The sequence below is a fragment of the Martes martes genome, assembly GCF_963455335.1.
Source record: "Martes martes genome assembly, contig: scaffold_262, whole genome shotgun sequence".
NCBI lineage: Eukaryota > Metazoa > Chordata > Mammalia > Carnivora > Mustelidae > Martes > Martes martes.
In genome coordinates this window covers 3,154-75,242 of record NW_027666634.1, presented here as the reverse complement: position 1 = coordinate 75,242, position 72,089 = coordinate 3,154, and the positions used below count along the sequence as shown (strand labels likewise).

Here is a 72,089-nt window from a genome sequence, read left to right as displayed (position 1 = left end):
TCTAATGGTTACAGCTTTTACCTAGAAATGTATGACTATGGCAAATAATTACTGGTAACCCTATCCTGTGTATTTTGGGAAAGTTGTACTTCCTGATACATAAATAGTCCAGAGAGATAATGGAAAATATGTAGGAATATTGTTTTCATATACAACTGATCCTTCGATGATACAGATTTGAACTGTGCAGGTCCACCTATAACATGGATTTTTTTTTCCAGTAAATACAGTGCAGTACTGTAAATGTAATTTCTTTTCCTTATGATTTACTTAATAACATTTTTCTCTAGCTTCCTTTATTGCAAGAAAGCAGTATAGAATACATGTAACACACAAAACATGTATTACTTGACTATGTTATTGGTAAGGCTTCCAGTCAACAGCAGGAGGTCAGGAGTTTCGGGGGAGTCAAAACTCTTTCAACTGCATGGGGGGTTGGTGCTCCTAACCTCCTGTGTTGTTCTTTGTCCACTATGTGGATTTTATGGTTTAATTATGTTAATTCTAATTTAAGTTAACAATTAATCGCTTTAAAATAATTTACTATTACCTATTTAAGAAAATAAATTTAAGAGGGATGCCTGGACGGCTCAGTTGGTTGGGCTCCCGACTCCTGGTTTCAGCTCGTGTCTTGATCTTGGGGCCTTGGGATCAAGCCCCGGGTCGGGCTCCCTGTCAGCAAAGTCTGTTAGAGAGTCTCTTCCCCTCCCCCTGCTCCCCAGCCCACTCCCTGTCCCCCACTCACACACATTCACTCTCTCAAATAAATAAAATCTTTTTTTAAAAATTGAGATAAGCTTCTTTAACAACAAATAAATGTAGAAGGTACATGATTTGCATGAAGCCATCAATTTTTTCTTTTCATGAAGTATAGTTAAAATACATTATTTTATTAGTTTCAGGCTACAACAGGGATTCAACACCTATATACATTTCAAAATACACATTCAGTATAGTTACCATCAGTCACCATACAAAATTATTACATTATTATTGACTATATTCTCTATGCTGTACTTTTCAAACCAGGGACTTGACTTTATAACCACAAGTTTGTATCTCTTAATCCCTTTTACCTATTTCACCCATTGCCCCACAGCTCTCCCCTCTGGCAACCACCAAAGTGTTTTGTATTTATGAGGCTGTTTCTGTTTTTGTTATTTTGTTTTTTAAATTTCACACACAAATGTGAAATCATACGGTATTTCTCTTTCTCTTACTCACTTCACTTAGCATAATACACTCTACATCCATCCATGTCACAAAAGGTAAGATTTCATCTTTTTTTTAAGGCTGAGTCATATTCTATTGTATATATACCACTTTTCCATTATCTATTCACCTATCGATAAACACTTAGGTTGTTCCCACATCTTGGTTATTGATATAATGTTGCAATAAACATACGGGTTCATATATCGAGGCCTGTTTTATTACAAACTTACAACAGTTTTTGCTGTATCCTAAAGGTTTCCTGAACTGTTGTGTTTCCATTTTCATTTGTCTCCAGGTGTTTTTTATTTCCTCTTTGATTTCTTTGTCGGCCTACTGGCTCTTTAGTAGCATGTTGTTTAGTCTCCATGTGTTTGTATTTTTTCCGGTTTTCTTCTTGCAACTGATTTCTAGTTTCATACTGTCACTGTTGGAAAGATGCTTGATAGAATTTCAATCTTCTTAAATTTATCAAGACCTGTTCTGTGGCCTAACATTTGATCTATCCTAGAGAATGTTCCATGTGCACTTGAAAAGAATGCACATTCTGCTGTATCTGGAAGGAATGTTCTATACCTATCTATTAAATCCACCTGTTCTAATGTGTCATCCAAAGTCATTGTTTCCTTATTGATTTTCTGTCTGGATGATCTATTCATGCATGTAAGTTGGGTAGTAAAGTCACCTATTAGTGTATTACTGCCAATTTCTCCTTTTATGTCTGTTAATAATTTGTTTTATATAGTTAGGTGTTCTTAAGTTGGGTGCATATTTACATTATATGCTCTTATTGGATGGATCCCTTTATCATTACGTAAGACCCTTGTCTCTTTTTACACTATTTGTTTTATTTTTTTTTTAAGATTTTATTTATTTATTTATTTGACAGATAGAGATCACAAGTAGGCAGAGAGACAGACAGAGAGAGAGGAGGAAGCAGGCTCTCCGCTGAGCAGAGCGCCCGACATGGGGCTCGATCCCAGGACCCGGGATCACGACCTAAGCCAAAGGCAGAGGCTTTAACCTACTGAGCCACCCAGGCGCCCCTACACTATTTGTTTTAAAGGGTTTTTTCTGCCTTATACAAGTTTTGCTACCCTGCCTTTTTTTTTTCCCCACTTTCTTTTACATGAAATCTCTTTTTCCATCTCTACAATCTGTCTGTATGTGTCTCTAGGTCTGAAGTGAGTCTCTTGCAGACTGCATATAGACCAAGATTTTTTTTAATCTGCTCAGTCACTCTGTCTTTTGAATGGAGCACTTACTCCATTTACATTTAAAGTAATTATTGATAGGTATGTCTTTATTGTTTTTATGTTAATTATTTTATGGTTGTTTGTGTAAGATGTTCTCTGTTCCTTTCTTCTTCTTTTGCTTTCTTCTTCCCTTGTGATTTGATGAGTTTCCTTAATGTTATGCCTGGACTCCCTTCTCTTTATTTTTTATGTATCTATTATAGGATCTTGGTTACCATGAGGTTCATATATAACATCCCATATATACAGCAGTCTATATTAAGTTGGTGGTTGCTTAAGTTCAAACACATTCTAAAAGCATTAGATTTTTACTACCCTGTCCACATCTTTTGTATATATTGTCATATTTTACATCTTTTATTTTATGTATCCCTTAACAAGTTTTTGTTGATTTTACTACTTGTGTCCTTTAACCTTCATACTAGCTTTAAAAATGATTGTAAAAGTGATTCCTTTACTATATGTTTACTATAATTACCAGTGAAATTTAACCTTTCATAATTTCCTTACTTCTAGTTATGGCCTTTTCTTTTCTGCTTAAAGAAGTCCCTTTTATATTTCTTGCAAGTTTAGGTTATGTTGTTGTTGTTGTAGTTTAAGTTTAGTGGTAAGGAACTCCTTTAATTTTTGTCTGGAAACTCTCTCTCCTTCAATTCTGAATGATATCCTTTCTGGGTAGAGTATTCCTAGTTGTAGGTTTTTTCCTTTCACTTTAGAATATGACATATCACTCCATTCTGGCCTACAAAGTTTTTGCAAAAAAATAAATTGATAACCTTACTGGGTTTCCTTTATACCTAACTACTTGCTTTTCTCTTGCTGCTTTGAAGATTCTCGTATCTTTCATTTTTGATGTTTTAGTTTTCCCATGTCTTGGTGCAGGCCTTCTTGGGTTCATCTTATTTGGAGCTCTCTGCACCTTCTGGACCTGCATGTCTGCTTCCCTCTCCAGATTAGTTAAGTTTTTAGCTATTATTTCTTCAAATAAGTTTTCTGCCTCTTTCTCTGTCTCTTTTTCGTCTGAGGCTCCAATAATGTAAATGTTAGTATGCTGGTGTTGTCCAAGAAGCCCCTTAACCTATCCTAAAATTTTCTTCTTTTCTTTTTTCCCCTTCTTTTTTGCTGTTTAACTTGGGTGCTTCCCACTACCCTGTATTCCAGATATCTGTTCTTCTGCATGTTCTAATCTGCTGTTGATTCCCTCTAGTGTATTTTTCATTTTAGTTACTGTATCCTTCAGCTCTAATTGGTTCTTTTTTGTATTTTCTGAGTTTATCCACTCTTCTCTCAAGTCCAGTGAACATCTTTATGACCATTACCTTGAACTCTTTTTCAGGTAGATTGCTTACCTCTCTTTCATTTTTGTCTTGTTTTTTTCGTTTGGGACATATTCCTCTGTCTTATTTTGTCTGACTCTTGTTTCTAAATATTAGGTAGGTCAGGTACATCTCCTGATCTTAAAAGCAGTGGCTCTATGTAGAAGGTGTTCTGTGGTGCTCAGGAGCACAATCTCCCCCCCCCCCCCCCGCCCCGTCACCAAAACCAGGCACTCCAGAGGGTCCCCTGTGTGGACTGCATTTGCACCCTCCTGTTCTGATTGTGCTGCTAATGCCACAGGCATTTGGTGGGTGGGCTGGACCTCAGCCTGGCTGTCTGCAATGACCAGCCAAAACTGTTGGGGTGCAATGGTGAGCAGGCACAGCTGGCTGAGAGGCCCAGCTAGAGCTGCTGCGCACGTGATGGCCCGTGGGACCAGCCACAGCTCAGGAGCTGAGGAGTGTTAGAGAGTGGTGCTGGCTCCCCCACGACCCTAGGAAGCAGGTGGTTTGGAGGGGTGCCAATCCGAGCTGGGACCACCCACCAGGTGTGGCAGGGTGGTATTTGCTTTGAGGGGATACTTATCCCCATGAAGGCCACTGCCAGCTGAGGTGCCTTGGTGGGGTGTCTGCTGTGATAGAAGGGTTGGGCAGAACACGTCTGTAGGGGAACACCAGGGAAGGGTGAGCAGTGCCAACAAGATAGATGGAGATTGTGAGGACTAACCCCCACCAGTGTCCAGCCACCTAGGATAAAGGAAGGCAAGAAAAATAGCACCTGCCAGCACTTATGATCCTAAGGAACGCTCCTACAGATCCTTGCACCTCTAGCACACACACTAATATTAGTCAGTAAATCTCCTTCACATACAACCCAGGCACTTTTCAAACTACTACTTCCACTAAATGATATAGCACACTGGCCCTTTAAGTCTTGGTTTCTTACAACCCTCCAGCAACCCTGGGGTTATGTTACTGAATTTTAAAGCCAGACATTAGTGGGGCTCATCTAGTCAAAGCAGATCCCTAGGGCTAGGGGGTACTTGATCCCCTACCGCCTCAGGGAGGACTTCCAAGAGTCCCTGTGATATCCCTCCCACCTGTGGGTTGCCACACTGGGGGTCTGGTCCCCAACCACATCTCTACTTCTACCATTCTCAATGTGGTTTCCACTTTATGTCTTCAGCTGTGGAAGATTTGTTCTGCTGTTACAGGTCTTTTGTAGGATGAACTACATCACATGTAACTGTTGCCTCATGGTGTGTCCGTGGGAGGAGGTGAGCCCAGGATCCTCCTACTCCGCCATTCCCCTGCTCTCTAGTATCAACTATTCTTTAAGTTTCCAAGTCGGGTGCTTTTAAAATTACAGAGAGGATGCTTTTTAACTTTCTGACAAATTTAAGAAATGGGATCATTATTTAAATGTAAAGGTATAATTTATTACCCAACTATTGCCAAAAAGGCTATCAGCGGCTTATAAGAGACCTTACACAATTTGACCATTAAAATACAAAACTGGGACGCCTGGGTGGCTCAGTTGGTTAAGCGGCTGCCTTCAGCTTGGGTTGTGGTCCCAGTGTCCTGGGATCGAGTCCCACGTCAGGCTCCTTGCTCAGCGGGGAGCCTGCTTCTCCCTCTGCCTCTGCCTGCCACTGTCTGCCTGTGCTCACTCTCTCTGACAAATAAATAAATAAAATCTTTAAAAAAATAAAATGAAATAAAACAAAAAATAAAATATAAAACTGAACAGCAAACCCAGAGAACAACGGTTCTTTATCTTAGGGGCAAAGGGTGGAGGTCATCAAAAATCCAAAGATCCTTCTCCAGATTGCCACATGCACAAAAACAATTTTACCTATAATTTCAGGGGGTGAAGCTGATACATAGAGAATGGATTAAAAACTCTGGCCCCAGAGAACTAAAAAAGAAATTATCTACTAAAAAGCCTAGGCTAATAAAGTTACTATAATTAAAATGAAATATAACTCCAAACTTCCTTGCAGCCAAAGCAAATAAAAAGCACAATGGGCTAAATAATTCTCAATAGCTAATAGAAGGAAGTGTGCCAGATCATAAGGGAAATCTATCTGAAACTAAATCCTTAAAGAATTTGTCATATGAATTCTTATAAAGGAAATACTGAACATTATATAAGACAATGTATTCAAAAATATTTTGGAGATGAAGAAATATTTTTCACTGATAAAACCTGAGGGAATGATATAGGTTTCCCCCATTTTCCAGAAGTAGAGCATTCCTATGAAAACTTTTGCAAGCTGAAATGATGTAAAGTAAAGAGCAATTACCATTAATTTATATAGAAATACTGTTGAGTGTTCCTAGACCCTCCCCCCCAAAAAAACCTCTCCCAAGGTTTTCTGATACCTTATGACATACCCTGCTAACACACGCACGAAATAAACTGAAATAAAACACAGATGCTCACAGACACAGTTCAAAGCTATGGCAACTTGATGCTGAGTATAGTTCCCAGGAAGAAGTTTGGTGGAGCCTCTATCACTGCTGAGGTGCATCCTGCTTCTATAAGGGCTCAATGCAAAACAAACACTGAATGCTGTTTTTGCTTTTCACCTTTTTTCATTAAAGCAAAAATCCTCTTCAGATTTCTACTAGTAAAAACAGGTACTTTCTTTCATAAAAGTGAAATTGCATGATGCAAACTTTCAAATGGTGGGGAAGATGGCTACCTGTACTAAGATATAGGACTAACTAGCTTTCTGATGATCTAGTCTAATTTAAGGTTAGAAATGAGGTTATGACCACTCTCCAGTTTCATGCGAATCACAGCCTCTGGTAAAAATGAGAAAATTTTTGCTGACCTAGTCTCAGAATCCTCAAAGCAGCAACTTTCTATAAACTGGAGTAGGCATTTGAAACCTTCACATGTGACACAGAATGTAAGAGAGAATCAAGAATCAGAATGGAAGCACATTAAGAATATAAGAAATTGAGTCAGTCTGATTTTGAATCCTGACTCATCTACTTTAATAGGTGTGTGCTTTTCTAATTATGACTATACTTCAGGTTCTCATCTGCAAGGTTGTCATAACAACAGTCCTTACTCTCAATAGAACTGTTGAGAATCAAATGAGTTTATATAAAGCACCCAGAACAATGTTTATTGACCCACCTACAATTGTGAAGGTTAAATAGCCATTAAACAGGGTCTAAAATGTAACTTATTAGCTACTAGGCAATCCCTCAAGAATATATATTTTTAAAACTTTAAGTTAATGTTAAAGCCTTTTTAACTATCAGATTCAATTAAAAATGACCAGCTTTTTACTTAATGTAGATACTTACTGTCGAGATCACTAGAATACCTCATCTTGGCTAATTAACTACAACCATCCTGAATCAATTCCTTGCCTCCCACTTGTTCTCTGTGGCCAACATTTTAGGAAGTTGTAAAATAAATTAAGCAACCTTTATAGAAAACTGATTGATTAAAGAATTATTTCTCTGTATCTATCTTACTGAATGTTCAATTTTTTTTAATATATATTTATTTGAGAGAGAGAGTGCAATGAGAGGACCAAAGGGAAAGGGAGAAAAACTCAAGCTAATTCCACACAGAGCACCAAGCCTGACTCCACAACCCTGAGATACTTAACCAACTGCGCCACCCAGGCACCCAGAATGTTCAGTATTTTGCAAAGCCATTTGTTGTCAAATGTTTCCATTTGCTTCAGCTCTGTTGATCTAATTCATCTTTAATTTATGTGAAAGTACAGCAATGTTACATCTTACTTCACCTTACTTCATTAGGTTCTAAAGTCATTATAAAAGGCAAAAATTGCACAGTCAAAATTAAAATAACCTCTGAATACCTCTCAAGTCAGCCTATAAAGTATTATCCTTCAGTAAGGCCAAAAAAGCCAGTTTTTCTCTAGCACTGTTCAGATACCTATCCATTCAGCTGTATACTAGATGAAGTAGCTGATCTGTTCAAGAAAGACCAGACACAATCATGAACTGAAAGAACATCTTCCAACTCTCACTGAGAAACTCACATTCATTGATCAGAAAGACAGGAATGGCTGAATGACTCCCCTATACTCTTTTATTTCCCCCATGCACATTCCCCTCCTTCTTTAAAGTGTCCCCTTAAGGGACACTAAGTATACATAGTTGAATTACAGAAGTTAAAACAAGATGTAATGCATGTAAAAATTCTAAAAGTGGTTCTGATGCCAGGCAACTTCAATGTTTATGTCTTATATATGCCTTACATATTAATTATATAATGTGGCACAGTCTTTTTTGAGGTTTCCATATGCAAGCTGATCAGAAGATGTTTTTGTGTTGAATGCTCTAAATTTTTAATATTCCATTTGGCAGGCAGAGCTCATATTCTGTGGAACAATTTCAAAGTTCACCTGTTCCCCTTAATTCCTTCCATCAGGGATTATACTGGGGAATTATTTTGCAGCCTTAGAGAAATTCCTTTCCCATCTATAAAACAGAGAGGAACACCAGTGAGGATATGGAGTAATTCAGACCATGTTCCCTCATGACTATTCCCATATTCAAAGAGATTCAGATGTCTGTCATTAAGGCAATCAGCTGATCAAAGCATCTACAGAAATGTGTGAAGCTGGGGTATATCAGGCCAATCAATAATTGCTTATTTGATTAAAAAAAAGTATTCAACTACAAAGAAAAGGGAAACACGATCTATACTTCTGCAATAGAGAGAAATGAGAATAAAAAGTATTAGAATTGGGAACTGGAAGCAAAAACATACTTGCTTTGGCATTCTACTAAAGCTTTATGCTAATCAAAATTTTTACGTGGCAATACTATCCTTTCAAAATACAACACTAAGGGGGCACCTGGGTGGCTCAGTGGGTTAAAGCCTCTGCCTTCAGCTCAGGTCATGATCCCAGGGTCCTGGGATTGAGCCCCGCATCAGACTCTCTGCTCGGTGGGGAGCCTGCTTCTCCCACTCTCTCTCTGCCTGCCTCCCTGCCTACTTGTGATCTCTGTCTGTCAAATAAATAAATAAAATCTTTTAAAAAATTAAAATAAAATACAACACTAAGATTTTTACAATTTAGAGTTGCTATTTGGGTAAAAGACAAAAAACCAAAATGAACTTACAAGTGACTTTTTACAAGTTATTGTTTCTCTTTAGTAAAAGGGGCAGGGAAGGAAGGAGTAAATATCAGTAGAATTATTTTAGAAATTAATTTCTGGGGGAGAGGTGCAGTGAGAAGAGCCTTTGCAAATAAGCCTCTAAATTCAGCCCACCTTCAACAAAATGCTTTTTCAATACTCTGTGAAAGAACTCTTTAGGCCCAAATGTCTCTGCTTAAAAAATTATATATTCATTGATATAAGTAATATGTAACCAAACTATATTCTGATTTAAATATCAGAGACTAATTAGATATTACAGTAACTGAACAATAATATAAAGCCAGTCAAGTTTTATAATACTACAGCAAATAAATTATTTTACTTTTTACATTCTTTGGGAACTGGCTTTTTTAAAAAAAGTAAAAAGAATAAAGAGTCTAGAAGGCTTCCTCTGTGGTTATTTTTCACTTAATAAATAGTGACCGGGGACACCTGGGTGGCTCAGTAGGTTAAGCATCTGCCTTCAGCTCAGGTCATGATCCCCGGGTCCTGGGACTGAGCCACATCAGGCTCCATGCTCAGTGGAGAGTCTGCTTCTCCCTCTCCCTCTGCCTGCTGCTCCCCCTGCTTGTGTTCTCTCTGTCTCTGTCAAATAAATGAATAAAATCTTAAAAAAAAAAAAACAATAAATAAAAAATAAGTAGTAACTTAGGAGTGCCTGGGTGGCTCAGTAAGTAGAGCATCTACCTTTGGATCAGGTCATGATTCTCGAGTCCCGGGATCCAGCCCTACTTCGGGCTCCTTCTCCCTCTCTCTCTGTCCCCCACCCATTTGTTTTCTCTCTCTCTCTCTCAAATATATAAAATCTTTAAAAATAATAATAATAATAATTATTATTATTATTATTAGTGACTTAATGCCTAGTAAATGCCAGGCAATTATCCAGGTGCTTTGTTAGGCACTCTCATGTAATTCTTGGGGAAGACACACATGTACCACTATGGCTTAAAAAGAAGAAAAGATTTGGGGCGCCTGGGTGGCTCAGTGGGTTGAAGCCTCTGCCTTCGGCTCAGGTCATGGTCCCAGGGTCCTGGGATCGAGCCCCACATCGGGCTCTCTGCTCAGCAGGGAGCCTGCTTCCTCCTCTCTCTCTCTCTGCCTGCCTCTCTGTGATCTCCATCTGTCAAATAAATAAATAAGATCTTTAAAAAAAAAAAAAGAAAAGAAAAAAGATTTAATAAAATGCTTCATTTTAATTGATTATAACCAAGTAGTCTATGTTCAAAATTCACTTTATGGCCTAATTTGAACTACTTATGGGTAGACACTTGCCTGAAGCTTCTTGCTCCTCCTTTTGAAATCTGCCTTTTATTTATCCATTCATCCATTCATTTAACTATAATCACCCAGCCATGCATATAACAGTTGAGGAGTAGAATGAAAGATGTTAGGGCACTTGGGTGGGCTCAGTGGGTTAATCCTCTGCCTTCGGCTCAGGTCATGATCTCAGGGTCCTGGATCGAGCCCCACATCGGGCTCTCTGCTCAGCAGGGAGTCTGCTTCCCCCCTCTCTCTGCCTGCCTCTGCCTACTTGTGATCTCTCTCTCTCTCTCTCTCAAATAAATAAATAAAATCTTAAAAAAAAAAAAAAAGAATGAAAGATGTTCTTATGTAAATATGCAAAGACAGATCCTGAATTTAAAGAGGCAAGGTTTTTCCTCACTTTAGAAAGGTCAAAAAGGAAAAAACCAAGTACATGGTAGATCTAATGAAAGGTATAAGGTGCTTAGATAACAGATATGCAAGTGCCCTTTAAAACAGTAAAACTCTATTCTAATGTAATACATAATTACTAAACAAAACTGCTTGATTACTATGATGACTTCAATAATTCATGTTATTATTATGGTATCAGGAGTCCTCTGCTAACCTGAATTGGTACATTTAAGAATCACCTAAGGCTTGTAATACTTTTCTTTGATAAATTTAGTTGTAGCATTTAAAGATATTCAATACTCTGTGCCAGTTCAGTCAAGTCACAAAAAAATTATATCCTGTGAGGCTTTCTAGTCATTTATTTTGATTTAGTAAAAAGAAAATGGGATTTAAACAATTTAGGGAGGGGGGGCCTGGGTGGCTCAGTCGGTTAAGCATTTGCCTTTGGCTCAGGTCATGATCCTAAGGTCATAGGATCGAGACCTGCATCGGGCTCCCTGCTCAGCAAAGAGCCTGCTCCTCCCTCTCCCTCTGCCTGCTATTCCCCCTGCTCGTGCTCACACTCTCTCTGTCAAATAAATTTTTTAAATCTTGGAAAAAAAAAACCTTTTTAAAAAAATTAGACATTCTAGTTTCTATTATCTGAAAAATGTTAAGCAGGCACTTACAAATTCAGGAACCACCCATCAAAGGCATTACTACCACTGGCCAGCCTCACGTACTACTATGTTATTTACTAATCTTCTCTGTATGTTTTCCTCTTGGAAGCATTGTTCTAGTACTCAGCTATAATAAACAAACCCAGTATAGTTAATTACGCTGCTGCACAAACAATAAAAAGTTGGCCCTTTTCCACTTTGTAAAAATCTTCATTAAGGAGGCTAATGAACACCAACACTGAAAAGTCCACTGCACGGATATATAACTTAATATAAAGGAAATTATATTAGAAAATATACAGAAAGCTAGACACTAGTCAGTCTTTATGTACAAATAATATATGCAAATACAAATTTGTTAACATATAGTGACAATTACTAAGTGTCACTGAATCTTTCTTGGTTAAAATTTTTGTACAAGGTGTATTTATCTTCAAGTTTCTATGTTAAAAAAACTAACCATGTTTAAAATATCTCCCATGTAACAATTCATTTTTTTTTTCCATTTAAAACTCAGAGTATATGTTTTTTCCACCTATTAAAGCCTCCCTTAATAGATTAGTAAGATTAAATGAGATTAAATGCTGCTCAGGTTAAAGAGAAAAAAAAACAAACAATACCCTTCGGTATAAGAAGGAAAAAATCATCAGGGATGTGTCACTGATACCCAGGGGCAGCTAAAATATCAAGTGAAAATGAATGAATATGCAGGTTAAAAAAGTCCTGAAGCATCATAATTTTCATATAAAAGGTAAAATATTGGGATGCCTGGGTTGCTTATTCAAGTTAAGTGTCTGATTCTTGATTCAGCTCAGGGTCATGAGATGGAGATGAGTAGGTGTTTAGGGCTACGTGCTCAGTGCTGAGTCGGCTTGAGATACTCTCTCTCAGGCTCCCTCTGCCCCTTCCCCAACTTGGTCTCTCTAAATCAATCAGTCAATAAAATAATTTTTAATGTAAATATTCTCTAAATTGGTATCAGGTTGAACAAGATTTGCTACATCCTTTTTAAGAATTTTAAAGAGGACTATTTGATTTAAAAAATTCATCATTAAAGCCCTAAGGCCAAAAAAAAGATATATTAGTTGTAGACAACTTATTTTAAATTTTCAAAATATCACAGAGCTATTCCAAAGTTCAATCTAACCAATGCTTGAAAAAAGGCTGTGAATTTGCCAAAATGATTATGCCTATACTAATGACAGAACAGTTTTTTGCTGTGCCACAAAATGGTATTATTTTGAACGTTAAATAAATTATTTTCCTAAAGCCATAACGTCCAAATGAGTATATGATGCTTTTCAGAGAAAATTCAGAATATCAAATATGAAATAAAAAGTCAAAGAAAAGCTGCAGGAAGGGGGTCAACATCCAGGGTAAAGGGCCCAATATGTGAAGTCTGATAGGAAATCTGAGGCTCAGAGATTGAACAAACATATTCAGAAATTTGACACTATAATACCTGCCATTACAGAACCGCTGGGAGCCTAAAAAGATGAAGATGAGACCTGATACAAAAATAAGCACTCAACAAAGGATGATATTTTAAACTGTCCATATTACTGTCTCTAGAACAAAGAATTTTGCTCACCAAAAAACCAAACAACTAGAAGAGTGTCCTTTGAAGGTTTTCTTTGCAGTTCCCTTTGTCTAAACTTCAATAGTTATTTGATCTTCTTTATATTTCTATTCAGTGATAACTATTTTCAAGCAAAGCAGTTATGGCAAGTTATAAGAAACTTGGAGGTTTTAATTGCTTTTATTAACCAATTTATTAGCCTAATAACACTTTAATGACAATAATTCAATTTTTCTCAGAAAGACTTGCAAGTTAGTAGAATGTACTGCTTCACTCCTCAATATAATTATCCTTGATATCCACCTGCAAAGTGCTCCATAGTGTCAATAGAATGAAATGTTCACCTTCTAAATCATAAAGAACCTAGTAAAATGGTGAAGGCAGTCATCCCATGACATTTGTATTCACAAGCAAAGAGTGTAGAAACAATTTCAAACACATTTCCATAAACTCAACAAATAGTCTTTCTGTTTCAATGTACATCTGTCTTGGTGGGCTACTCAACACTGTACTTGAAAATACAAGGTAAAAGGATGTTGTTACTCTAACCTCACCTGAAGAATAAAGCTTGATGTAGACTAAGGCTCTACAACAGATCTTTATCTGTATGAGAATAATATCCAATCATGTTTTTTAAAAAACAATTTTAAAAAACCATCAGACTGGGGGAGAGGCATGAATGAAAGAGAAAATGAGGGAGGCTTAAAGAGTACTAATAATGTCCTGTTTGTTGTCAACAAAATGCAATATATAAAACACTTAGATTATCAGTGCCTTTAGTATACCAACAATCTAAAGGGAGAGAATAGACAACACACAAAATCATAAGTAAATGTTAGGTGTTTAGTGCTGTGGGAAGAGAGTAAAAATGATTGGCGTGCTGAGATAACTCTATCAGAGTAGGTTCACTGAGGTGACATTTCAGGTCAGGGACTAAGTCATGCAGCTATTCAAAGGAAGATCAATCCAAGCAGAGGAAATCACCACTACAGAGACCCTGAGGTGAAAGCATGTCTGGTATGTTAGAAGAATAGGAAAGAGACCAATGTAGCAGGAGCAGAGTAATCAAGAGAATGTAAGTTGAGGTCAGGGAGATAAAGAGGGACCTGATCACTTACTTTTTCACTGGTCATTGTAATGGGAATCCAAGGAGTAATACGAACTGACTTTCATTTTAAAAGGATCATTCTGTCATACTAAGAAAAGACTACAGAGAAGGAAGGACAGAAGCAGAAAGACCCACTGGGAAGCTGTAACAATTCATTCAGGCAAGAAACGAAGATGGCTTGGACCAGAATAGTAACAATGGAGGAAGTGAGAAGTGGTTAGCCTCTATGCGTATTTTGAAAGTAGGTTAAAAGGCTTTGCTGATATAATGGATGCAGAGTGAGAGAGAAAGGAAGGATGAATGAGAATCAAGGATGACTCCAAGATCTTGAGCCTAAATGGAAACATGGATTTGCTATTAACTGAGCAACAAAGATTGTGGATGAAGCAGATTTGTTAGAGGGAACAAGGAGTTAAGTTTTGGATTTGTTACTTGTGAGGTGTCAATTAAATATTCAAATAGAATGTTCAGTAGGGGGCGCCTGGGTGGCTCAGCTGGTTAAGCAACTGCCTTCGGCTCAGGTCATGATCCCAGAGTCCTGGGATCGAGTCCTGCATTGGGTTCCCAGCTCCGCGGGGAGTCTGGGAGTCTCTGACCTTCTCCCCTCTCATGCTCTCTCTCATTGTCTCTCTCTCAAATAAATAAAATCTTAAAAAAAAAAAAAGAATATTCAGTAGGCAGCTCAACATATTTCAGTAATAGTGTTTATTTTATGGACAGGTAATCAAACATAAAACTTAAACAACAAAATTAAATCTTAATTGTTAATATCTATTTGACTAATCAATATAATAAACTTCCACTATTTTTTTTAACTTTCACTATTATTAATATTCATTTAATACATCTATACAGGGGCACCTGGGTGGCTCAGCCAGTTGAGCTTCTGCCTTCAGCTCAGGTCATGATCCCAGGGTCCTGGGATGGAGCGTCGCATCAGGGTCCCTGCTCAGCGGGGAACCTGCTTCTCACTCTGCCCCTCCCTCTCTCTCAAATAAAAATTTGTGCTTTCTCTCTCTCAAATAAAAATTTTAGGAAAAAAATATATATATATATATACATATATATATAATAATGTTTCACCACTTAAAGGCCATAAAACACTACCAAAAAAAAAAAAACTTCAGTAAATACTAACATACTCCAACAGAATTAAAATTTCATTCCATAGTCAGTTAAAAGTGAATATGGGCAAACAGAAAATACTTAGGCTACCCAGTAAGCTTAAATAATCACAGCTCAACAACACAGAGGGCTTAACTCACCCCTATAGCAGATGTATAATACTTAGAGGTGAAAATGCCAAAAGATTCTGTCAAATTCCATCTGTAGCTTTCACTGAAGACATAGTAAATCCTGCAGATTCATAATGGCATTGTAAATATTGCTACTGTGCACCACAAAAACAAAACTATTTAATGACAGGTTTTCTCTCTTAACAAAATTATGGGATCATTACCATTTATTAAGGATAACATGGTAAAACTGGAACAGAGTATTTACAGTTAATGTTAGCACACTGCTATGCAGTTACATACTGTCATACAGCAAGTATTACCTAAGTCAGCTGTTTACCTAGTAAGATTTAAAAAATTATTTTAATTGGCTACTGTATGCACATAGCTTTAAAACAAATCAAAAATCAATTAAGCCCTAAAGAACTGCTAAACTAAAGAATTAAAACTTAGATAAACAGGAGAAATGGGGAGGTAAGACTGTCAATGGAATAAATAAAAAATGGGATCTCTTAAACCACCCACACCCCATTCAATTTATTTGATTAGCATTTTTTGTTATAAAACTGTTTTCATTTTGCTAAGTGAAAGAACAAAAAGGCCACACCTTGTATGATTCCATTTATAAGAAATGTCCAGAATAGGCACATCAATGGAGACACAAAGTCAATCAGTAGCTGTCAGGAGCTGGTGGTAAAAGAGATTGGGAAATGACTGCTACCAAGTATAGGGTTTCTTTTTGGAGTGATGAAAATGTTCTGGAAATAACAGTGGTGATGGTTGCACACCTCTGTAAATACACTAAAACCACTAATTTACACACTTTAATAGGATCTATTTTATACTATTTTAATCATAATCATATAAAGGCCTAAAGTCCTTTATAGTACATTAGGTAAAAGCACTTCCTACACACTTCAATAACTCAACAGTTCTATATTAATCACTATATCACAGTATCATAAATGAAGTTCAAGATGAGATCCTAAACTAATAAGAAAATTTTAAACTCCATATACTCTGTTTCAGAAACACATTTTAGAAACACATTTTATAAGTGATAAAATACAAAATTTGTGAATATAAAGGTATACATTTCAGGTGTTCAATAAATCCACTCATCAATGAACACTTCATCTTCCAAAAAACATACAATTGGATAATTTCTCCATCTTACTGAAAATGTTCTATTTCCAAGTACTTCATTAACCTGCGTATTAGCTTTTAAAAAGTCTTTCCCCCTGATATGGTCTGCCCCTAACCACTTAACATTCTATAACTCTTTATATTTATGCTACGCTTTAGCATTTTGGGAGCTTTCATATAAATATACATATACATATACATATACACTTACACATACATATACATATTTGATCCTTTTATCATCCTATGAGGTTGCTGGAGTAAATTTAGTAAAGATAAGAGACTTGTTCAGTTTCTTCTCAGTGGCAGATCTCAGACTAAAATTCAGAGGTTCTGACTCCAATGAAAAGGTGCTCAGCAGGGGTGCACGGTTGGCTCACTGAGTTAAAGTGGCTGATTCTTGATTTTGGCTCAGGTCATGATCTCAGGATCCTGGGATCGAGCCCTGAATAGGACTTTGCACTCAGCAAGGAATCTGCTTCAGGATTTTCCCTCCTTCTACCCCCACATAACTCCCCCACCCAGCTTGCACGTTCATGCTTTCTGTCTTTCAAATAAATAAATAAATAAATAAATAAAATGTTTTAAAAAAGAGAAAAAGGTGCTCAGCAGGTTTTAGTGAATAAGGAAGACTGCTGTATGAATTATTTACTACTTACATCATACTCCCATTATATACCAACTGATATGTTTCTCAAATTATCTAATTGAGTCAACCTTACTTCAACAATTAAGATTTTAAGCTCCTAGTCAAGAGGTCATACCTTACACTTATTCTATGTCACTATAGCACTGAGCACCTGTAGATGAACTGGCTAAAATACCAAATTATCCATGAACACAAAATATATTCATGGTTGTTGACCTGTATCATCAGGAAAGACAAACTAAACTAGAAAACAATCCCCCCAATTTTTTTTTCTAAGATTTTTTTATTTATTTGACGGAGAGCAAGATCACAAGTAGGCAGAGGCAGACAGAGAGAGAGGGGGAAGCAGGCTCCCCGCTGAGCAGAGAGCCCGATGTGGGGCTCGATCCCAGGACCCTGAGATCATGACCTGAGCTGAAGGCAGAGGCCTAAACCACTGAGCCACCCAGGCGCCCCACAATCCCCCAAATTTTTAATCTTAAAATTATCCTCCCCCAGGGACTTGTATGAGAGCTTACAACGAAACTTAAGCTCATGTTACAAAGAAAAAATTAATAAATACATTGTATAGAAAAATTTTTAGCTTAAGCAAGAGCTCATACCTTTCAAAACTGATTACTCTCTCCTAAACTACTGACAGTGGTAGGCCCTGTTGTAAGATATAAGACTAAAACAGGGGGCGCCTGGGTGGCTCAGTCGGTTAAGCGGCTACCTTCGGCTCAGGTCATGATCCCAGGTCCTGGAATCGAGCCCCACATCGGGCTCCCTGTTCAGCGGGGAATCTGCTTCTCCCTCTCCCTCTGCCTGCTACTCTGCCTACTTGTACTCTCTATCTCTCTGTCAAATAAATAAATAAAATCTTAAAAAAAAAAAAAAAAAGACCTAAAGCAATGGACCGATCTGTGAGAATGAAGCAAAGTTACATTAGGAAAGAAAGATATTTTAGCTGACAATAAGCACAACCCCAATTAATGAGTTTTGCAAACATGAAAAGCTGAGTTAATTTAGTGATACAATAGTCAGTGAAACCTCCTAATGAATTTTCTAATTGTCTTCCTTTTATTGACATTAACCCATTAACTGATGAGACTTCTACATACTGGTGAAAATGGAAAACCTTCAAGAGATATTGACAACCAAGCAATCTAGGGTCACACACAAGATATATACATGCATGCTTAGCTTTTTAAAGAAAAATAAAACATTCACCAGTTCTCTGCCCTAGTAACTGCATAAAAATATTTGAATGCTTATTATATGCAATATGCTATATTGAGAAGGTAATGAATTAGGTCTGCCATATACCTTCACCATCCTCAAAACAAGTGAAGAAAGTAAATGCATATAACCCTTATAAATAGAGTAACTACATCAACATCTAGCAATTATTGACCCCTTGTGCACCAGGAACGACTTTTGAGTATCTTATATATGTTAACTCATAATTCTCACACTAAGCTCTGCAATTTTACAGATGAAGAAAGTAAGGCAGAAAGAAGTTATATAACTAGACCAAAAAGTGTGTGTGTATAGATACATCCTGAATACAACACATTAAGAAGTTTATACACCATGACCAAGTGGGACTTAACCCTGGGATGCAATGACTATTCAACATACTCAAATCAATAAATATAATACACGATAGAATGAAAGATAAAAATCCTATGTACATATATATGTAACCTAGGCAGTCTCTCCAGAAGAAACCACTATGCAATACTGCCTCTCTGACTCAGAGCAGCAGCTGTTATGGGTACACTGAGAGTAGAGAAAATAACAGAACAGAGGTGATATTTGAGCTAGGCACTGAAGTCCAAATGAAATGAAGAGAAGGCTATGCTTAAGCACATGTGTAGGGAAAGGTTTTCCAAGTCTGCTACTTCTCTTTGGCCTTTGCACACAAAGAACACAGGCAGGATTGGTGACAGACAGGCAGTCCATATATCCACAGGATATGTTTGAGAGCACACTTAAGTCAACTCTGGCTTTAAGAGTAGCCTTTGCTGTTCTCTAAGTATAATATGCCTGACAGCTCTTTCTCCCTGGCAAAAATGAAGAGTGTATTCTGATCACACTTCTGTGTTCAAAGAGATAGGAGCTAGAAACAATAAATTGCCATACTATCAGCAATGACTTCTCTAATGAGAATACACTAGATGAAGAGAAAGACAGTAATGACACACACACAACTACCTGTGTTCAGTCCACAGTCAAAGTCCAGCCATGAGTTCTCAAGTGTTCCTAATTAACCTGCCCCTGAGCCTGACTAGACAATATTCAGGTGGGCAGAACCCTGCTTCCCAAGGGGAAAGCCTTCCCTCTTGAGCTCAATTAAAGAGTCTGGTTGAATAGGTAATATGAACAATCTTGGAAAATTACAAAAGAAATTACAGTTGGCCTTTGAACAATATTAGTAGTTAAGTTTTGGGGGAGTCAAAAGTTGTATGCAGATTTTCAACAGTGAAGGGGCTCAGGGGGATTTGATGACCCTAAACCCCGCATTATTCCCAAGTCAACTGTGCTCTTGAAATTTCAATGCAACTTGATAATCTTTATTCATTTTTTACTGTCCTGGTGAGTAAGTAATTATAATCTTATTCCAGTTTTTTATTCACTTGAAAATTTTATTCATGATCAATTTCAGACCTACTAAGAACTGAGTCCTCTCCCCCTCCTCCTGGTTTTGCTCCTACTCCCTAAATGACAAACTCCTTCTGTCTCCTTCCTCTTTATTCGTCTCTAAAGGCTATGGTTTCAAAAGGCTTGGTCTTGTGTCCTCTTCTCTTACCATACCCTTTCTTTACATATATTCATCAATTTCTGTGGACTTAAGTATCTTTATGATGACAACTTCAAATTGATAGTTTCAGCTCTCCAGTGCATGTTCAACTGCTTATCTGGCAACTTCATTTGGATGTCTCATATTTTACAATTAACATATCCAAAACAGAACTCTTTTTCTTTTTTTTCTAAGTAAAAATGACCATGGTATAATTCTCATATTTGTAGATACATACCTTTGCTATATTAAAGACAAAAAAAATTACTTTAAATTTTCAGACTAAAATGAACTCTCCCATAAATCAGCAACTCATCTATTTCACTTTATTTTTTCTCCATGCCCAGGCAAACAATTCAAGAGAATATTATAAATACTAATTTGTGCTTTGATAAACCTTGATAGATGCTTTGCCTAATTAAAGCAAACTCTGTGTCTTTTGTTCAGATTAAGTTTAGTACTTTTTTTCATATTCCGTGAAGCTTTTATTTCAACAGGGAGCTAATCAAATCTATACCAGTCTAAAAACAGTAAAAAGGTCCTCAGTCTATCTAGGGTAGGGATTAAGGTGGGGCAAGGAGAGCATCCAACGTGGCACCTAGAGAGAGGCACTGGGCATTGTCTTGGCAGTACTGAGAGGAGGACCAAGCAGAGTAGGGACCAAACAAGGGTAGGGCAGGAAAGGCACTGCCTGGCAGGCTGAGTATGTCCACCTATCCCTACAAACCAGGCAGAGACTCCAAAGACTACTCATGTGGCCATCTGCCCCAAAGGAAGTCGATACCTAATCCGGACTCCCTATGACCAAGTCTAAATCTTCACAGTGCTATCCATAGTTCCTAAGAAGAGCCAGCTCTGGGCACAGTATTACAGTCACATTGCCCTGGTGACACAGCAGCATCTGCAGATCATGTTGCTCCTACTTCAGACTCTTGATCTTGTCTGCCAAACCACTTCCCACCAGGAATCTTCCCCATTTCAGAATAGGCACCATCATTTCCCCAACAGACTCGAACCTGATAAATTCTCCCTTTCCTCTAACATCCCCCCCAACTCTGTCATCTATCTATCAGTTTATCAATCCCCTTTTAAAGAATATACCTCCAATCTCCCTTTTCCCATTCTTACTGCTACCACCCTAAACCAGAATACAGGCCTCTCTTACCCGGATGACTATCACCTCCAATCTTACACCCTGCTCTTCCAGTCTAAAGCCAGAACAATCTTTATAACAGCCAAACTCTACTGGATTTGGCCCCAGCCTCATTTTTCAATATTGTGCCACAGCTTTCCTCTGCCCACTCCCCACTGCCCTTCAATTCAGCCACACCAGACTTCTTCCAGTTCCCTGAACACCAGAGCACATACCTGCTTTAGGGTCTCCACACATGCAGCTTGGTACACGAAGAGTTCTGCACACCTTATGCAGTTAACACTTTTTCTTCATTTACTTCTCAGTTTAGATGTCACCTTCTTAGAAAAGCCTTCCAAACCCAAGGTACAAGTAGAACCCCTCTCTAAAACTCATCCTTTGTTTGTTTTCTCCATAGCAATTATTGTTTATATGTCTCTATATCTTTTTCCCTTTCTGTAAGACAATTTTAGTTTTTTTAAATAAAAGTTCCCATCTATCTTCACAGATGAAACATCAAGTCCACAAAGACTATAGATCCCTTTTGTCTTGCTTATAAGTGCAACCCCAGTATCCAGCACAATGCTGATCACATAATAGGCCCTTAGAAAACATTTGTTTAATGGAAAATGAACATTAATCTCAAAATATACTCTACTCAGCTTATTTTATTATTCATTTAACCTAGTAATAGTCATTTTCTGAATACACCAGTACCTTACACATTCTTACTCAAGAATGTAATGTTATTGTTTCCCACGCCCCGATACCATTTTAAGCCTATTCACAGGGCTTCCCTGTTAATCTCTGACCAGCTGCTTTTTATCAAACATGGAGGTTACTACTATCCCTGTGACAAATTCTTACCCCTTAACAATGTGGCAAAATGCATTTGTGCTCTATCCTACCCTAATTCTAATAAGCACTTAGAGATGCTTAACCTAAGCCCACAGGGATCAGTACCTCAGTAGACAATCCCTCCTTCCCAAGTCTCCAGTAGAATATGGGGTGTCAATCCCAACAGTTTTTGACTATGTATAACTTATAAAATCAATGTTGTAAAAACATAAATAACAACTTAAACCTGCCTAATCGCTTACCCAGAAAGTGTGCTTATTCAAATAGTCTCTATTTTATAGATTAGCCAGAATTCTCCAGGTGGATTCCCAGCTAATGGGCCTGTCCATGGAGCTGATGTCACTGGGTACATTTACATGTATGGGTCCAAATGAATGTGTATGTGTCCAAGTGAACATCTATCTATCTCTGACTACCTTCTACATAGAAGACTGAAAGTCTGCTTAACCAAAATTTACCATCTCTGAAATCCACAGTAAGGAGTCCCCAACAGGCTGATTACAGAGCTATACTCAATTTGGCTATGTCCTACTCCTAATCCCTAACTTTTCTTTTTTTTTTTTTTTGAAGTTGCCAGTATTAACTTGTTATTTTTATTATAACATTTCCTAAATGAATATAAACATAAAGCCAACAATCCATTTCTAGTATTTATAGCTCACAGATAAAAATACTAAAGTAAATACAAACACAATAATGCGTCTAATAATTTTTAAATTAATAGTGCTAGCTTCATATTTTGGACAACACTGTTTTGCTGAAACTAAATAAATTTCTTCTATATACCAATATCATGATTAATTCATCTGAGAATGCACACCAAAATGTACACCATGAAAATTGTGAAAACAAAAATTTTTAAAAGTTGTTTTTTGTTTTAATTCCAGTGTAGTTAACATACAGTTTTATATTAGTCTCAGATGTACAAAATAGTGATTCAACAACTCCATACATCATTACTCAGTGCTCATCTTAAGTATACTCTTAACCCCCTTCACCTATTTCACCCTCCCACCCACCTCCCATTTGAGAAGCTTAATTTTAAAGCAGTACCCTCAGTTAAAGTTACTATTTATTCAACAAGAATATTTTTTACTTGGGGGCGCCTGGGTGGCTCAGTGGGTTAAAGCCTCTGCCTTCGGCTCAGGTCATGATCCCAGGGTCCTGGGATAGAGCCCCGCATCGGGCTCTCTGCTCCGCAGGGAGCCTGCTTCCACCTCTCTCTCTCTGCCTGCCTCTCTGCCTGCTTGTGATCTCTGTCAAATAAATAAATAAAATCTTAAAAAAAAAAAAAAGAATATTTTTTACTTGAAGCATACTTCAGAATATATGGTTCTAGTATAAGAAACAGTGCATCAATAAAAATATATTGCACATCTTCTTCAAGTACACACAGAAGAATCCCCTGGTTAAATCACACAAAAAGAACCACCTGGCTGGTTCAGTCAATAGAGCATGTAATGCTTGATCTCAGGGTTGTGAGTTCAAGTCCCTCACTGGGCACAGCATTTACTTTAAAAAAAAAAAAAAAGAACAAAAATATATATATACTCTCAAACTCCTAACTTCTTAAAATGATGGCACCAGGGGAATGAAAGACTATCTCAAGTGCGGAAAACGATGACATTAGAAACCATGTGCAGGGCTGCCTGGGTGGCTCAGTTGGTTAAGCAACTGCCTTCGGCTCAGGTCATGATCCCAGAGTCCCAGGATCGAGTCCCACATCGGGCTCCCAGCTCCATGGGGAGTCTGCTTCTCCCTCTGACCTTCTCTCCTCTCATTCTCTCTCTCATTCTCTTTCTAAAAAAAAAAAAAAAAGAAACCATGTGCAACTCCATTTCTCTATAAAAAAAATTATGTCACCAACCAATCCATTAACCCATACCTCTAGTGAGCTCAAAAACCAGAAGGACTGTTTAACAGCTTTTCGTTGCTTGCAAGTTGGACACATCTAGCCTACACATAATTCAAAGAAGTAAAATAAACCAATTTTAGCTAATGACCATATGATCATTTTGATAAATACTTACTGTTTCATAACACCTATATTTACATATTTGAGGAGGCTACCCTAAATTTAGTACTTAAAACATTTTGTCCATTATACTATATTCAGAATACTACGTGATTCACATTCCATGGTTTTTAAATACTATGTATTTTCACCTCATTCTACATAGTGATTTACTGATTTTCCATTAATACAGACTAAGAACAGAATAAGTCTGCTACATAAATACTAGAAACTACTTTCAATGCTGCACTTGGAGTCCATTTTACCTTTCAGGCAAAGCTAACTTATAATGAGGTTCCTCTGGTATCACAATAACTAAAGCCACCTGGAGATAGTCCAAGCCATTTGGATAGTGCCAGAAGTGACTCACACCCCCTCAGATTTAGAACAAAGTGCATAAGCATTTGTTTCAGTGTATTAAGAAGTCATCCAAGGCAAAATATCTATTATGAGAACTCTAAAAATTTCTAAAGCATCTGAAAACAATGCAACAGGATAGTAAAAGATAATTACTTTGTCCTCTCTTAAAACCTATTTGCCCTGATGAATGGATAAAGAAGATGTGGTATGTGTGTGTGTACACACACACACACAAACACACACAGCAGAATATTACCCAGCCATCAAAAGGAATGAAATCTTGCCATTTGCAACAACACGAATAGAACTAGAGAATATTATGCTAAGAGAAATAAGTCAATCACAGAAAGACAATTATCATATGACCTCGCTGATAAATGGCATTTAAGAAACAAAATAGCGGAAGAGAAGAAAAAATAAAACAAGATGAAACCAGAGAGGGAGACATACCATAAGAGATTCTTAATCATAGGAAACAAACTGAGGGTTGCTTCAGGGGAGGGTGGAGGAGGGGTGAGGTCATTGGGGGATGTACATTAAGGAGGGCACACGATGTAATGAGCCCTGAGTATTATATAAGATTGATGAATCACTGACCTCTACCTCTGAAACTAATGATATATGTTAATTAATTAAATTTTAATTTTAAAAATATATATTATTTAAAAAATAAAATAAAAATGAACCTTCTTTAGGGGTGCCTGGGTGGCTCAATGGGTTGAGCCTCTGCCTTCAGCTCAGGTCATGATCCCAGGGTCCTGGGATCGAGCCCCGCATCGGGCTCTCTGCTCAGCGGGGAGCCTGTTTCCTCCTCTCTCTGCCTGCCTCTCTGCCTATGTGTGATCTCTCTCTGTCAAATAAATAAGTAAAATCTTTTAAATAAATAAATAAATAAAATCTTTTTTAAAAAAATTAACCCTCTTTAGTTATTAAATCAAGGATGTATTGTTAGAATTAGGAATTACTATTACTATTTCTATAAGGTAATAAAATATCCCTTTGGAAAAAAAAAAAAACAAAACTTGTCTGTCCCTTCTCCTACCTCACATCCCAAATATTGGCAAAGTAGGATCATAACACTGTTTAACATCATTTATAAACCAGACTGAGGTGATGCACAAGGGCTTTGCAAGGAAGGGCAAATCTTTCATCTTAGATTGGAGAACATGTTAATTCAAAAAGAACTAACAGAGACTACTCCTATCCCATCCTGCCTTACCCTACCCAAGGTGGTTAACTCCTAGGCTTCTATAGTTCTACTTTCTCAGATTCTAGGCCATCTTCTGCTGCCCTGGTAGGCTCAGATTAGTACCAGTCCCCCATCTGCAGAACCCCTTACTCACTACCTTGCCACCTGAAATCCAAAGACTACTCCATTTGCCTGCTAACTTGAGCCTAATACCAAAATGTCAATTGCTGAAAACAATAAGCAGTTTTGCCACTCTTCAGAAACTTGTCCTAGCTTCAGGCAAGGATTATCCTCCAGCACTTGCAGCTGAATCTGTCACCTTCTTTCAGTTCACCACTTGGATGCAGGTCTTAGATCATTCTGCTCTGATGCATTAGACCACAGAATTTTGCCCTAGCCTACAGACATGAATGACAGTTATCTTTTCATAATATTGGACCAAAGTGCTAAAATATATGTCCCAATCAATGGGCATAAATGAAGCAGGCAGTCCACATGTATGTATAAAGGGCAATGGTAGTTTTTTTAGTGAACTCTCATTTGAAATCTTTAAAATTTTGAATTTTCTTTTAATCCTAAGATTTACTAGATCATGGAATGTTTATGTTAAAAAAAAAAAAAAAACACACATCCCAAAAAAACCCACAAATTTTCTCTCTAGCCCTTACTCAATTTCCAAGAATGAAAATATTTTTCCAGAATCAAAGGGAAGAGGGGGAAACCACGAGGATTCCAGTTTGTTACATAGTTTGATAGACTTGAAGGTATGTATATGACCAAATAATTATTCAAGAAATTTGCATTAGATGATTAACTTAATTTTTATTAGTTTATTAAAAGTAATATTTTTATTTCTTGACTATGTCTGAGAAGTGGTGTTTATGAAATAACATGTAATAATATGGGACCTATCAAACTGATGGATATTAATTTATGTCCCTAAACCCATGCCAGGCTCCTATTTCCTCATGTTCTTCATATGTTGTCCTTTTCTTATAAATTTAAAAGTTATGAATAAAGAAGAAAATAAAAACCTCACTTACTAATTTAGGTATGGAACTGATAACAAATAAATAAGCTGTTTTACATATGCCAATAAACTGTGTAAATCACATGCTACATACTCCAAAAGGACATAAATAAGAGGAAAAATGAGTCACAATCTATAGGTGAAAAGGACAAAGGTGATAAAAACATACTTCATTTTTCTAGGGTCCAGCAACTGAAAAATACCATTCTAGTACTACTTCACATCTGACAACTGGAAAATCCCTCTGAAATAAGCAAACAGATTCATTTATAATTCCTCCAGAGATTAAGCAGGTATTACCTCATGAAGTCATCTGCTATCTCTTTGGACAACTCTGACTGAAAATGAAGCCTTTCTCTCTAGAAGAAAATGGTTTCCTTCTAATTTAACCAAACAGTGCTAGTTCTACTCCCTATAATCACAAAGAATAAGATTAATCTCTCCTTCATTTTATGGCTCTGAAAACAGTTAAAACACAGCTCTGGTGGCCCCCCCCAACTTCTCCAGACAAAATAACTCCAGTACCTGTCAAATGGACTTCATAACCATGGATAAAAATTCTCCATTTTCCTTGTTTGCATTAATTATAATTAAATTTTCTGAGTGCATAAGACATATCCATTCTATCACTGAAATAAGCAATACACTGAACTCTCAGAACTGAACGCTAGTCCTGGCTTTCTCATTAAACTGCACATGGGAAGTGCCATTTTCTCTCTGGGCTTGAAAGTGTCAGACCATATGCTTTCCAGTTTCAATATATTATGAATCCATCTAAAAACAATGATTTGCAATATTGCTTTTAGTTTGTTAAAAAGTTAAAAATAAGTATTTACCCAATACTTTATAATATTCATAAAGGTCTTTTACTTAACTATGGGCACTACAGTGATGATCTAAAAACAGCAGTATTTAAAAATTCCTGACACTTAGACTATAATGGTGGCTGGTGGGAAGAGAGGAGAGAAGGGGGACAAATACTTATGCAGTATAATTACATAACTACAAGCACAATTTTAAAAAGTCAAAATTTACCTAAAATTGAAATTAAGCATAAATTTAAGCTTGAGAAGTTCTTGTTTTTCTAGATCCATGCTGTGTAATACAATAGTCACTAATCACATATGGTTATCTAAATTTAAATTAAGCAAAATTAGAAGTTCTTTTACTAACTGAGGTTAGCCACCTTTCAAGTACTAAACAGCCATATATGGCTAGTAGCCACTGTACTAAACAACACACATACAAAACACTTACATCATAGCAAAAAGTTCTACTGGAGCAATGCTATTCTAGAAAGATTCACCTGTATCTATTTTGCAAATGGAAGACCTGCATAGCAAAGTCTCAAAACACTTGGTCTCTAAAGTCAGAAACGCCAAAGCTAAAATCCTAGTTCTGCCACTTACTTGCTATGTGACCTTGGACAGGTTACTTAATCTCTCTAAGCCTTTCTTCCCATCTATAAAATACTGTCTAAAACTAGTAGATACTCAAAGTTAGTCATAAAGATGAAAAGAGATAATGCTGGTAAAGCATTCTGCACATAGCCTCAAACACTGGAAGCATTCAATTGTTGTCAGTACCCTAATATAATTATTCATGTATAGGTACAATGAACATCAACTAAATACTAGAATTTGAAATATAGAAACTGAAGAGAGCATTCTCATCCAAGTGGGTAAAATAGATAAAATAGTTGTAACATGAACCATCAGGAGAACTGACAACAGTGTGGTGGGTGTAGGAGAAGGGGAAAGTGCTAGATTCTAGTTAGAAGGAACAGCAGGTGCCACGGCAGGAACCTTGGCTCCTGGTGTGAGAGCTATACCTCTCCTTTTGGTCCTTTCACATTATTACTAGCCTTCATCTTCCATACAGGTCAGAGGTGCAGAGAGTCTGTACACTCTAAGGATTGGAATAGAAAATGAATTTGAGGGGTGTCTGGGTGGCTCAGTCATTAAGCGTCTGCCTTCAGCTCAGGTCATGATTCCAGGGTCCTGCGATCAAGCCCCGCATGGGGTTCCCTGCTCAGTAGGAAAGCCGCTTCTCCCTCTCTGACTCCCCGCCCCCCCACCGTGTTCCCTCCTCTTTTACTGTCTCTCTCTGTCAAATAAACAAATAAATGATCTTTAAAAAAAATGAATGTTTTTGCCTATTATACATCTGAGCAAATGTGCTGCTTCCACACAAATGGGGATTTAGATAAACCTTTAAAGCATCTCAGTAAGCCTCTAAAGTAAGCAGACATTCTAAATAAAAAGTTCTAAATGAACAAAAAACAGTAAAAAAACACACCTTTGATAACATAAATTTAAAAATCAAAATTTCCATTATTCTCAAAATAAAATATACCAACAAAACTATTTTACTTGTTAGTTGCAATAACAGTTGATAAAAGATATTTAAGTTGATGAATGTAATAATCACTGTAAAGAATTGCTTTGAGTGCACTAAAGAATACAGTTTTCAGGACAACTTAAAAGATAAAACAGCCATGTGAATTAAAATATCACATGTAAGAAAGTAATATGACACTTTCTATCTAGGAGCTTAAGTAATAAAGCTGAAATAATAACCAGCTTAAAACTGGGCAAAATAAAATAAGTGATAAAATGTTCTGTTCCTTTTATAAAATATACTCTCAGTGTGATCATTTAACACATGTTTTTTCAGACACAGTCTTGTATTGCTCTTAAAACAGCAAAGAATTAAAAAAAAAAGAAATAAAATTTCAAAGACAGCAAGTAATGGGCAGTAAACTCACTTTTATCACTCAACATTTTTTTTTTTAAAGATTTTATTTATTTATTTGTCAGAGAGAGTGAGCACAGGCAGACAGAGTGGCAGGCAGAGGCAGAGGGAGAAGCAGGCTCCCTGCTGAGCAAGGAGCCCGATGTGGGACTCGATCCCAGGATGCTGGGATCATGACCTGAGCTGAAGGCAGCCACCCAACCAACTGAGCCACCCAGGCATCCCAGCATTTTTCTTTATTAAGAAATAAACATTTTTTTTTTTTTTAAGATTTTATTTATTTATTTGACAGACAGAGATCACAAGTAGGCAGAGAGGCAGGCAGAGAGAGAGGAAGGGAAGCAGGGTCCCTGCGGAGCAGAGAGCCCGATGCGGGGCTCGATCCCAGGACCCTGGGATCATGACCTGAGCCAAAGGCAGAGGCTTAACGCACTGAGCCACCCAGGCGCCCCGAAATAAACATTTTTAAATGTATAGTTAAAGGCAGATATTTTAAAAATTAACATTTTGAAATAAGAAAGTAAAAAAATTTTTGGTGATTTTATGGAGATAGTTATGTCTTCCCCAAGCTCCGTTCTGAAGTAAAGGTACATGACAGCAAATAATTAACACCTGAAGTTCCCCAACTGAAGTAACAGCACCTTAAGGCTCTATGTTGGCTATGCCCCAAGCAAAGTCAGCCTCAAGTAAAGGCAAAAAGAAAACATACATATATTTTTGGCAGGAAGGAAGAACACCTTTAAAATCATAAAAAGTACAGAAATGAAAACATAAACAAGCTTGAAACTCTTTATGTCAATGGAATATAAGGTAAGACCATGTTTTCTCATTCTGTCACAATATACACATACTGCAACTCCATGGCTATCCAACTCACAGGTGCTATTCCAAACAATTCTTTGGCTGTTCTAACCATTTAATGCATCTCAAATATTAAAGATTTTTGTCTTCGCAAATTCTATGCAAAACCACTCAACACTGCAGCAATGGAGTCAAGAACTCCTAGGAGTGAATAAAAATATTCCTCAATTATCTCTACTAAAGAAAGGAGAGAGGGATATGAATAATTTAGTATCCTATATAAGACAGGTCCTCAATGTATATTTAAATTTTATCATGTTAATGACTCCTCAAAAGAGGCATTCCAGCCTTCTGCTAACCAATACACATTTACATCACCTTTCAGTTATTCATAGTGTTTATTTATTAATCATCAGCCTCACTCCAAAAAGACTGATGTGGCTTAAAAAATTTATGTAGTATAAAAGTACAAAATGAAGATACAGGCTTCAAAAACAGTTGGGGAAAAGAGTAAGAAAATAAAATACAATCAGAGTTGAGATTTCTACAACTACTAATGTCAAAAAGTAAAGAAGGCTATTAGCTTCTGGGCAACCAAAGTAAAGAGGAAAGCATTATCAATCTTAAGATTTGCAGAAGTCACAGATATTGGCAGTTTCTGTCAAGAGTATCATCATTCCCCTAGTCTTGGTTCTCAAGCATCTATATGTCTTATCTCTTAATTAATTATAACCAGATTTTTAGGATTAGGAACTATACTGGATATCTTATTATAGCCTACAATTGCCCTACCCCAGACCTAATATTAAGCCCTCAATAAATACTAAAACAAACTGTGGGGGAAGGTAACATAGAATCAGGCTTACTGGGAAAAACAAATTTCACATTAAAAGTGCAAACATCTGCAAACAGTGAGTTAAGAACTGTTAAATGTAAAGAAATTATTTACTGAAAAAGTGCCAATAATAAGAATACTAATGCTAAGATATATATCCACAAACACACACACAAGGGAGAGTGGTAGAAATCAGTATACTCAAAAAATTCCTTTTCAAAATGCTTTAAAGGCAAACAACTGTCTCATAGAATTCAGAAATATAAATCAAACATAATACAAATGATATTTTGGAGTACCTTGCATGTTGATTTTTTTTTCTTTACTGAACCACAAATGACTATCCACAAATGTAATTTTAAATGCATTTTTCTATCTAGTCACACATGTAAAACAATAAAGGATGGAAAGTAGAAAACCTGGGTTTAAATACAAATCAACTAGTTGTACAACTCCGAGCAAGTTACTTAACCCCAGGATTCTCACAGAGGAATTGATAAAACTAAATGACAATCATCTATGAAAAATCCCTGAATAGCTAAAAATGCCATAAAAGTATTACCACAATAACCAAAAAAGGAAAACAATTAGTGGCAATAATTAGATTTTTATACTGGAGATTCTTTACAGAGTTCACACCTATATAAATGCTATCCCCAATTTCTATTTCAATGCCTTACCCTTCTGTCATACAGTTTTGAAAAATGTTAACCCACACAAACACATTTTTCCCTACATACTGCTTCAGTTACTATGATCTGGAAAATACAGTTTCCACTATTAAATGGCTCTCATCAACAGTAGGTGAGACAGTGGTTAGATTTATGTCCAGTCATGGCCTCTCCTTTACTGGGAACACCTTAACTAATGAGTGAAGTCAATGAAAAATTAGAGAACTTAAAGTTTGATTCAAAACTTACTGCAAAGCTACAATAATCAAGATTCTCTATCAATAAAAGGAAAAGAAAGACTGTGTAGTACTGGCTGGCATAAGTATAGACATAAAGATCAATGGAATAAAATTTAGAGTTCAGTAATAAACCTTCACATTTATGATTCACTGATTTTCAACAAAGTTGTCAAGACAATTCAATGGTGTTTTCAGCAAATGGTGCTGACATAACTGGATATCCACACACACAAAAAAATGAATGTGGACCTTTACCTCATACCATACACAAAATGGATCAGGATCGAAATACAAAAGCTAAAACTAAAGAACCCCGAGAAGGAAAATATAAGTGTACATCTTTGTAGTACTGGATTACATAATGGTTGCTTAGAAGTAACACCACACACACAAACAACAAAAAGAAAAAACTAAATTAGACTACAACAAAAATTAAACTTTGTCCTTTAAAGATCACTATTAAGAAGGAAAAAAAAAATCCTACCCACAGATTAGGAGAAAATATTTGCGAATCATATGCCTTATACAGGACTTGTATCCAAAAGAAAGAAAGAAAGAAAGAATGCTTACAACTCAGCAATAAAAAGACAAATAACAATTTAAAAAATGGGTAAAAGATTTGAATAGACCTTTCTCCAAATAAGATATAAAAATGGCCAAAAAGCATATTAAGAGATGGTCAACATCATCAGTATATTCATGAAGATAATGCCAGTCAAAACTACAATGACATATCACTCCACACCTACTAAGATGGTTATCGTCAAAAAGACAGACAAGAATAACTGCCAAAGTTGTGGAGAAACTGGAACTCCCAAACAATGCTGGTAGGAAGGTAAAATGGTACAGCCCTTTGTAATACAGTATGGCAGTTCCCCAAAAGGTTAAACATAATTACTCTATGACTCAACAATTCTACTCCTAGGTATAAACCCCCCAAATGAAAACATGCGTCCACACAAAATCTTATACATGAATGTTCAAAGAAGCATTATTCATAATAGCCAAAAGTGGAAACAACCCAAATGTACATCAACTGATGAACAGATAAAATGTAGTACAGCCACACAATGGAATATTATTCAGAGACAAAAAGATAAAAAGTACTGATGCACACTACAACATGGATGAACCTTGAAAACATGCTTCATGAAAGAAGCTAGTCACAAAAGACTACACTTTCTATGATTCCATTAATACAAACGTCCAGAACAGGCAAATCTGTAAGAGACAGAACAGACTGATACCTAAGGCTTGGAGTTGGAGAGCTGGGAGGAAATGAGGAAAGAGTAACTGTTAAAGGGTTTGGTATTATCTTTTTGGGGTGATCAAAATGTTGTAAAATTGACTGTAATGGTTACACAACTCTATGAATATAGTAAAAGCCACTGAATTTTACACTTTAATTTATATCTCAGTAAAGTCAATTAGTTTTTTTTAATAAAAGTAAAGCGGAGCCTGTGCTCAATGAGTAGATCATTGAAACAGCAATAAAAGTGAAAACTGCTAGGGTAACTGAACTACATCCTCTTCTTTTAGTATTTCCTAAATACTAAATGTATTTAGTATTTCCTGATTATACTTCTCAATTACTAAATCAGAAGTCCAAATCCAAATGAGTCGTTTTATCATAGTCTCTACTTCAAAAAGTAGTAAGGATCTCTGTCATTTCCATTCTCATGCAGTTAATACAAACTTGGACAGTATCAGATCATGACAGAATTTTCATTTAGTTTCCCTATAATACAAAAGAACAAGTTTGGATGATAAAAGTTTTAATTTTAATTTGGAGATTTTTTTTAGCTAACTCCCAGTTTCCCACTACCATCAAGGAAACAGAAATGAGCATACCAGCACATCTATAGATTCAAGATCTGTGCTTTTGACAATTTGTGAAGAATCCTGATAGTCACGACATAGAGTCATTTACAAGGGGCAGCAATTTTACCTATTAGGACTCTGTAGGGATATAACATGAATTCTCTTGGCTCCATCCACCTAAGCTGGTGTGCAAGGAACTGAAGTAGTGAGCAATTCTAGTCCAGTAACTCCAACTCAGCTGGCAATATAAAAACATTTATGGATCTAAAGAGGCCTCAGAAGAAAGCCTTTGCCAATGTCACAGGTCAATTATATTATCCACCATAAGAGTTGAAACCAAGCAAGATATATTCTACTACTTACAGGAAATATAAATACACAACCAAATTTCACGCAAACTATATATAATTTTCTATGCCAATGGCCCTACAGACCCTATGATTTTATGAACAGAAACTTTTTTCTTAGATATAACGTTTTGTTTTTAAACAAACTCAGATTGTAATGGAAAAAAAAACCAACGGTAATTGAATCCAGTTTTCAAAAAACTGTATAATTTCATTTTTACCTTAAAGACAACAGAAAAAGTGAAAAGGAAATTGAAAGATATGTAGGCAAGTGTTTCCCATAAGAAGAAATAATTCACCCTATTATTTTGTGGATGCTTTAAAAATAGTATTTAGATTCATTCAAAACCTGAAAGAAAAAATTAATACCACAGCAGTTCCCCTGAAAATGCCTTACATAAACGTATCTATCTACACCAAATGATATAATTCAGAAAGACTTTATATCCCCAACATGTCTAAATGACGGACTCACAGAATACTTACATACATACTAGTTCCTCCCATATAATTCCAAGAATTGTTTAACCAGGCATCACATAAGAGATGCTCCAAAATTCAGAGATGCCATTTCTAACCTGACAAATACACGTAACCGGGCTGTACTAGTCTGTTAAGGTTCCAGAAAATAAGTGTAAACCACAATCTAAGTGGAATATGACACACAACCACCCCCACTGAGACAACAATAACAGATAAAATACCTGTTCCACTCTGTCTAAACAAGTAAACCCAGAGATGTTCCCTCATACATAATCTTATCTGTAATAATGAATGAGCTAACAACTACCCATGCAACCAAGAGGAAGGATTTTGACAGGCCTGTGTGCTGGTAAAGGTAATAAACAAAAAGAGTACTAGGGGAATGTGATTTTGACTCCCTCTATTAGGCGATAACTTTAATATAGTATATTTTTATAAATTAATGCATTACAGTCATTAGGACACACATAAAGGCAGCACAGAACTTTTAAAAACAACAAAAGCACTACTAACTTTGTGCCAAAGTAAGTCAAACAAAAATTATGCTCTGATTTCTCTTTCTGAAGACAGTAACCACATTCCCACTGAAATATAGATGGGCAGATTTACTATAAACCACAATCAAATATTTGACACCAAACAATCCAAAGGCCACAGTAATCCACTTAACAATCACACTGACATCTATATTAAGTAGCAAGTACACAGGGCTTGTAGAACTCATCACCACTTCCCAATCAGCCACAACATAGAGGATCCTTTGCTTGCCAAAGGGGAGCACCACATACATGAAGGTGGATATGAGCTTTATCTCTGTCTGGTCCAGTTCAATCAACTATTTTGGGATCAAGAAAAAGAGCTAATAAAGCCACTGAATCACAGACCTGGCTTCTAAAGCATACTTGTTAACTATCCAATCTTCATACCATTATATGAATTTCCTTGCAAATTTCCACAAGCAAGCAAATTAACCAAAGTAGGTTATCTTTCTACAATGTTATATATCAATCATATCTCAATAAAACCGGGAAAAAAAAAAAACCTGCAACCAAGCAGGTATCTTTCCTGAAACTTTCTAAAGGGCTTATTATGTGTCACATCCACATTTTAAAACCCTTCATTTATAAAGAGTTTACATAACCAGTAATGATATCATTAACTATGGCTTAATGAAAAAGTAAATCTCCAAGTTTCAGACATTAGAAAATTTTTTACTTTAAATATTTTAATATAATATTATTAATAATTATTAATAATTAATATTATTTTAGTTTATTTAAATAATTGCCATTATGTAATTCCTTTCCTCACACTTATTTTCACGCATGTTTATAATACACTGGTTTAATCAAGCTAAATTATTATCTGTAATAAGTCAAAACTAAATTAGACTAATGTATTAGAAAATAATATATAACAAAGTTGCAGTCTAACCATCACATAATATTTTATGTGGATTCCATTTATAAAAAATGAGCCTTAAACAAGCTCATTAAAACAAAGTAGTTTATTTTGCCAGTAATTTGTAAAATTTAAGCAAATAAGTATATAAGCAAATAAGTATATATAAGTATAAGCAAGTAAGTATATAAACTATAAGTATATTAAGCAAATAAGTATATAAACATATATTTACCAATTTAGTTGTAAAAATATTACAAAAATAATATATGTGGTGAAGCTATTTTTTTAAAAAGATTCAAACCATTAAAACGAATACTATCATAAGAAACAAGAGATTTTAGGTTTCAAACTGGAGTTTTTCCAAAATCAATCCATTTCCAAGAACTGGTGACCAAAGTCTAAATAATGATTTGCCATCTGAAAAAGTCTTTGATGCAACAGTCTTAAGTGTGACAAGAAGTCTTACTGTTAAACAGTTTTACTTAACAGAAATATTTGTTCTATTTGAATAAAACATTCTTTGAATATTATTCCAAGGGCATATACTGTACATGACTTTTGTGTAAAGAACCACATTAGATTCACCACAAACATAAGAAACATTAGAATTTTTCCTATACAAAACAGTTTCAACTAGCCAAGTATCAAATAGCCATCCACAAAATTCTCACTTTCATTAATACATAGAGTTGCTATCTTTGCTTTCACATAAAAATAAGATCAGTGAAATCAGAAATCATACCAAACAATAAATTCTACCTGCATTCAATATTAGCAACATATTCCTGTAATCAGTCCTCTCACCTTCAATCCACAAGACTATACCAATCTAAACTATGAAAATTCCATGTTGGCCTAGTTCCAACACTGACCTCATATCAAAATAGAAACAAATGTTTTATAATAGTCCAACAGCCGATCTTCCAACTATTGCATCAGACCCAAGATATAGTATAAGGTAGGAGGTTATTTTTCTCCTCTTCCTCTATGTACCTGTATATCATTAATCACTTCCAGGGAAACACTATTACTTCTTATAAGTAAACCCTGACCAGAAAATTGAAGAATATGGTCATAAAGGAGAGAGTTTTAAATCTAACATCGCTGCCTCAAATCACCCATTCTTACTTAGCTACAGCCGAGGACTGTGAGAAATAATGAAAACCATGAGAAAATTTAATGTTCTGGTCCTTTTAAAAATCAATTTTCAACAACGTAACAAGTGAATTATCAAATAGCAAATATTTTAGCCACACTATTATTCTATATTAAATAAATTAAGGCCCCCACACCTATTCCACTAAAAGATAATCATATTTGTTACTCTATAATTTCATCATCTTATTGTTATTGCATTATTCTGTTCGCAACTCCACTATACCTCTACAAACATACTCGATAAGTATTCCATTTCTACACAGAAACAATAACTGTCTTCCACAGTCATTTAAGTTCAAACTATAATGATGTTTTACCAATCAAACTACAATAACAGTTATACATCAGACCTTGCACAAAAGATACAAATAAATAAAAATCTGTAAGTACTTACCTACAGTTGGGAGGAGGGTCCAATGTAATCTCTGCAAGCTCCTTCTGAATTCTTTAAAATAAAGACAAAGTTATGTTAAAATGTCTTTATTATCTTAATAGTTCACTAAAATGTTATACTTTAACACAAATATTTCCCATTTGTATGCTTTTTTACAAATACTAATACTATACAAATCATCATATACAATAATAACCAAGCCGTAACTTCTGTCATGATTTTGGCAATGCACCTACAAAAGGTAAAAGGATTGGTGGTTATTAGTACACGCACCCTGTAGAAGCAACACTAGAAACTTCATCTAACCAGGACACCTGGATGGTTCAGTCAGTTAAGCGTCAAACTCTTCCGTTCAAGTCATGATCTCCCCGGTTTGTGAGCTCAAGCCCCATGGCAGGCTCTGCGCTCAGCAGGGAGTCTCCTTCTCTCTCTCTCCTTGTGCCCCTCTGAACAGCTCGCCAGCTCGCTCGCGCTTTCTCTCTCTCTAATATAAATAAATCTTTTTTAAAAAGCTTCATTGAACAACTGATAATAACCAAAATTTCTAGTTTAAATTAGATACCTTTGCCACATTATTTACAGATCATTCCAACTTCTGATTTAGAACATCTCCACAGAAGATGAAAAGTGATTATTAAGTTGAATCCAAGCATTCTAAATGATCCAATCAACTGGTGAAGAAAGAATTATCAGGATCTCATCCTAACACCTGAAACTGCTATCCGACTATAAATGGTATTCCTCCCTGAAGCCTCTAGGTTGGAGAAGATTGAGACTTCCCAATCTGACACTATCCCTTTTGCAAGAACTATCCTAATAATATGCGGATAATCATCTTAATGTCATTGTATTGCAAAAAGAACTTTTTAAAAACCTGTTTTTGTGCTCATGTTATTTTTTAACTTTTGATTTTTAACTGCACCTAACCCCTTATATATATATATATACAAAGGCTTAACAGTGCTACATTGTTCTATAAGACCAAGCAATGTCTTAACTATCATTCATGCATTATTAAACATAGGCTTTGTTAAAGCAAATACAAAAAAATTCTCAAAACCCCACTTCTTCTCCTTTGCTTTTTAAATATGAGGATTTGCTAACTGGATACCTGCTATTTGGTAATTATTGTGATAGTGAATGGATGATAGTTGACTACAGTACCTTAAAAAATAAGAACCTGAACAAAAACATTTACTATCAAACAATTTCATTCTACATTTTTTTCAATACAACAAATGAAAATAAAGAAATAGACATGACTTGTCCAAGAGGATTAGCTTCAATTTCCTGAAAGAACTACATGCTACGAACACAATTTTCACTTTTCTAAGCCATGTGATTCAAGGCTGGGGAAGCATTATGAAGCTGAGCAAGACTAATAAGTTAACAAAGAAAACTTTCATTTTAATTCTGCTCTACCATTAATTGAGAGTTCTTGGATGAAAAGACTACTCAAACCTGCATCTTCTCCCTCAGCCTTAGTTTCCTATCTTATAAAACGAAGAGGTTTATTTTCCATACTATAAAGAGGTCAACTAGGATTTGTTTTATCTTTAAAACATATTCCTTCTAATACGGATTCTGTGATGTGTTCAGACGCACATAAAATATATACAGCCCAGGGGCGCCTGGGTAGCTCAGTCAGTTAAGCGTCAGATCTTGGATTTGGCTCAGGTCATCATCTCATGGGTCCTGGCATCAAGCCCATGTAGGGCTCCATGCTCAGTGGGGAATCGGCTTCAAGATTCTCTCCTGGTGCCCCTCCCCCCGCCCATACATGGGCTCAGGTGCACAGGCTCACCCTCACTCTCAAATAAATAAATATTTTTTAAAGTATATACAGCCCATAATTAAATGAGAAATCTCAAAGACCTGATATTGGTGAACACCCTTTATGAATTTCATACAGAAGTAAAAAAATAGGTACTTCAAAACTAAACCAAGTAAGTCCAGATTAATAATAGCAAAATAAGCACACACACATCACCTCCCACTCCTTCAAGACCCCAGTTGGAGCAGGTAGGAAAGCACAGGGAGGCAAAATACTGAAAGTGCAAAAAGGAGTAAATAGCGGGCGCCTGGGTGGCTCAGTTGGTTAAGCGACTGCCTTCAGCTCAGGTCATGATCCTGGAGTCCTGAGATCGAGTCCCGCATTGGGCTCCCAGCTCCACAGGGAGTCTGCTTCTCTCTCTGACCTTCTCCTCACTCATACTCTCTCTCACTGTCTCTCTCTCAAATAAGTAAATAAATAAATAAATAAAAGGAGTAAATAGCAAGAGAAGGAAATGAGAATTTCACTGTATTTTTGGAAGACAAAGTAGACAGGTGTAAACTAAACAGGTTGAGACAGTCAAGAGGGGACTGCAGAGTGCTTAAGAATATAATAAAGACACATTATTTAAGGGAGGTGGGGAGAAAGACAACCAGAAATTCCAGAAGAAAAACACCTGTGTTGGGGGCACCTGGGTGGCTCAGTGGTTTAAGCCTCTGCCTTGGCTCCGGTCATGATCCCAGGGTCATGGGATCAAGCCCCACATTGCGGGGGGGGGGGGGGGTCTCTGCTCGGCGGGGAGCCTGCTTCCCTCTCTCTCTGTCTGTCTCTCTGCCTACTTGTGATAAATAAATAAATAACATCTTTTAAAAAAAGAAAAGAAAAAGAAAACACCTGTGTTAGAAAATCATAGATCAAATATGAAGGAAACTAAAATGTAAAACTATTTAAATCAAGTAACAAATGTTAAGGGAGAAAAAAGAGAGATTTGACCTATCTGGCCTAATGTTATGACCCACTGGATATTCTAGAGATCATGATATTGGATTTGTAGGAAATCTAATCGTAAAATTCTATTTGGTCTTGCACTGAATATTTTGTTATAGTAAATGCACTGGCAATTTATTGGTCTTTTGCTTATAAACAACACAAAGAAGATGCATTGTAGTTGTGCTATGCAATGTAAGTATTACTAACCTTCAAGATGTAAAATTAAGTGTACCTAACTGAAACCAGTTTGAGAAGATGGAGAAAGAATGAAGGTATTAATATCTCCATTTTACAAAGTAGGGAACCAAGACATACTGTTGAAAATTAAAAGAATAAGAAATAATGGCTTAAATATATGATTTAGTTATGAAAGACATCCAATACTTTTTTTTTTTTTAAATGTAACTACCATTAACTGGGAGGAGGAAGAGGGAATGAGGAGTAGGTAAACAAGCTACATCCTCAAATTTCATAGCAAAGAGTGAAAAGATATTAAGTTAACAATTCAACAAACAGGTTTAAGTATTCTATATAATTTGTTATGCAGAAACACCAACAGAAGGACTAAAATCAGAGATGGTGAAAAGAGTCTGCTTCAAGGGAATAAGCTGGGATAGGGAAGGTATTTGGAAGAAAATTGTTGCTTTCCACTAAAATGTCTCTGTATTGCTTAATTAGTTACCAGAAAAATGAATAACATCTATGAATTGTTTTTAAACCAAGAGGACCAAAAAAACAGCCATTCAAAAGAGCAAGCTTAAATTGTCAAAGAAAGCTTTTTAATAGAATTTTTTTGGGATTTTCAAATAACTCATCTTGTTCTATGCTTACACCATCCCTCTGGATTTAAAAAATTGATAAATCAGGGGCACTTGTGTGGCTCAGTAGGTTAAGCGTCTGACTCCTGATCTCAGCTCAGATCTCAATCTCACAGTCATGAGGTTAGCCCTGCACTGGGCTCCAGGCTAGGCATGGAGCCTACTTAAAAAAAAAAAAAAATTGATAAATCATAATTTTCTATCAAATAATTCTATAATGGAACTCGAACCCCTCTAAATGTCTATAATTCCAGATCTAATTATTCAATATAAAAAGCAATTTACTGATAAACTTGACAACTCTAAGCACTGAGTCGATACATTAAAATGTGTTTTGTGCCACACCTAAGAATGGTTGTATTTCTCTTGACAGAAAAGATAATACTAAGAACTGCTATTTAAACAGTTGCAAGATATCCTGCTGCTTTTAATGACAGCAATTCAATTCTTTCTCAAAAGTTGTGATCATGGTATGTATGAAGATTCTCAGTCTTGAGGTGGAGAAAGTAAGGAGGTAGCTATTTCAGAAACTGTCCCTTAGGCTGAAGAAAAATGAAAAAGTATCAGTAATTCATACTTACAGCGTACCTTTCACATGATGATCTTAGTCTACTAAAAGTGAACTAAATAAATCTCACAGAATTCTCTAAGTATTACTGTTTTATCATTTCCCATTTAAAAGATAAGGAAACTAAGGCTAGTTATTGTACCCTGGTAACATGAAAGACAGGCAATTATCTTCCTAAGTCAAACAAACAAAAGGTCTCTCTCTTATCAGAACTTTTAAGACAAAATTATTTCTTCAGACATAAATCAACTAGACAATTGCTTAAATTCCCAATTTCTATCTAGCAATGCCACTTCTTTGGTTATTATGATACAGAAGTCAGGAACTGCACATAAGTATTGAGACAAGTCAGAAGCAAAATACAAACTAAATTTCAGTTCGTAAGACAACCTAATACCTTAGCTATTCCAGAAATGGTAAGAGTACTGCACGTGACTGTCATTTGCTAAAAAGAATGGAGTGGGAGGAGGGGAAGTGAAATAACAATCATGACTTATTTAGACTTACATGAAGAATATGGTATCAAAATTATACAAAATGGAGAAAATATGAAGTGCTCATTTTAACAACACCACATTGGATTAATGGTTCAGAAAAATGAAGAAGTACTGACAGGTTTAAAACACACACACAGATTTCAGGCTAAAGAAAATTCAGTAACTCGTTCAGGTCCAAGTAGAACAAGAATATTTGGACATGGCAATTCACAAAGGTATTTTCTTAGCAGTTACTTTAAAAAAAAAAACAAAAAATAAAAAAACAAAAAACTTCATTCCACCAAAATTACTTTCTATATTCCTCTATGGACTGTATTCCTTGATCACCTGAGAACTCATTCTGACTAACAGAATGAACTGGTGAAAACCCTTGAAAATGAAATTCTCAGGAAGAAAAACATCACACCATTAATTACTAAACTATTTTAAACTTCACAGTAGTGGGCACCTAGGTGGCTCAGTTGGTAAGAATCTGCCTTCGGTTCAGGTCATGATCCAAAGGTCCTAGGATTGAGCCCCGCACTGGGCTCCCTGCTCAGTGAGGAGCCTTCTTCTCCCTCTCCCCATCCCCTTGCGCATGTGTTCATGCATGTGCTCGCTCGCTCTAATAAATAAAATCTTTAAAAATAAATAGATAAATAAACAAATGTCAAAGTGGTATCTGAATTAACCTAGAAAACAGTCATTGCAAATAGTAAGCCTAAAGTTTAATGGCTGAATGATGATCTGTGATTTTTAAGATAACTTCAATTAAATGATTTTGCACATCAACTGTAAGATTCATCCTGATTTCAGAAACATTAAAAAGTTTGTATATGTACATTTGGAACCAAGAAGATTAAGTACAAAAGATTATCTATGAAGAGTACTACTTCATTCTAATGTAGAAAACTAAGAGCTGATTAAAAAATTGATGCTGGAACATACAAGAATCCACCTTCCAACCTAACAAAAATTTAGTCTAAAACCAAACAACACTCATTCCTAAAACACTCTATTATGTCCAGTAAAATTACAATGTCTAAAGTTAATCTGGAATAAATGTGACTTAAAATTCACATTTACAGATGTATCAACACTTGAAAGTAGTGCAGTCAATTCAATGACAAGCTCAAAATAGTTATTTTATTCAACTGACTAGTAAATTTAATAAAATCATCAAAACTTGTCAGTGCCAGACATAGTCCAACTACATACTTGTGAATGTAACAGGAGTGATACAGACATTATCAGGAGAACAGACCATGATAACAGCATGCCAATGTTTTAATAAACAAATTCTCGCCAAAGAGCAAAAATTGATCAAAGATGTAACTATAATCTTCCTCTTCACTCAAAATAGATGAAATTAATTTATACCATTGTTTAAATAAAATACCCACTTAAATGTTTCCTGTATCCTACATTACTTTTCCATAATACTTGAAAACTGAGATTTTTTTTAAAAAACATATTTCTACACAAAATCATTTAGTTCTTCAATTATAGCACACTTCATGCAACTGAACACCTATGTGCAAAGTGCTTTTCTTGAGTGACTGTAAAATGCGTATAATCACAGCATCTGAGTATTTCTAGTTTAACAACAGCACTATGTCCTCAAAGGCTAACATATATCTCATTGTCCTAAAATTTATTAAGTAAGCTTGAAAAATATCTACAAGACTTTAACTGGCACGAAGTCTGACAATGACAGCATTGGTGTATGAGACCTTATCCGATGCCAAATAAATGCTTTATCACGTTTAGTTCTCACAACAGCCCTATGAAGACAGTACCATTATTATCTCCATTTTACAGAAAAGGAAACCTAGGATTATAAATGTTAAATTATGGGGGCACCTGGGTGGCTCAGTAGGTTAAGCCTCTGCTTTCGGCTCAGGTCATGATCTCAGGGTCCTGGGATGAGCCCTGCATTGGGCTCTCTGCTTGGCAGGGAGCCTGCTTTCCCCTCTCTCCCTGCCTACATGTGATCCCTCTCTGTCAAATAAATAAATAAAATCTTAAAAAAAAAAAAAAGAAAGAAAGAAATGTTAAATTATGTATCTAAGATCACAAGGCTACTAAATGCCAGAACCTATAATTAAACCCAGACTCCACCTCTAGAATCCAAGCTCTACACTGCTTCTGATAAACTTTCTCCTATAAAATGACACCAAATGGAAAAGACTTCTCACCTGAATAAAAACCAATTAACGATAATAAATCGGAATTTCATTTTGAAACTACCTCTAACTTTGAATCTTCTGATTAGTACTGGGATCTTAATATCCATGGAAGATCCAATCCCTATAATAAACTCAAGGTTCTAAGAAAACCAGTAAATAAATACTATGACCTTCCTATGGTAGGCACAGTAGATATAATGATGAATTTAAAAGATGCCCTCATGGAGCGCCTGGGTGGCTCAGTGGGTTAAGGCCTCTGCCTTCGGCTCGGGTCATGATCCCAGGGTCCTGGGATCGAGCCGCGCATCGGGCTCTCTGCTCAGCAGGGAGCCTGCTTCCTCCTCTCTCTCTGCCTGCCTCTCTGCCTACTTGTGATCTCTGTCTGTCAAATAAATAAATAAAATCTTTAAAAAAAAAAAAATGCCCTCATGATTCTCAATTTTTTTCTCAGTTGTTAGAACTTAAGTAAAGATGACAAAAATAAAATAACTTCATTGTCAACTAAATCAGGGGAAAGGAAGAGTGAAGAATTAAGCTTTTTCTTTTAACTTAAAAAAACCAGCAGAGAAGCAGCATTTTTATACTTAAAACATATAGTAAATGATTTAATCACTTCAGATACTGAAACCCATAAAACACCTGGAGATCTTCTAGAGAAAGGTCATAAATCACAATTTTAAAATCACAGATTACAGGGGTGCCGGAGTGGCTCAGTTGGTTAAGCATCTGCCTTCGGCTCAGATCATGATCCCAGGGTCCTGGCACTGAGCCCTGCATCAGGCTCCCTGCTCAGCAGAGAGCCTGCTTCTCCCTCTCCCTCTCCCCTCCCCCCGGCTTGTTCTCTCTCTCTCTCTCTCTCTCTCTGTCAAATAAATGATTAAGTCACTTCAGATACTGTCACCCATAAACTACCTGGAGATATTCTAGAGGAAGGTTCTAGGATTTAGTAGCCTTGTTATCTTAGATACATAATTTAACATTTCTAATCCTGGATTTCCTTTTCTGTAAAATGGAGATAATGATACCATCTTCATAGGGCTGTTGTGAGAACTAAACATGATAAAGCATTTATTTGGCATCTAGTAAGGTCTCATACACTAATACTGTCATTTATAGACTTTGTGCCAGTTAAAGTCTTGTAGGTATTTTTCAAGTTCACTTGATAAACTTTGGGAAAATGAGATATATGTTAGCCTTTGAGGATACAGTGTTGTTAAAATAGAAATACTCAGATGCTGTGATTATATGCATTTTACTCAAGGAAAGCACTTTGCACATAGGTGCTCATAGGTGCTCAACTGCATGAAATGTGCTATAATTGAAGAACTAAATGATTTTGTGTAGAAACATGTTTTCTTAAAAAAACCTCAGTTAAACATCTGCTTCAGTTCAGGTCACAATCTTGGGGTCCTGAGATGGAGCCCAGCATCAGGCTCCCGGCTCAGCAGGGAATCTGCTTCTCCCTCTGTCCTTCCCTCCCACTCATGCCCTCTTTCTCTCTCAAATAAACAAATAAAATCTTAAAAAAAAATCACAAATTCACAAGAATGAATCTGTCAGTAGAGGGATTCCTTCAGCCAAGAAGCAACTCAGACAATACTTAATACTTTAACCAATGCAATAATACTAATTTCTATTATGTGCCAGCCAGGCACTGTCTTGGATTCTTTACACACACCATCTCAAAGCTACGTCTTATCCCCTACTTAAAAAAGGGTGGGGAGGACTAGGTTTGAATATATAATCTATACCTGTTTTACACACTGCAGTAAAATAAAGTAAAAGATGATCCATGTATGTGAAAAAATTCATGCAATCCTCAGTTTTACACGATACATTTGATAATCTCTCCTAAGCAGAATTTGGTCTTTTGATACTCAAGAAACAGGATTTTGGGGGCACCTGGGTGGCTCAGTCATTAAGCATCTGCCTTTGGCTAATGTCATGATCCCAGGGTCCCGCATCAGGCTCTCTGCTCAGCCGGAAGCCTGCTTCTCCCTCTCCCACTCCACCTGCTTGTGTTCACTCTGTCACTGTCACTGTCTCTCTCTCTCTCTGTCAAATAAATAAATAAATAAATAATCTTAAGAAAGAAAGAGGATTTTGAAGGATTCTACAGTGGTACTCCCAACAGGGGGAAAGGCAGGGCTTCAAGAAGGGGTCTTTGCTAACAAGCAATCATGGGAGAACTGAGCACGGAGCCAGGAGAAGCACTATCTAGACCCCACTCCCTACAGACCTAGCCAGCCCATCCTCTCCCTTTTCTGATAAGCTGAAGATGCCATGTGGAAACCCTTACTATCAGAAGCTGGGAACTAAATTATAATTTTCTTGTGCATATGCAGCCGCAGTCTGTATCTGAGTATCTCTTACCCACCCACCCCAACCTCCTTTCTTTCATCTAAATGTCATATTTTCTCCCGTCTTACCTTTCTTATCCATATTAACTCCACCTCCCCATTTCCCACCAGTAGGTCATTTTGTGTTTTGGCCAAGCAGCAGAGGGGTCATGTCAGCCAGCTAAAGGCCCTCTGGACTTGTGCTGTGACAGCAAAAACAAACAGAACCCTTTCCCCACACTGGCATGTTCTAGGACAAAGGCTTAAAATTTGAGGCTATCTGCCTTCCACACAACTCTTTCATCAGAAGTCAGGGATCAGCAACACACTTTTGGGAAAGGTATGACAACCACAGTCCCTTGGAATGAGTTGCTGACCACTCATGATCACTCCAACATCTCTACTAGAAGCTCATGTTTCACATGGAGGCTTGAGAAGGTTCTTCCTGATCCTGAGAATTTACTAGGCCAGAAGGAAATTGACTAGGCCAAAGGTCTGCTAGACTGTAATGGTTTTTGGTCTTCAGGAAAGGACCCCCTAACCCAGACAACCCAATAAAATATAAAACTATCATTCAACACTCAGACATTCCTCTATGCCTAAAACTTACAAAATGCCTTCATTATGCTTCCTATTTGACATCTTTTAAAAGGTATTAGAACAAAACAAGAACATTAAATCACAAAATCGGGAAAAACTGTACTCAATCAATTTAAATTATTTTCTAAGAGATATTCTATAATTAAACAATATTAAAGTTTATGTCTCTCATAAGCAACTGATGTGGCAATAGAGAATCATTCAAATATCTACCTTCCAGATCTACTGTCTAGAGAAAAAAAAAACATATCAAGATGGACCCACTGCCTAATACAATAAAACCAAGATGTATTTGTCAAACTTCTGCATTTCTAACTTAACTAACGGGGAGTAGTAGTAAACACACATCATTCAACAACTATTTAATAGAACCCTACTCACTGTCCTGTGTTACAGAAAAGAATAAAATATTTATAGTCAAGTAAATCAAACTATCACACTTTTACACACATTTTCCAATATATGCTCAATTAATAATACATAAACACACACAATGGATATATATTTTTATGCATGTGCCATTCTGGCTAACTGACTTTAAATATTAAAAAGTTCATATTGCCTACAATTAAAACACTGTAAAAGAAATAATCTTGAATAAGAAAGAAAAATCCATGAATCTCATGGTCCACACCCCAGAAAAATGACTAAATACAATACAAGATAGAACTTAAAACAATAAATTGATACCAAAACTTTTCTAAAAAGGGTATAATAATTGAGGTACCTTTTAGCACTAGTTGACAATTTAGCAGCTGTTTTGCTGGATATTTTTCCCTCCTTTTTCTTGGGCTGAACTTGTTCTCTTTCTGGTTCTTGCTGAACACTTTCACGTTGGTCTCCATCAGAACTTCCTCCACTAGTGCTTGGGCTGTCATCAACTCTTTGTGCCTCAGTGGACATTTTAGATCCTGGATTGAAAATAAAAAATCATTTATTTAGTTATGGGAGGACTACCTCTAGAATAGAGAGAAAGTAAACCTCAAAGTAGAAGCAAAGCTAATATACAATGAATACGGTTGCCACTTACACATCAGCTTTGGGAGTTGCCAAAACTTTTCTCTCAAAATGTACCTAGGAAAAAAATGAAAACCACAAAATATACACACAAAACGTTCACAGGAACATTATTCATAAAGCTTGGGCACCTGGGTGGCTCAGTTGCTTGAGCGACTGCCTTCAGCTCAGGTCATGATCCTGGAGTCCCAGGATCAAGTCCCGCATCAGGCTCCCTGCTTGGCAGGGGGTCTGCTTCTCTCTCTGACCTTCCCCCTCTTATGCTCACTCTCTCTCATTCTCTTCCTCTCTCAAATAAATAAATAAAATATTTTTAAAAAATTACTCATAAAGCCAAAAGAGGAAACAACTCAAATGTCCACCAACTAATAAATGGATAAACCAAATGGTATATAGCCACACAATGGAATATTATTCAGCCATAAAAAGTAATGAAGCACAATATGTACACACTACAACATGATGAACTTTAAAAACATTATGCTAAGTGAAGGAAGCCGGTCACAAAAGACAACAAACTGTATGTTTCCATTTACATGAACTGTCCAGAATAGGCAAATTCACAGAGACAGAGAAGTCAGTAAGTAGTTGCCAGGGACTAGGAATGAGGGAAAAATGGGTCAAGGAGTGCTAATAGGTATGAAGTATCCTTTTGGGGTGATGAAAATGTTCTTAAATTAGACAATGGTGATGTTGTACAACTCTAAATATTCTGAAAACTACTAAATTCAAATCCTCCAAACTAGTCAACTGTTATCTTCTGATAACAGAAGAACACAAAAGAACACAGAGGCCCACATGATTCTAAATAAAAACTGAACCACATGATGGTGTCAGCATTGATCGAGCAATATACCAACCAACTGTGTTTCACAAGAAATGGACACTGTCTTGAGATGCTGAAGGACTCCCCTACCCCCCTCCCCAGGCTTGGATAAAATATCCCTAAAGGCTTTCAAATTCCCTTTGCTCTGAGTTCATGCTCCCCACACAGCTCTGATTATCAACTCAACTTCCTTAATACTTTGACATATAGCAGCAGCTATAACCTGGATAGCAGACACAAAAAATTCTAGTAAGTGAGAAGGGATATCCCTTCTCAACTGTCAACCCATCATGATCAATTTCTGAGTTTGATTTCTATGAACAGATCCCTTATGACCAAACTAGCTTAGAGTGTACTGACAAATTCAAAACGAAACTGACAAATCAATGTCCAGACTCTAAAGAGCCTTGTGCTCACCATGTTACTGTCACCTAATAACCACTTTGTAAAAGAAAGTACCTCAAATAAAGCACTGGTGTTTATTACTATAATTAGTCTAAATATATAGCTAGTTGACAATGATGAAAATTCATCATCACCCAAGATTTAACTTACAGCTTGCTCTAAATCAAAGTGATTTCATAATACGAATCTTTAATGGATTGAAATTTCTATGGTAAGACAAACCAAAAAGCAATGTAAGAGAATGGAAGAGAGGTGAACAGTCAACAGAAAATACTGAATGCCTTCCATGAGACGTCACACAAGCACACCATCACCCCTCTCAACTCCAACATCCCATCCCCCATGCCAAACAAAACAGATCTGCACAAGCAGCTCTGAAACACATTGACAGAGAAATCTGCCTGCTCTTCTACCTATTCCGTAAATGGAGAGCATCAGTCTCCACAGCTGTGACACCTTTTATGAGCACTAAAGTCACTTAATAGAATACTGAAATTTTATATCAGTATGTTTCATGTCTAGCTCTAACAGTCCTAACATATTTCTTGCTTTTTTTTTCATTTTTATTTCACTTTAATTCTTACCCTTGGATTTAACATTGATTTTTTTTCCAGCTTACTTCTTTCAATTAAAATATATCACAAGTTTAAAACTTAGTAAGTATGTATATATAAGAGCATGTTAGAGCAGATGTGCATGGAAGTCAGAAAGAGACCAATTCTCAGGGAAAGGTCCTTGGATATAGCAAAACGTTGTTGGCAATATTTTAAGAAATGTGAAATGAGTGAGAATTCATTTTATACATCCTAAACCAGAAGCAATCCATTACATGACAAATATAGGGATATCTAAATGAAATGAAATTTTTTTACTGAACCTGGAGCCTCAGCTTAATAAACTATGCTCTCAGTTTCAGTTATATATTACATTAGTTATACACATTTATATATATACATTTATACAGTTATAGGTGTATATATATATATAGTATATATATATTCTTCTTAATGTTCTTACTTATGTACATTTGTATGCTAATAATGCAATGAGCATATAATTACTTGAAGGATTACTCAATGATTCAATCTGAGCCATAATCTGAAGTCCAAATTTCGAAAATTGCTTCAGAATACCAGAAAACTAAAACTAGTCTCTCTAGAGAACTACTGAAAAGTACTATTATGGGGCACCTGGCTGACTCAGTTGGTAGAGCATGCAACTCTTGATTTCAGGGTTGCGAGTTTGAGCCTAATGTTGGGTGTAGAGATTACTAACTAAATAAATTTAAAAAGAAATGATTAAAAATATCCAAATAGGGAGTGAGTGCGAATAGGTATGGTGTTTCTATTTAAGGTGCTGAAAATGTTCTAAAAACAGATAGTTGTGATGGTTGCACATCCTTGTGACTATATACTGAGACCACTTAGTATACTATCTATTTTGAAAGGGTAAGTTTTGCAGTACATGGATTATAACTCCACAAAGTGGTTATTAATAAATGGGCTTGGATCTCAGTGTGTTTGGCTGATGGAGTTTAGAAAACTGACAGATCAAGAAACGAATGGAGAAGTACTGAATATGTGGATACTAAAAGAACGCCAATAGAGGGTAAGTATTAGAGGAAATCCTTAAGAAAAATTCTTAAATTGTAATATACATATAGAACAGTACACAAATGGTGAGTGTTGGCCAATGAGTTGTCATGTACTGGACACACTTGTGTTACCAGTATCCAGGCCAAGAAACAGAGCATATTCGTCTCTCCTGTCACTACCCTAACCTCTAAGACCACATCTTGTCCATCTTTGAACTTCACATAAATAAACTGTATGATGATATATACTCTTAAGTTTCATTCCTTTCCATAAAGAGAAACCCAAATAGACATATAATTTCTATAGTTTCACCATACAGAAAAAAATTTTATTTCCACTTTTGACCTCACTTTATTTCATCCAAAGGTTAATGTAAAGATGATTAATTCATCAGAGACCACTAATAAACACTACAGAAACTTTTAGAAACAAAGTTTTCATATCTTTTTCGAATATCAAGAGTAAGGCAAATTTCCACTGATTTTGGTCTTTAAATGCCTAATTACAGAAAAAAGTATTAGGAAAAAAACTATTGCACCACTCAGGTGGCAACTAATTTTAATGAAGAAAAAGCAGTCTACAAGCATTTTAATTAGGTATAAATATAAAATTGGTGTTTTGTCTTTTCAAAGTATAAATGAATAAAAAGTCATGAATTAAAACTCTTTAAAGCTATATTCTAAATCAGCATTTTAACATTATCTTTAAGATTAATTCCTAATTAGCTAATTTGATAAAATCATCTAATCTAGAAGGAAGATAAATTTAAATTCCAGGGTTATAAACATAGAGCTCTTCTTCAATGATAGTTTCAAAGCTAGCAAGATATTTAAATCTACATTTTTAAATATAGACTCAAACTAAAACTTGGCTCCTAAACATAAAATAGATAGACTTTCCTCAAAAAATGTGTTATATTTAGAGTTTAGATATTGTTCCTTCTTCAACACACAAATTAAGCCTGCATTAGCTATGTACTCTATGCAGTAATTACAGTCCTGGAAATCAACAATATAGTAAATGAAATTCACTTGTTCCATAAAAATGAAATGATTCGGTTATAAACATAACTGATAAGTAAAAGCAACTATAGTAACTTCATAAATTTGATTACTATCCAGATAAGCCTTATAACTGTATTTTATGGTATAAAACTGCAAAAGCAATGTTCATTTGAGCTTTTACAACAAGAAAATGCCTAATTCTGTCAGGTAATATCTTGTTATTTGTCTTCCTACTAAAATTTCTAAACTTTCTTAAAATGTAAAATAAAACACAATTTTTGAGGAAAAGGTGCTATGTTCTGGGGGAGATAAAATGGGGTATGACATTATATGAAAACACTCCATCATCAACATCAACCCACATACAAAACGCTAAAGAGCCAGAGCATCCAAATCGCTGAGACAATTATTTAAATCCCAAGGTCCAGACTGAATTATTACCACATATTCAGAAACACACTTTTTAAAGAATAGAGGATTAAAAAAAACTAAGAAGAGCTTAAAATCTTTCCAAAGCGCTAGATAATCTCAAGGTAAGCCCTACGACTTCCTTTCGTACTTTTAAATAAAAATATCTGAGTAGACTCTCAAGAATACACAATATAAAACGATGAATCTTGAAAACATGCAAATAGGTCTAACAGCCACCGAGCACAGGATGATGTCTTTCTAAAACGGCCTTAATTTCCTTAAGGGAAGATGGATTGGACATTTCTGGTTGGTCGTGGGGGGAAAAAAGCCACAAGAAGCTACGCTTTATCTTCATTAGAAATGGTAAAGGGCAAAAGGATCAAAACATTATGAGAGAAGAGAGGGGGAGAAGTGGAGGGAGGAGGGCCGAGGGAATCCAGTTTCAAACCAGGCCAGGGGGGGCTGCAGAGAAGAGACCAGAAAAAAATGGGCTTCAGCTCCAAACTGTGACAAGCGCTAGGCTTCACAAAAGACCAATACAACACACACTTCACACCAGGGTATACACAAACACACCCCACAAGGTCTTCTCCAGGAGGGCCACGGGGGTGCGGCGGCTGGGAAGCCAGACCCGGCACTCACCGGGAGAGACACCATGTGCAGCAATTATGCAATTAGGGAAAATAGCAAAAGATCAAGCCCGGCACTTTCCACCGTGACATTTATCCAGTACTTTTGCAAAGACTTAGTTCCAGGATGCGGCTGGGAGAGGGAAGGGGCTGGGAGGGTGGCGAAGGATGGGGAACTGAGAACGGAAGGGGGTAGAAGATGGGCAGGGAGGGACGAGGGGGGGGGGTGGTTATGGAAGGGGGGAGGGGTGGAAAGGGCGAGAAACCGAGGCAAGGAGGCTCGCGGGAGGCGACGCAGGGAATGGGGCACGCCGGGGAACAGGGGAGAGAACTAGGGCGCAAGCGGTGTAAGCAGAGACCTGCGACGTGGAGGCGAGGTTGGGGGGGAAGCCCGCCAGAGGGAGGACGCCGGGGACGGGGACGGATGGGGGGGGGGGCACCGGCGAGGCCCGGGCGAATACCTGAGGGAGGGGCGTCCGCGCAGGTCGTGGGCTCCAGCCCAAGCGCGGGGAGAGAGGGCTGCGGGGGCGGGGGTGCTGGGAGGCCTCGAGGACGGGGTGTCCCCGCAGACCGTCTAGTCACCGAAAGCCGGACCCGCGCACCACGCACCCGGCCGCCCGGCCACGCCTGTACCCGCCGCGCTCGCGCCCGCCCAGACTCACCCTCAGCGCCTCCGCCGCCGCCCGCGGCCGTTCCGGCTCCGGCTCCCGAGGCTGTTGCCCGCGGCTGCTGCTGTGGCCGCCCCTGAGTCCTGGAAAGTGAAGCCACCGCCTCCGTGAGACGCTGCCGCCGCCCGGCCGTCCGCGCGCGCGCCCGCGAGTGCGCGTCCCCGCGTGCCCGCCCGGGAGAGAACGCGAGAGCGCGAGCCCCACGTCGGCCGTGCCGCGCCGCGCGCCTCCCGGCACCCCAAGGCCGCTCAGCCCCGCCTCCTCCCGGCGCGCGGCCGCGAGGGGGCGGGGGCGGGCGCGCGCACGGTCGGGCAGCCCGGCCGGCCTGGCGAGGGGCGGGGAGGCGGCGCGGAAAAGTAAAGTGACAGCCGAGTCCCGCAAGTGAGCAGCGGCGGGGGTGGGCGAGGGCAGTCCCACGGAGAAGCGAAGGCAGGGACACAGGAGAGGAAAGGGAAACAGAGGCTGACGAGACGACCTGAGGGGAAGGGACGCGGAGACCTTGACGGGCACGCGCATTAAAGGGAAATGTTGGCTGGGGGTGGTGGGAGTTGCCCTAAGACGGAACTGGGTGCGGCGTTCTACGCCCAGCCACTGCAGCCCTGGACTTCCCTCAAAGAGTCTGCAAAGTACGCTGCTGGGACTGACCCTGTTGACATACCAGCCAAAACTCGGATGCATGGTACCCACATGCACCCAAGATGAGAAAAGTTCGCACTACCCTGGAGAGTTCGCAAAGGCTAACCCAGACTCTCTACGCTACAGTGCAACAAGAATGTTCTGTCTTTTGGTTCGCTCTGGCCTAGAATGCACACGGGTACCCGGGAGCTCCACACCATTTCTCACGCCCTGGAACACCGGGGAGAGAGGTGAAAGGAGGAGGAGCTCTCAGAATAAGTAGGAGCTGCATTAATGCCCAGTCAAAGGCAATGGGAACTGTGGCAGTGCTGTGGCTAACCGGAGGGAACATTAGGTTCCCCTATAATCTTCACCCCAAATAACCATTAAAAAAAAAAAATCCCTATGTCTGCTATGCAAACTCAGCTTCTACAAAATTTCCCCCACCTCTACCCCTAGCTCCTCTTACCAACAGATAACTGTTGCTGCTCCTAGACCCATTCTATATAGGAGCTGTCACTATATGTGTGACATATCCTGGAGCTGTCACTTTTTGTGGCTAAAGTGTCCAGCCTACAAAGGGATGAAGATAGCCCCACCAGAGTCCAGCACGATTCAAGCAGCCAAAAGAAATCGGTGCAGTAAGACCCCATAAGACAGGAGCAAGTCAAGATCCATACATATGTCTATAACTAAAAATCCCTTTATCCTTCTTGAGAAACATTAAATAATAACATCCTCAAAAATTGGCAATGGCGGGTATTGGCTTCCAGCCTCCAGAAATTTCTATTGAGTAAAAAGTGGGTGTGTTCTTGGGTGTCCTTTCTCTGCAGCATTCAAGGATATCAACAGGCCCTTTACCCTAAAACTCAAAAACATGTATTGGAAGATTACATATTAGCATGTCCTGGGGTTATTATCAATTATATAGCCACCTATACCTCTCACATGGTACAATATTTTATGCATATAATGCATAAAATTTGCTTTTTAATATTAGAATGTGACTAAAATAGAACATTTCATAGATTGCCTTAAATGTCTGCATAATTTATTTTACCTCATTAAATCTCCATATTTTAATATTTTCATTTCCTGATTGTGTTTTGTGATGATTTGGTGAGAATAGATGACAGAATTCCCATTTTCTAGGTCTCTATACTTTTCTCCAACAGACTACTTGTGTATATATACTCAGGTATATATCCTGTTGGGTTTTGTTTGTTTTTTAATGAATATTTTATAACAAAGTTCCCTTCTGTTATAGAAAGTATCAAAGTTGTTTTTCAGTCCTGGTCATTGGCAGCTGATGGCTAGGAATGCAGCAATGTCAACTTCTAACTCTGTGAAAGAATTGGAAAAATTTTCACTGTTTAACTGCTGAAACTATGATTGCTGTGGTACTTCATTTATCTGCAAATGTTATAAATGCTGTGTACTATTTATTGAATTTAAGAAATTCAGGGTATAATACAAATCAGAATTGTCTTTTCTTTAATCCAAAGAATGTTGAGTACTAGGCACTAATTGGTTGGGATATGATATGGAATAAAAGAGAAAAATCCAGGGCACCTGGGTGGCTTAGTTAAGCGTCTGTTTTTGGCTCCAGTCATGATCCTGGAGTCCTGGTATGGAGCCCGAGTGGAGCTCCCTTCTTCACAGGGAGTCTGCTTCTCCTTCTCCTCCTCCTCCCCACTCATGTCCTCTCTCTCTCTCTATCTCTATCTCAAATAAATAAATAAAAATCTTAAAAAGAGAAAGAGAGAGAAATCCCTATCCTCACAGAGCTTCCCTATTTCTGAACTTTCTCTTTGTTTTATAAGTTACATCCAATTCATCAGCAAATTCTGTTGATGCTGCCTTCAAAAATACACCCTAAAAGTATCCACTGCTTCCCACCTCCCTCCCCACAGCTCAGACCGTAGTCTAAGCTACCATCATCTCTCAACTACAGCCTCCTATCCGATCTTGCTACTTCCCTTACCTACTATCTGTCCATTCTCCCCCGATCAGGACACAAAATAGTCTATTTTATCCTTTAAAATATAGGTCTCTCTTCTTCTCAAAACCTTCAGTGGCAGGGTGCCTGGGTGGCTCAGTAGGTTGGGCATCTACCTTCAGCTCAGGTCGTGATCCCAGGGTCCTGGGATCGAGCCCTACACTGGCTCCCTGATCAGCGGCTAGCCTGCTTCTCCTTCTCCCTCTGCCATTCCCCCTTCTTGTGCTCTCTGGCTCTCTCTAGCTCTCTGTAAAATAAATAAATAAAATCTTTAAAAGAAAAAGAAAAGAAAACTTTCAGTGGTTTCCCATCCTAGCGCAACACCCAGAATTCTTACAATGGCTTCATGGCCCGTGATCTGCCCCCACCCTCCATCAGGACCCCCTCTGATCACATAATAAAACTTCACCCCATTCTCATTTCCTGCCAACCACACTAGCCTCCATGCTATTATGGAACACACCAAACATTTCTTTAAATACTTCTGACTTAACAATTTCCTCTAGAACATTCTTCCCTTTACCTCTCCCCTCAGCTCTTCTTACAGCCCTTATTCTGATTTATTTTTTTTTCATGATCATAATAAATCTAAACTAATGTCTTTTTTTTTTTTTTTTTACTCACTTACTTGTTTATTTTAGTCTTCTGTTTCTCCCCTGGTCCTCGCCACTCCCTCCTCTACATATAAGTACTTTGGGAACAAGAATTTTGTTGGTTGAGGTTTATATATATATATATATATATATATATATATATGTATGTATATATTCAATAAATACTGGTGCAATGAATGAAATTGAACTCTTGCTGTTAATGACATAGTAGACACTTTTTTTAATTTCTCCAATAATAATTAGCACTTAGTGTGTTCTTGATTTGTAGCAGGCAAAGTTCAAGTACTTTACATATACTAGATCACAAATACCCCATAAGGTTGGTTTCATTCAATAGACCCCACTGTATAGATGAGAACACCAAAGTACAGAGAGATTAAGTCACTTGCCCACAGTCACACAGCTAGTGAGTAGCAGAACTGGGATTTGAAATCAGCAGTTTGGCTCTGGAGTTGATGAAATTCAGGACATATTAATTTGAGCCCAGTGTTACAAGCAGATTTCACTTGATTTTCTCAAGTCCTCTCCCCTAAGACTCAAACTTGGTCTCCAAAACAAATAGCTTACCTGCCTTGTATTTCTTGCTCTGATCCATCAAGCTATCATCATGAACTCACTCCTTTCCTATATTTCTTATTTCTGGGCTTTAATATATAGCCTACATTTCCCCCCCTAGAACTGGCAAATAAGAATGGTTTTTATAGGGCCCTTCTTTTTTTCTTTTTTTTTTCTTTAAAGATTTTATTTATTTATTTGACAGAAAGGGAGAGAGATCACAAGTAGGCAGAGAGAGGGGGAAGCAGGATCCCTGCTGAGCAGAGAGCCTGATGCGAGGCTCAATCCCAGGACCCTGAGATCATGACTTGAGCTGAAGGCAGAGGCTTAACCCACTGAGCTACCCAGGTGCCCCTTATAGGGCCCTTCTTATAACTTTTGTTACCACCAGCTGAGTATGTAGTATGGTACACGAGTAGGTAGAGTCACAATCAGTTTTCTAGCATGACTGGAAGTGTGCTAGAAAAGATCTGGGGGTAACTGGACTGGTTTCAACAAAATGCATCATACTGGGAGAGCTGCTCCTTGTTTAGGCTGCTCCCATTCTTGTTAGGCACCCAATGGTCAAGGATTGTTAAATACTTGAATTATACTCCCTGGAGGAAATATCATTATTAGCTTAAGTTTACCAAAGATTAGGACCCTGTGAGAATGAGATGAAAGACAACAATCTTTTGCTTACAGTCTGGCTTGAAAGGGGCTATAAGACACTCTGTGGTCACTCTGAATGTCTTGGATACTTAAGAGAGAAAACACTGATGGGGGAAAATTGCAGCTCCATTAGAGCTGAGACCCTAGGAGCCCATTACTTAGTACTATACCAACACAGAGGCATGTGCCAGGTGTTTAAAAAATGTTTGATGCAAAAGAGGGTTACCAGAGAGGCGGCAGGTGAAGGGAGTGTAAAAAAAGTGATAAGGATTAAGAGCACCCGTATCGGGACACCTGGGTGGCTCAGTCAGTTAAGCAGCTGCCTGCCTTTAGCTTGGGTCATGAGTCTACGGCCATACTACCCTGAACGCACCCGATCTCGTCTGGCTTGGGTCATGATCCTGGGGTCCTGGGATCGAGTCCTGCATCGGGCTCCTTGCTCAGTGAGGAGCCTGCTTCTCTCTCTGCCTCTACCTGACGGTCTGCCTGCTTGTGATCTCTCTCTCTGACAAATAAATTTTTTTAAAAAATCTCAAAGAAAAAAAAAGAGCACACGTCTCATGATGAGCACTGAGTAATGTATAGAATTGTTGAATCACTATATCGTACACCTGAAACTGATATAACTATATGTTATGTATAGTATGCCAACTACACTGAAATTAACATTTAAAACTTAATAAACTTAATTTAAAAAAAGTTTGTTGAATGCATGAATAAATGAATTCCTAACAGGTAATGGAAGAATGTCGAGGACAAACGCCCTTGCCACCTAGGCTGCCATGTACAATTATACATACTGTACATTGCAAAAATGTGCAGAGCAGTCACCCCCTAAATGTTGGTCAAATGAATGAATATACTTGCTCTTTCAACTGCCATTTCACCATTTACATAAATTAAGATGCAAACACAGAATTCTGGCTGCTCCACCCACCCCTGGTCCCTGCCCAAGTACGGTAGTCAGCTTCTAAGATGTCCCCAATGATCCCCACCCCCGGTATTCACACCCTTGTGCCATTCGCTTCCACTTCATACTAGGGCTGGCTAACAAATGATAAGAAGTGATAGTACCTCACTTCTGAGATTAGTATATAAAAGATATTAGGGCTTCCATCTTGGTTCCTTGCTGGTTCTCTTATTCTCATCATTCACTCTGGAGGAAGCTAGCTGACATACTGGAAACAGCCCTATGGAGAGGCGCATTGACTAGAAACTAAGGTCTCCTACTGACACCCATATGAGCAAACTCAGAAGGAGATTCTTCCACCTTAGTCAAGCCTTCAGATGCTGCAACCTTGCTCAACATAGGCCGTGCAAACTCATGAAAGACCCTGAGACAGAAACATCCAGCTAAACCACTCTTGAACCTTGAGATAATAATGTTGTTTTCAGCCACTAAGTTTTGAGGGTAATTTCTCAAGCAGCAGTAGATAATTAATACACATGCTCTCTGATGAATATGTTCCTCCTCAAGTCCTCTATGTATCAAGGATGCTACCATTGAGGGAGTTTCTGCGGGGCAAGGAGTCCCACTCAGTGCTGAAATGGACTATTATTTCGAACTTCCCAGAAATATAGTGGGGTCTAAGTAGGTGCTGAGATATGGGTAAAGGGTAACCAGAGAGAGCATAGGCCAAGAATGGGAAAAAGGAAAGGTGGTTCAGAGGAGCCATCCTTAGACTCTATAGGAGAACGATAGAAAGAATCTGCTCTGAAAAAGACTATCATCAGAACAAAGGAACAAATAATGATATCTAAGAGTCAGGGATTTGTTGAGCAATGAGATTATAGATAAGGTTCTTTTTGTTAAAATTATTATACTGCTGTTAGTACAATAAGTAAAAAAATGTTTGGAACTTGGCAAAAGTCTGAAGGAGACAAAGAAAGAACAAAGGAAAGGCAGTGCCTGATTTTGCCTTTCTTACCCAGTACAGAGATGCTTTGGGAGTGGACTATCTGGATTCATGATCCTGGCTCTAATTCTTCCTTGCCGTGATCATGGACAGGGTACTTACCGTCTCATTGGCTCAGATTCCTTGTCTATGAATGAGGCTTATTTTAATAGCTGATACCCAGGGTAAGAGAGAAGATTAAATGAGTTAATACATATAAGCAACCTAAATAGAGCTTTAAACAAAATAACTCTGTCGTACAAGTATGAGATACTTGTCTTCCTAGTGCTTCGTTAAGTAGGAGGTCATGTCACCCAAGAGTCTGGGTGCTCAAGATCTGTCTTGAGTTTGCCACTTTTTCTTGCAAAGAGTCTCCCAGTTCGTCACAGCGGCATGTTTGACTGCATCCTACACTGTTTAAAAGCCTATGTCCCCTAGTTTGCTGTGAGCTGCTCAAGGGCAGAGCCATGCTTAGAATAAAGAGTAGGCACCTCCTATGTTTTGGCCAAATGAATGAATATAACTGCTTTTTCAACTGCCATTTCTCCAAATTATGGAATTTGGACAAGGAGATGTAATTGTTCCATGTCATTCATTTTAACAGCCATTTCAAAGAATGCATAAGCTCTTTACTATTTCTTTTACATTCAGAAAGTATATTAATGAATATTTTCCGGAGCTTTATGAACCCTCTGGCCCTCTCTGCAGATTTCATGAAGAAAAACTGTGAAATCTCTTTATATAAGGCCAAAATGGAAAAAAAAAATACAATTTGCTGTCTTTCACTTATTGCTTTTATTTTCCTCTGCAGTCATCTTGGTATTCCCTAGTCTACTTGGAAATGCACAGATTTTATTAAAATAACACCTTTATTAAGATATAATTCACCGACCATACTATTCACCAATTTAAAATATGGCATAATGATGGTTTTTTAGTATATTCACATATTCATGGAAGGCCACAATTTTTGTGAATGGAAAAGAATAAAGATTCTTCCACTCCTTTCACTTTCTTTCTATTCTCTTATATTTTTCTATTGACCAGAACTTACTATAAGTAGTCTACAGAAGAACAATTTCCTTGGGCTCTCTGGGATTAATATTCAAACCAAGATAATATCATGAAAGAAGCCAAGGGTCAGAGCCCTCAATCAGTCACTTCTCTTACTAGCACAGCCCTATTCATGCTGTGTCTTGGAACACCAGCATCCCCCCCCCCCCATATTAGCTGAGTTTTCCAGGAAGCAGACACCAAGATGTAGTTAGGAATGCAAGAGACTTACCTATGCACCTATGAAAGAAATAAATAGGGGAAAGTAGCAGGAGTAGGCAGTGACATCCTTCAGGCTACCATGCAAACTTGTCTGATCCCTGTGAAGGGAGGGAGGAAGGAGAGAAGATTGGGTAGGAAGAGCCTCAGCCTCTGGGGCAGCTCTGAGGAAGGCCTGTCCAGCCCAACAAAAGATCTAGTGCAAACATTGCCCACAGAGCAGTTCCACGGGGGCACCTGGGTGGCTCAGTTGTTAAGCATTTGCCTTTGGCTCGGGTCATGATCCCGGAGTCCTGGGATGAAGCTCCACATTGGGACCCCTGCTCGGCAGGAAGCCCGCTTCTCCCTCTCCTGGTCCCCCTGCTTGTGTTCCTGTTCTGGCTGTCTCTCTCTGTCATATGAATAAATATACCAAAACAAAACAAAACCCAAAAAACAAAAAAACAAAAGAGTTCCACGTTGGGCAGAAATGGCCAGATCCTGATGTTTCCATCATTCTTAGTCATTTGCTAAGACTGCCCAGGAAGATCATGTCCTTGGCTCCATAGGTAAGATGGGTTCCAAAGGCACATACAGCTGGAAGCTGTCAGCAAACTAAATGCTTTATATCTGATAAGACAGTGCTTTGTTGAAGAGTGATCCAAGTCATGTATCTCCAGAGCTGCACCCTCGCGTTGCCTCTTTGTCAGCAGAAATCCATATTCATGAATATAGTTTGATACTAGACTTCTATTTGTCCACTGTCTTGGGATTGCTAACTTGGATGACCTCCTTCACCCATGCTAGTATTGCTCACCATCTCCACTTTAACCCAGGTTGTAAGCCCTGGGCTTTGGGTGGTAGCTGATACACTGCCCCTGGTTCTTCCATTTGCATTTGCTTAATAGTTGATATATATACAGTCTCGTGCTGTGCTCAACATGCATTAGACTGGCCTCAGAAATCAAAACAAATGCCTGACTTCTTTGGAGGTTTGCAAATAGAGTGAATAGAGTATTAGCTTTCTCACTAACTCTCATCACTCCTCTCTCTTTTAAAGGTAAGAGAAAGAGCCCCGCCAAAGTTTGCTCTGAAGAACACATAAGAATTCAGAGTCGGCTTTTTTTGGTCCCCCCACCCCCCGCCAAACTTGTTCCAAAACTGCATCCAAAATTGCATCCCTACGGAGCTATGGATCACTGAGGAAGGTTCAAATGACAGAAGCTAAATAGAGTTATCTTTCTGCTTGTTCAGAGTAAAGGGCAAACATACGCTGTTTCCTCCATGTATCCTCAGCCTAACTTTGCCAAGGACACTCACAACAAGCTGCTTCTTAACTCATGAGTTGGAGAGTATCAATGGATATATGGTGTATGTGTAAATATCTTTATATTGTGTATACATAATTTATTCTTAATTTGACTCTCAAAATGTATAATTAGCATTGAATGAGTAATAAAAATCACTTTGCAAATACTTCCAGCAAGCTGCTAGATCTTTTTTCCTGATATATAGGCTAGGTTTTTATCAGTGTGGTCTTGTGGAGGATGACCAATTACATTATTATCACTAAATTACACAAGTACTTCTTTCAGTCACACTATTTAGTAGTATAAACATCATATTGAATTTTTTTAAATTCATTTCAAATTTTTAATTAAGCCATCCATGCCACATTGTTCTTTTCCCTTCCTCTTCTATGAAATCTTTTTTCATCTGTTATCTTTATTTTCCTCATTTTTTGGGTTCTCACTCCTCCAGTCATGAAATCATGTAGGGTGGAGGCACATAGGGAAAGGGAAGAAGACAAGCCCACAGCTTGAGTCTAACCTGGGATTCAGAATATCAGGTATGCCCTTAGGGATGGGATATTTAAACGAGGGGCCAAGCATCGAGTATCCTGAGAACAAATGAAAAGAAAAAAAAAGATTGGAGACCTAGATTATTTACTTACAGACAATGAGCACATCACTCTGAATAAAGCCAATTGTAAGCAAGACATAAAATCTGTTGCTCCCTGATTATTCCAATTCAAGCCCCCACAGACTGTTAGTTAAGTCCAAGGGGGGAAATATCCATGACTAAGAACTAAGAGCCATTTATTTGCCCATAAGATACATTTGACATTATGGGGTTCTGGATTCCCATCAACCGCACAGTATAACCCAAGAAAGGGAGAAAGTCAGCCATTGCCACGTTGAGGGAATTGACAGGATAGTGTCTATGGAAGGGTGTGGGAGTCAGCAGAGCCCTGTTGCAGAGGTGCAACTCTGGCCCAGGGAGGCACTGGCAGGAAAGAAGGGACTGTGTTATAAGCACATGTGGGAGCTCACCTGGTGACTCCCAGAGAAGATGGTACAGGGGACTCTGAAGAAGTTCAGACCTCTCGGCAATAGTGGAAAGGATTTGGCATGATGTCTAACCCAACCACTGTCTGATTTGGAATTCTTTCAAAATAATGTTCTTGGAGATCTCCAGAGATGGGACCTCTCTCGTCCCCTGAAAGTTGACTCCATCTTTTAACGGTTTTGACCTTCTTCGCCCCTACATTGCCTTCTGATCCTTTTCTCATTATGATTTGGGTTATTTGGGTTATCCAATAATACTAACAGCTCTTCTGCAAGAAAACTTTTTACATTATTTAAAAAATGTCTAATATGCCCCATGAGTTGTCCTCTCCCTAAAGTAAACATTCCCTTTTTCTTCATTTGTCCCTCATCGGACACAGGTTTGTGTTCCCTCACCATTTAAATCAACCTCTTCTAAATGCACTTGAATTTGTCTGTGTTTCTCTTAAAATATAGTGTCAGGAACTGAACGCAGTCTTCCAGGAGGAGTCAGCTTAGCCCACAGCAGAAGAAAGCAGATTGTCACCTGCTATCTCCAGTTCAGGAATCTGATTCTGAACTCCTAAATGTAACGTAAATTCCCATGCTGCATGGGGATATTGCTTTTCAACTAAACATTAGATTAGGGTCAAAAGAATAAAAAAAATTTTTTTTCAGGAGACCCACAGTTTAGGAAATAATCTTGGCGTATCTATTTAGTACATTCTAAATCTTTATCTCTCAAATTAGCATACTCCCACTGCTCCTTGGGCCTCTAGAAAATAAGGTTGTCAGCATTAAAGAATAGTCACAAATTTTACCTCTTCCAGAAACTCTTGGTTCTCTTAGAGATGTGTGTTTTGGGGAAAAAAATGAGGGTATGGATGGCAGGTCAGAATTATGTACTTTTATCTCAAGAATAATGAAACTTATCCCCCACGAAAGAAGTCAGGTAGCCTTTCCAATGCTTTTGAAATTACGTTATGCTTTCATTTTGGTAGTAAAAACTATAAATTGATTTCTTTGGAAATTATCAACTTGGGCTTCATCTACAGAGCACACACAACAGCAAATTATTAGTATTTTCTTTTCAATAAGGATTTAACTTTTTTCCCACAAGAAAACTTTGTTAAACAAATACATTTACATTCATATCTAGAATATTTTCTTTCTTTTTTTTAAGATTTTATTTATTTATTTGACAGAGAGAGAGATCACAAGTAGGCAGAGAGGCAGGCAGAGAGAGAGGGGGAAGCAGGCTCCCCGCTGAGCAGAGAGCCCGACGTGGGGCTCAATCCCAGGACCCTGAGATCATGACTTGAGCCAAAGGCAGAAGCTTAAACCACTGAGCCACCCAGGTGCCCCTAGAATATTTTCTGATAGAGCCATGCATAATAATTAATCCAAACATGGTCAACTACACAGTACAACTTCATCACATTTACACTGTTAATGGTTTGTTTACTAAGGTTTTTTTCCTTTCATACCACAAATTCAACTTCCCCAACATTTCCCAAATTTTTGTTTTCATTTCTAATAGCTGAGTTATACATAAATGTGCTCTTATTGATGTCATGTTTTAAAATACCAGACCGTTCCATACCTCTTTACCTTTAGATACAGTTCCCGGAATCTATTGTTACATAACAAACCAAAAGTTGGTAATTTCAACAACAGCAATCATATATTTCACTCATGAATCTGAAATTTGGTCAGGGCTTGGTGGGAATGGCTTATCTCTCCATGACACAGGATCACTTGGAGCAGTTTCACTGAAAGCTGGAAGACCTGCTTTCAGGATGGCTCATTCACATGGCGGGCAAGCTGGTGTTAGCTGTTGGCTAGGAGCTCCGCAGGAGTCCTGGGTGGGGACCTCAGTTCTTCCCCACAGGGACTTTTCCATGGATTTCTTGGCTTCCTCACAGTATTGTGGCAGGGTTCCAAAAGCGACCTCCCAAGAAACCCAGACAAAAACTACATTCTCTTTCCTAACATAACCTCATAAATCACATATTGTCATCCCTCCACATTGTACTCATGGAAGCCATCATACATCCACCCAGATTCAAGGAGAAGGGAATTAAACTTCACCTCTTGATAGAGGAGTGACAAGTTTCTAGAAGGTTTTGTGGGACTAGAGATATTGCGGCAGCCATTTTTGGAAAACACAGTCTGCTAAGAGATCCATCTTTCCCTTTGCCTGGAATCCCCTTTCCCTCATTGTTCTCTATGAAGCCCAGCCCATCCTTCAATGCTCTGTCCAGACAACACTCACTTCTGCTGTGTCACATGTGTGCCTCATATATTTGTCTATTATTCCTCTTTATAAAATGACTTGCACTTGTTGAAATCTAACTTACCATTACACTGTGAGCTCCTCAAGACTCCATCACTACTGGCTCACCGTCAGTCATCACCTAGGTGAGGAAGGTTTGATGACACTGAAGCAACCTTTCACTCCCACAGATGTTACTCCCATTCCACAGTTCAGTAAGGCCCCTGATCTGGGCCACTGATTTACAGCTTTGCTACTCAAAGTGTAGTCCACAAACTAGCAGCAGAGCCTAACCTGGAAACTTGTTAGAAATGCAGACCATCATACCTTACCTCAGACCTACTAAATCTACATTTTAATAAGATCCCAGGGACTTGTTTGCATATGAAATTTCTGAGAAGCATTGCTTCAGAGAAAAGCTCTGGTCCCCTTATGAATAAGTCCGTGGGGCCAAGGGAGCGTGTCCATCTGGAGCCCATGCCTCTGCTTCTAGACCATGCCTCTGGTAAACAGAACTGTGGAATTAAATGGCTTTTTTTCCTAGCAACTGCTTGGATCTCTGTCCTGGGTCTGTCCTGAAAGGGGACTATGTTTCTATCACGCACCACCCTAGGTTGGAAGGGTAGACACACACACACACACACACACACACACACCCCACCATCCCATACAGCCTCTCATAGGGTAAGGCAGAACCAGGGGGTGAGAAGAGAAGAGGGCAGGTTATGGTTGGGACTTCCCATTTGTTCCCATTTGTACTTTTTCTCTTGGGCACCAACAGTAGTCAGGAGCAAGCTAACAAGGATATTCATTTTTCCAGCCTTGCTGGTGGGATTTTGATAGGGATTACATTGAATTTATAGATCAATATGAGGAGAGTGGCCATCTTGACAATATTTAGTCTTCCAGTCCAGGAACATGAAATGTCTTTCCATTTATTTAGGGCTTCTTTAATTTCTCTCAATGATGTTTTATAGTTTTTAGCATACAAGTCTTACATTTCTTCCATTAAATTTATTCCTAAGTATTTTATTCTCTTTGTTGTTATTTTGAAAGAATCATTTTTTTAACTTAAATTTCTGGTTTTTCATTGCTAACATATAGAGAGATACAATTAATTATCTTGCTGAAGTCCTTTATTAGTTCTGGAAATTTTTTTGTGGATTTCTTTGGATTTTCTTATAGGATCATGTCATCTATGGTTAATGGCAGTTTTACTTCTTTTTCTCCATTCTTGATGCCCTTAATTTAGAAAGAATTTTTTTATTGCACTAGCTATAGAAATTCCTGTGCAAAGTTGAATAAAATTGGTGAAAGCAGACATCTTTGCCTTGTTCCTGATCTTAGAAGGAAAGCATTCAATATTTCAAGCATTAAGTATGATGTTAGCTGTGGGTTTTTTATAGATGCCCTTTATCAGGTTGAGGAAGTTCTCTTCTATTCTTAGTTTGAGAGTTTTTATTATGAATGAATGTTGGATTTTTTCAAATGCTTTTTCTGTGTCTATTGAAATGATCATGTGGTTTTTTCTGTGTCTTTTGAGATGATCCTGTGGTTTTTCTCTTTTATTTTATTAATCGACTGCATCTTAATTTTTTCTTTTTCATTTAATATGTGTTTTCAGGAATTTTTAGGGTTTCCTTAAGTTCAAAGCCAAAAGTTGTTAAGTTTCACTTCTTCCATTTGTCTTGGAGGCGACTGATTTTCTCCCCTGACATAAAATAATCTGATTGTCAAGTGTTACTCCCAGCCTCCTGCTGGAATGAATCTAGTTTTTCTTCCCTCTCTTGAGTTTTAAGTCATCTCAGGACTTGTTGAAATAATTCTAAAAAGGATTAGGCTTCCAAGGAGTAAATAGATATAAATTGATATAAAATTTAAACCCATTCAGGTAAAACCTACCATCTCTGCCACTGCTTTTGCAAATCACCTGAGAGCCAGAGGAAAATAAATCTCCAGATACTGCTTATCTAGAAAAAGTTGTAGAAACAGAATTGAGGACTGGAGGAGAGAGATGATATATATACAGACAAGGATTCTGAAGAGAAATCTTGTTGAGTGAACATTTAAATGAACGAGACACAGATTCTTCATCCTGATAACAGCAAACACTTACTGAGTGCTACTCCATATTTGAACTATTCGAAGCACTTTAAATATCACGGCAAACCTGCGAGCTAAGCATTGTCCCATTTTACAGCAAAGGAAACTGAGGCACAGATTGATTGGGCATCTTGCCTGATGTTATGCATTTAGTAAGTGGTGGAGCCAGTGTGTGAGCCTAGGCTGACCAGCTATAGTCTGTGTGCCTAACCACTTGGTGTTATACCAAAACAAAGCAGGGGCAATTTAAGACTGGTTTCCAGTAGTTTACGGTTTCTATAGAGTAAAATCCCATGTCTTCTATACAAAAGAGGACTCCACCCTTTACCACTATGTCTGATGCGTATCATCAGAATTGGTCCTTTGAGTTCAGTATCAAAAGTACTGTGTGTGTAAGACAAGTAACCCATTTTAAATGGGCAAAAGATTTTAACAGCTACCTTGGTGGGCAGGGACTATATGAATGGGAATAAAAAACACATGAAAAGATGCTCATCATCATTAGTCATCAGAGAAATGCAAACTAAAATCACAGTGAGGTACAAATACACACCTTCCCAGAGGGCTAAAAAGTGAAAAGTTTGATAATAATAAGCGTTCATGAGGATGTGGGAAAACTGGAACTCTTGTATACTGCATATATACAACCACTTTATTTTTATCTTATTTTAATTCTAGTAGAGTTAACATGCTGTTTTATTAGTTTGAGGTGTACAGTACAGTAATTCAACAACTTACACCACCACTTTAGACAACTCTTTGGCAGTTTTTTTTTTTATAAAGCCAAATATAAACTTACCATATGACACATATATTCTGCTCCAAAATATTTACTCAAGAGAAATGACAATCTATGTCCAAGAAAGAATTGTATACAATGGTGGTAACAGCTTTGCTCATAATAGTTCTAAAGAGGAAATAGCCCAAATGTACCACCACACAAGAATGGATAAACAAATTGGTATATCCATCCGTACAACAACATAAAGGACCTCAAAAACATTATGCTGAGAGGAAAAAAGTCAGACACAAAAATTATCCATAGTATGATTCCATCTGTATGAACTCTAGAGCAGGCAAAACTCATCCGCAATGATGGAAAGCAGACCAGCAGTTGCCTGGGGCTGGGAGGTCAGGTGTGGGCTGAGATTACTGCAAAGGGGCAGGAGAGTTCCTTTTGGGGTGATGAGTAACATTATATAGTTTGAGTGTGGAGACAGTTGCACAGGTATATATTGTTAAAACGCTTTGCACTGTACACTTAAGATAGCTGACTTTTATTCTATGTAATTCCATTTCAAAAAAAGTTGATCTGTAAAGAAAATCCATATGCATGATGAAAAACACCAAAATAGACAATTTTCTTGGAGATTGATTTGTTGTTTATTTTATTCACCTAGAAGCCAGAACAGCTTTATGGGAAGAAGGGAAACACAAAAGATATGGTTCCTGAGATGCCCTGTTCCAGAAGGAAGTTTGGGTGACTTGCTATTTTGGTAACATCCTTCAGGTGACTGGACGGCTGGAAGGAGAGGGACTGTGGGATGGGGTTGGGGGGAGGGGTTGTGGGGAGGTGGGGGTGGGTGGGAATGAAGGAGGCTAGAACAGACTTCCTGCTGCACAGCTGCCTAGATGCTATCTGGTACAAAGCCATTCACTCTATTGTTACATTTCTACTAGAATTATTTTGTCTTTAGTTTTTCAATTTGTTGAACATCACTATCCTCAAAGGAGGAGAAAATAGGTAGAGTGGGATAGGATGAGGCATTGGAAACATTCAGACAGTGACTGCTTAATTATGTCGTAAAAAATTTACTGCTGAGAAAGAAGAATGGCAAAGCCCTTAAAGGAGTAAGGAGGGGCGCCTGGGTGGCTCAGTTGTTAAGTGTCTGCCTTTGGCTTAGGTCATGATCCCAGGGTCCTGGGATCAAGCCCCACATCAGGCTTCCCTTTGCAGGAAGCCTGCTTCTCCCTCTCCCTCTGCTGCTCCCCTGCTTGTGTTCCTTCTCTGGCTGTCTCTCTCTCTGTCAAATAAATAAATAAAATCTTTAAAAAAAAAAAAAAAAAAGAAGTAAGGAGGAAGGGGCTGGGGTGGTCCAGAGGCAGGGGAAGCTTGTCTACTGCCTCAACTTAATCTTGCATTTTCTTTTTTACGGGTGTCAGATAGCTCTTGGAAGGGCTGTATATTCATTTATTTAATTTAGCATTTAAATCCGTACAATGAGCTGTAGCAGTGACTTTCAGACTTAGGTGTGCACAAGATTCTTGTGAGGGAAATTCAGGTTCCTGAGCATTCAACCTGAGACCCTGGTTCAGTTCCTTCAGGATCTGTGTTTTATCCTATATAGCTTGGATACACTGTCTTCATGGACTACACTTTGAGAAAAATTGACCTGGAAGATTACAAGTGAGAATGAGAAAGCATAACTTGATGATCATATATACTCCAGAGAAAAGAAAGATAGAAGTGGTCAAAAGAAATCTTATATTAAGAAAAGCATCATGGGTACCCGGGTGGCTCAGTTGGTGAAGGCCTGCCTTCAGCTCTGGTCATGATCTCAGGGGCCTGGGATTGAGCCCCACCCCACCTGCTCAGCAGGGAGCCTGCTTCTCCCTCTCCCTCTGCCCTTCCCCCTCCCATGCTCGCGCTCTCTGTCTCTCTCTCTCTCAAACAAACAAATAAAATCTTAAAATATATATATATATATATATGTATATCAATCGGTATTTATTTCGGTGAGGGGTGTGTGTTTGTGTGTGTGTGTGTGTGTGTGTGTGGTGCACTAGGGAGAGCTAAGTAAGATGTTAGGTAGAAGGTTGAGAGCCTTCTGATACAGAGAACATATGCTTTGCTACTTATCACCCTGACCCAGACCCGGTTTTAAGGACTCTACTAGCCTATGCCTCAAATCCTTTTTTCCCAAAGCCCATCAAATCGGTAGCAAATGCGAAACATTTGCTGGCCTGTCCACCTAATCCATCATAGTACAATACAAAAAGATACGAAGAGACTGAGGTGGATAAAGGAAATCAATACCCGTTTCCTGTTCTTTACCTTGAGATCCTTTGTCTGGTTTCACCATGTCTTCAACAGAATAAGAAACATAGCTCGAATTCCCAATCAAAATCAGATAAAATGCAGGCGATAAGACATTGTGTCTCTCCTTTCTGCAGATAAGAAATTTGAGTTATAACAGGGCCAAATTGTCTAAGCTTACTGCAGTTTTTTAGTGATTAGAAGTTTTTTTGTGCTTCATAGTAATTTATGTACTTAACCATAAGGTATTTAGAAACAAAGCAAATATTCCAACAATAGAATGTTGAGCAAATTGAACAAAAATTTTAATTCTCCAAGAATTACAAGTAATTCTGTATACCTTCCAATTTAGATTGTAATCTTTCTTTTAAAATCCCTGAATAGTATTAAATTGTATGTACTTGACCAAATATAAATATATTTATACTTGCCATGCTTTACCTATTGAGTAACAGAAATAAAAATCTACTTCATTAGTAATTTCTAGCCTGATGGCCCCACAGAGCAGTCTTTGCAAGTGTTTTCTAAATTATCTATGATTTTTTAAATAAATCATGTTTTTAACAAATATAGATATATATCTCATCCGGACACTTAGAAAATTATGTGCTTATTACATACATACTACAGTGTTTTCAATTACACTTGAAAGATTTTTCAAGTATGAGATCATGTTGGTACTGGATGGCAAAGCTAAGGCATTTCTTCAAAATGGCCATGTAGTGAAAGAGAATAAACCTTATTCCTCAGCCTTTGCATAGAAATGTGTTTAGTCTGAGGGTTGCTGGGGGGGTTGAGGGTTAGGGATAGGGTGGCTCGAGATGGACATTGGGGAGGATATGTGCTATGGTGAGTGCTGTGAATTGTGTAAGACTGATGATTCAGAGACCTGTACCCCTGAAACAAATAATACATTATATGTTAATTTAAAAAATGTTTAGTATTATATTTGTAGAGAAGATCAATAAAGTTATAGGAGACTCTAAGAAAAAGGTGGAGAAAAAAGCCAATTTATGGCAGTTCTAGTAAAGCTTGTGTGCTTGCCTAATAGTCCCCTTTCCCACTTGCACATGGGCACCAACATTCAGCTGTGGTTAATGTGGGTTTCCTTTTGTTTTGTTTATCATTATAAAGATAGGGTTATACCCTCAAATTCCCCCCCATAAAAGATGCCTAATATCCAGGTCCTTACGGTGTTTCTTCTACC

General features: G+C 37.8%; 1 protein-coding gene across 3 annotated transcripts; it reads right to left on the bottom strand.

The window, feature by feature from the left end:
* Window positions 1-19,957: 19,957 nt before the first annotated feature.
* LOC308337870 (ubiquitin-conjugating enzyme E2 E2) lies at window positions 19,958-53,777 on the bottom strand (the record flags this gene model as incomplete). Of its 3 annotated transcripts, none has more annotated exons than XM_080831412.1 (4): window positions 53,555-53,777; window positions 47,733-47,916; window positions 37,252-37,302; window positions 19,958-23,551 (listed from the first exon to the last, which is right to left on the bottom strand). In XM_080831412.1, exons 2-4 carry the CDS (start codon window positions 47,906-47,908, stop codon window positions 23,437-23,439), a joined length of 342 nt encoding a protein of 113 aa, XP_080687538.1. In that variant the 5' UTR covers window positions 47,909-47,916; window positions 53,555-53,777. The 3 variants fall into 3 exon arrangements, with proteins under 3 accessions (XP_080687538.1, XP_080687539.1, XP_080687540.1); XM_080831413.1 differs by lacking the exon at window positions 53,555-53,777 and adding an exon at window positions 53,354-53,464; XM_080831414.1 differs by lacking the exon at window positions 19,958-23,551 and having other exon boundaries at window positions 37,248-37,302.
* Window positions 53,778-72,089: the final 18,312 nt, after the last annotated feature.